We start from the raw sequence: 72089 nt of genomic DNA, 5'->3' as shown, positions 1-72089 counted from the left end.
TGTGGAGTTGTCATGGCAGCGATGTGCTACAGGTGTGGAGTTGTCATGGCAGCACTGTGCTACAGGTGTGGAGTTGTCATGGCAGCGATGTGGTACAGGTGTGGAGTTGTCATGGCAGCGATGTGGTACAGGTGTGGAGTTGTCATGGCAGCGATGTGGTACAGGTGTGGAGTTGTCATGGCAGCGATGTGGTGCAGGTGTGGAGTTGTCATGGCAGCACTGTGCTACAGGTGTGGAGTTGTCATGGCAGCACTGTGCTACAGGTGTGGAGTTGTCATGGCAGCGAGGTGGTACAGGTGTGGTTATGTCATGGCAGCACTGTGCTACAGGTGTGGAGTTGTCATGGCAGCGAGGTGGTACAGGTGTGGTTATGTCATGGCGATGTGGTGCAGGTGTGGAGTTGTCATGGCAGCGATGTGGTACAGGTGTGGAGTTGTCATGGCAGCGATGTGGTACAGGTGTGGAGTTGTCATGGCAGCGATGTGGTACAGATGTGGAGTTGTCATGGCAGCGATGTGGTACAGGTGTGGAGTTGTCATGGCAGCGATGTGGTACAGGTGTGGAGTTGTCATGGCAGCGATGTGGTACAGGTGTGGAGTTGTCATGGCAGCACTGTGCTACAGGTGTGGAGTTGTCATGGCAGCACTGTGCTACAGGTGTGGAGTTGTCATGGCAGCACTGTGCTACAGGTGTGGAGTTGTCATGGCAGCACTGTGCTACAGGTGTGGAGTTGTCATGGCAGCACTGTGCTACAGGTGTGGAGTTGTCATGGCAGCACTGTGCTACAGGTGTGGAGTTGTCATGGCAGCACTGTGCTACAGGTGTGGAGTTGTCATGGCAGCGATGTGGTACAGGTGTGGTTATGTCATGGCGATGTGGTGCAGGTGTGGAGTTGTCATGGCAGCGATCTGGTGCAGGTGTGGAGTTGTCATGGCAGCCCTGATGATGTTGAATCATGCAAGCCACCTCTTTATTGCACCTCAGCCGTTGCCCCTTCATTGAAACCATTCAATACCAGGCTTCAGGGCTTTACTTTATGATGCTAAGATCATTTCACAATGAGTGAATACTGCCCATAGAGTCTTGCGGTCAAACAGGGAAATGGTTCCAGGAACCCTTCAATAAGAGCTGTGTTTAATGCAGGCGTACCCTTGCGTGACGTTTTGATTACCATGTAAATCTCTCTAGTACAAGGCGTTTATCAATATGTTGGGCTCTATTTACTCTCAGATTCGAAAATGATAATTAGCATCAAAGTAGACATCATGCAAGGCTACAATCCCTGCCAGCTCCTACAATCCCTTCCAGCTCCTACAATCCCTGCCAGCTCCTACAATCCCTGCCAGCTCCTACAATCCCTGCCAGCTCCTACAATCCCTGCCAGCTCCTACAATCCCTGCCAGCTCCTACAATCCCTGCCAGCTCCTACAATCCCTGCCAGCTCCTACAATCCCTGCCAGCTCCTACATTCCCTGCCAGCTCCTACAATCCCTGCCAGCTCCTACAATCCCTGCCAGCTCCTACAATCCCTGCCAGCTCCTACAATCCCTGCCAGCTCCTAAACAATCCCTTCCAGCTCCTACAATCCCTTCCAGCTCCTACAATCCCTGCCAGCTCCTACAATCCCTTCCAGCTCCTACAATCCCTGCCAGCTCCTACAATCCCTGCCAGCTCCTACAATCCCTGCCAGCTCCTACAATCCCTGCCAGCTCCTACAATCCCTGCCAGCTCCTACAATCCCTGCCAGCTCCTACAATCCCTGCCAGCTCCTACAATCCCTGCCAGCTCCTACAATCCCTTCCAGCTCCTACAATCCCTGCCAGCTCCTACAATCCCTGCCAGCTCCTACAATCCCTTCCAGCTCCTACAATCCCTGCCAGCTCCTACAATCCCTGTCAGCTCCTACATTCCCTGCCAGCTCCTACAATCCCTTCCAGCTCCTACAATCCCTGCCAGCTCCTACAATCCCTGCCAGCTCCTACAATCCCTGCCAGCTCCTACAATCCCTGCCAGCTCCTACACGTAATCTCTAGCTGACACCTTTGCTAACAATTATTGTGTCAATGTAAAATTTACACAAGACAGTTCACAGAATTGTCAATTCAATGAAAGTCAGCACATTTTGCTAACAGATGGTTAATCCAGAGATGTTTACCTCGATTCGACAGATCATTATGACCTTTGTAGATCTTTATGATCGCTACATATACAGGTGAATATACTGATAGAAGTCAACTTCTCCAAGAGAAATGTACACAGTTATCAAAACGTCATGCCAGGGCAAGCCTCCATGAAACACAGCCTTTACTGTAAGTGTTTCTAAAATACCCTGTGGGAAAACTATTGGAACCATTACCGTCTTGAAACACTGCTTGTCCAATCAGCATCCAGGATCCAAACAACCAGTTGTATAATGATTATTATGTCATGATCAAAGCAGCCAAACCCCACCATAACAGAGGTGTGTAGTCACTTTACAAATGACCTCGATTAACCTCTAACCCTGCACATTGACTCGGTACCGGTACATCCTGTATAGAGCCTCATTACTAACCTCTAACCCTGCACATTGACTCGGTACCGGTACATCCTGTATAGAGCCTCATTACTAACCTCTAACCCTGCACATTGACTCGGTACCGGTACATCCTGTATAGAGCCTCATTACTAACCTCTAACCCTGCACATTGACTCGGTACCGGTACATCCTGTATAGAGCCTCATTACTAACCTCTAACCCTGCACATTGACTCGGTACATCCTGGTCACATCCTGTTGATAGAGCCTCATTACTAACCTCTAACCCTGCACATTGACTCGGTACCGGTACATCCTGTATAGAGCCTCATTACTAACCTCTAACCCTGCACATTGACTCGGTACCGGTACATCCTGTATAGAGCCTCATTACTAACCTCTAACCCTGCACATTGACTCGGTACGGTACATCCTGTATAGAGCCTCATTACTAACCTCTAACCCTGCACATTGACTCGGTACCGGTACATCCTGTATAGAGCCTCATTACTAACCTCTAACCCTGCACATTGACTCGGTACCGGTACATCCTGTATAGAGCCTCATTACTAACCTCTAACCCTGCACATTGACTCGGTACCGGTACATCCTGTATAGAGCCTCATTACTAACCTCTAACCCTGCACATTGACTCGGTACCATTACTAACCTCTAACCCTGCACATTGATAGTAGAGCCTCATTACTAACCTCTAACCCTGCACATTGACTCGGTACCGGTACATCCTGTATAGAGCCTCATTACTAACCTCTAACCCTGCACATTGACTCGGTACCGGTACATCCTGTATAGAGCCTCGTTATTGTTATGTACATTTCTTGTGTTACTTTTTGATTGACTTGTTTTTTTTTTTCACTTTAGTTTATGTAGTAAATATTTTCTTAACTCTATTTCTTGAACTGCATTGTGGGTATAGGGGCTTGTAAGGAAGCATGTGACAAATAAAATGTCATTTCATTTCATTCATCAGTAGTGACTGTTACCATGACAGCTGGTCCCAATACACCCCCTACCTCTCTCCCTGGGCACTACCACTAACTCTACCTCTCTCCCTGGGCACTACCACTAACTCTACCTCTCTCCCTGGGCACTACCACTAACTCTTGTGTTACCTTGTTTTTTTTTCTCTCTCCTGAACTGCATTGCACTACCATTTCATTTCATTCATCTAGTGACTGTTACCTGACTGGTCTCCCTGGGCACTACCACTAACTCTACCTCTCTCCCTGGGCACTACCACTAACTCTACCTCTCTCCCTGGGCACTACCACTAACTCTACCACTCTCCCTGGGCACTACCACTAACCTCTCTCCCTGGGCACTACCACTAACTCTACCTCTCTCCCTGGGCACTACCACTAACTCTACCTCTCTCCCTGGGCACTACCACTAACTCTACCTCTCTCCCTGGGCACTACCACTAACTCTACCTCTCTCCCTGGGCACTACCACTAACTCTACCTCTCTCCCTGGGCACTACCACTAACTCTACCTCTCTCCTGGGCACTACCACTAACTCTACCTCTCTCCCTGGGCACTACCACTAACTCTACCTCTCTCCCTGGGCACTACCACTAACTCTACCTCTCTCCCTGGGCACTACCACTAACTCTACCTCTCTCCCTGGGCACTACCACTAACTCTACCTCTCTCCCTGGGCACTACCACTAACTCTACCTCTCTCCCTGGGCACTACCACTAACTCTGAGGTCCCTAGGGCTTCATTTAGAACATTTATATTTTCAGGGTTTAATCAAAAGAGGGTACTGGGATACTGTTCGGATTTGGAATAGCCTCTGCCTTGTGTTAGCCATGTTCTCCAGTAGAGTGCTGTGATCCTATAGTAGTTACCAAATCCAAATAGAATTTTATTTGTCACATACACATGGTTAGTTAGATGTTAATGCGAGTGTAGCGAAATGCTTGTGCTTCTAGGTCCGACAACTACCTAATACACACAAATCTAAAGGGGTGAATGAGAATATGTACATGTATTATGTGGATGAGTGATGGCCGAGCAGCATAGGCAAGGTGCAGTAGATGGTATAAAATACAGTATATACATGTGATATGAGTAATGTAAGATATGCAAACATTATTAAAGTGGCATTATTTAGAGTGACATTGTATAAAGTGACTAGTGATCCATTTATTAAAGTGGCCAGTGATTGGGTCTCAATGTAGGCAGCAGCCTCTCTGAGTTAATGATTGCTGTTTAGCAGTCTGACGGCCTTGAGATAAAGGCTGTTTTTCAGTCGCTCGGTCCCAGCTTCGATGCACCTGTACTGACCTCGCCTTCTGGATGGTAGCGGTGTGAACAGGTAGTGAATCGGGTGGTTGATGTCCTTAATGATCTTTATGGCCTTCCTGTGACATCGGGTGCTGTGGGTGTCCTGGAGGGCAGGTAGTTTGCCCCCGGTGATGCATTGGGCAGACCTCACTACCCTCTGGAGAGCCTTACGGTTGTGAGTGGAGCAGTTGCCGTACCAGGCGGTGATACAGCCCGACAGGATACTCTCGATTGTGCATCTGTAAAAGTTTGTGAGTGTTTTTGGTGTATAGCCGAATTTCTTCAGCCTCCGGAGGTTGAAGAGGCACTGTTGCGCCTTCTTCACCACGCTGTCTATGTGGGTGGACCATTTCAGTTTGTACGTGATGTGTACGCCGAGGAACTTAAAACTTACTACCTTCTCCACCACTGTCCCGTCGATGTGGATAGGGGGCTGCTCCTTCTGCTGTTTCCTGAAGTCCACGATCATCTCCTCTGTTTGCACCAGTTAGTACTCTGTGTTGTGGCTCCAGCAACCCTGTTTCGAATCCGGGTCATGGCAGGGAATATTCAGCTTGGAAGCTTATTTGACCTGAACCAGGTCGCCAGCTTATCCTCTGTCTCTCTTTATCTCCTTCTTTTTCCTCTCCCTCCCTCTCCCCTTCTCCCCACAGGGAGCAGATGAGTCCGTTCTACTTTAAGTTCCAATTCCGGAACGTTGAGTATTCATCTGGTCGTAATAAGACGTTGCTATGTTACCGCGTGGAGACTCCGGAGGGCACCACTGATCCACTACAGGGATACATGGAGGACGAACACGCCACCACACACGTAGAGGAGGCCTTCTTCACACGGGTAACAACATAAAGTTGGATGGAGGACTCACTTGGACCAATGGCTGTTTTATCGTGGGATGCATCATGAAGCCATCATGAAGCCAGTTTTAGTGTGGGATGCATCAGGAAGCCAGTTTTAGTGTGGGATGCATCATGAAGCCAGTTTTAGTGTGGGATGCATCATGAAGCCAGTTCTAGTGTGGGATGCATCATGAAGCCAGTTCTAGTGTGGGATGCACCATGAAGCCAGTTTTAGTGTGGGATGCATCATGAAGCCAGTTTTAGTGTGGGATGCATCATGAAGCCACCATGAAGCCAGTTTTAGTGTGGGATGCACCATGAAGCCAGTTTTAGTGTGGGATGCACCATGAAGCCAGTTTTAGTGTGGGATGCATCATGAAGCCAGTTTTAGTGTGGGATGCACCGTGAAGCCAGTTTTAGTGTGGGATGCACCATGAAGCCAGTTTTAGTGTGGGATGCATCATGAATCCAGTTTTAGTGTGGGATGCACCATGAAGCCAGTTCTAGTGTGGGATGCATCATGAAGCCAGTTCTAGTGTGGGATGCATCATGAAGCCAGTTTTAGTGTGGGATGCATCATGAAGCCAGTTTTAGTGTGGGATGCATCATGAAGCCAGTTTTAGTGTGGGATGCATCATGAAGCCAGTTTTAGTGTGGGATGCACCATGAAGCCAGTTCTAGTGTGGGATGCACCATGAAGCCAGTTTTAGTGTGGGATGCACCATGAAGCCAGTTTTAGTGTGGGATGCATCATGAAGCCAGTTTTAGTGTGGGATGCATCATGAAGCCAGTTTTAGTGTGGGATGCATCATGAAGCCAGTTTTAGTGTGGGATGCATCATGAAGCCAGTTTTAGTGTGGGATGCATCATGAAGCCAGTTTTAGTGTGGGATGCACCATGAAGCCAGTTCTAGTGTGGGATGCACCATGAAGCCAGTTTTAGTGTGGGATGCACCATGAAGCCAGTTTTAGTGTGGGATGCACCATGAAGCCAGTTCTAGTGTGGGATGCACCATGAAGCCAGTTCTAGTGTGGGATGCACCATGAAGCCAGTTTTAGTGTGGGATGCATCATGAAGCCAGTTTTAGTGTGGGATGCATCATGAAGCCAGTTTTAGTGTGGGATGCATCATGAAGCCAGTTTTAGTGTGGGATGCATCATGAAGCCAGTTTTAGTGTGGGATGCATCATGAAGCCAGTTTTAGTGTGGGATGCATCATGAAGCCAGTTTTAGTGTGGGATGCACCATGAAGCCAGTTGAGGGCTTTCTCCATATTGAAGTAGTCAACTAGGTTCACAGAATTCCATCCAGGTCAGCAGGAGGGGTCATCCAATGAATAATACTCCTGAGCAACAACCTTGGCTTGGTACCTGTTCAGACTAAACACACTCCATCATTGCAGTATGGACCTTGACTACTTTACAATGGAGATAGCCCTCAATGGTGCTGCCCATTCTGTCAAAGTGAAAATGACATAGATTCCCCCCAGATGTACCCTCTTACCAACTCTGACTCAGATTCTCCCTCTAGGTGTACCCTCCTACCAACTCTGTGACTCAGATTCTCCCTCTAGGTGTACCCTCGTACCAACTCTTTGACTCAGATTCTCCCTCTAGGTGTACCCTCGTACCAACTCTTTGACTCAGATTCTCCCTCTAGGTGTACCCTCCTACCAACTCTGTGACTCAGATTCTCCCTCTAGGTGTACCCTCCTACCAACTCTGTGACTCAGATTCTCCCTCTAGGTGTACCCTCCTACCAACTCTGTGACTCAGATTCTCCCTCTAGGTGTACCCTCGTACCAACTCTTTGACTCAGATTCTCCCTCTAGGTGTACCCTCGTACCAACTCTTTGACTCAGATTCTCCCTCTAGGTGTACCCTCCTACCAACTCTGTGACTCAGATTCTCCCTCTAGGTGTACCCTCGTACCAACTCTGTGACTCAGATTCTCCCTCTAGGTGTACCCTCGTACCAACTCTGTGACTCAGATTCTCCCTCTAGGTGTACCCTCGTACCAACTCTGTGACTCAGATTCTCCCTCTAGGTGTACCCTCGTACCAACTCTGTGACTCAGATTCTCCCTCTAGGTGTACCCTCGTACCAACTCTGTGACTCAGATTCTCCCTCTAGGTGTACCCTCCTACCAACTCTGACACATATTCCCCCTCTAGGTGTACCCTCGTACCAACTCTGTGACTCAGATTCTCCCTCTAGGTGTACCCTCGTACCAACTCTGTGACTCAGATTCTCCCTCTAGGTGTACCCTCCTACCAACTCTGACACATATTCCCCCTCTAGGTGTACCCTCGTACCAACTCTGACACATATTCCCCCTCTAGGTGTACCCTCCTACCAACTCTTTGACTCAGATTCTCCCTCTAGGTGTACCCTCCTACCAACTCTGTGACTCAGATTCTCCCTCTAGGTGTACCCTCCTACCAACTCTGACACATATTCCCCCTCTAGGTGTACCCTCGTACCAACTCTGACACATATTCCCCCTCTAGGTGTACCCTCTTACCAACTCTGACACATATTCCCCCTCTAGGTGTACCCTCGTACCAACTCTTTGACTCAGATTCTCCCTCTAGGTGTACCCTCCTACCAACTCTGACACATATTCCCCCTCTAGGTGTACCCTCGTACCAACTCTGACACATATTCCCCCTCTAGGTGTACCCTCGTACCAACTCTGACACATATTCCCCCTCTAGGTGTACCCTCCTACCAACTCTTTGACTCAGATTCTCCCTCTAGGTGTACCCTCGTACCAACTCTGACACATATTCCCCCTCTAGGTGTACCCTCCTACCAACTCTTTGACTCAGATTCTCCCCTTCTCACCCACAGGTCCTCCCCCACTATGACTCCTCCCTGGAATACGAGGTCCGGTGGTACGTATCTTCCAGTCCCTGTGCAGCCTGCTTCACCAAGATGGCCAATGTCCTCAGACTGAGAAAGAATCTCCGCCTCTACCTCCTCATGTCCCGCCTCTTCCTGTGGGAGGAGCCTGAGATAAAGGTGCCAATCCCTCTCCCACACACAGAGATGGGCAGCAAAGTGGCAGGTCTTGCTCTTCATTGTAATCAGAGGGCTGATATAAATACTATGCATGCCAGTCTCTCTTAGCTAAGCGTTTAGGAGAGACTGACTACATCACTTATTCTTTTCATAAGAAACATGTGTTGAAAATTCCAATAGTTTGCATAGTCAACTTACACAAAGCTCTGACACACACCCCAGTCATGACACCAGGGGTCTTTTCACAGTCCCCAAATCCAGAACAAATTCAAGAAAGCGTACAGTATTATATAGAGCCCTTTTTGCATGGAACTTCCTTCCATCTCATATTGCTTAAATAAACAGCAAACCTGGTTTCAAAAACAGATAATGCAACACCTCACGGCACAACGCCTCTCCTCTATTGGACCTAGTTTGTGATAGATTGTGTGTATGTATTGATATGTAGGTTACGTGTGCCATTTTAAAAATGTATCTAGTTCTGTCTTTGAGTTGTTCTTGTCTATTAATGTTCTGTATTATGTTTCATGTTCTGTGTGGACCCCAGGAAGAGTAGCTGCTGCTTTTGCAACAGCTAATGGGGATCCTAATAAAATACCAAATACCAAATTAGACTCCCTCTCTCTCATACAGTACATGTGCGTGCTGTGTGTGTGTGTGTTTGTGTCTCTGTGTGCTAGGTGGGCCTGCGGTGCCTGGCGTCACTGGGTGTGAGGATAAGGATGATGAAGCCGTCTGACTTCTTGTCTGTCTGGGAAACGTTTGTAGAGAAGGAGGAGGACATGACCTTTAACCCCTGGGAGGACTGTCAGGACAACTACCAATACTACCAGTACAGACTCAACACCATCCTCAAGTAAAGGTACATACATGCATATGCACACGCACATACACAGAGAGATAGTATTCACTTTTCCTTTTTGTATTTGTTTTCTGTGTGTTTCTGTTTCAGGTCAAAACCATTTCACACCCTGACTACAACTACAACCCCATCTACACGTTCTCCAACCCCATCTACACATCTACACGTTCAGTCAAAACCATTTCACACCCCCACACCCTGACTACAACTACAACCCCATCTACACGTTCTCCAACCCCATCTACACGTCTTCCAACCCCATCTACACGTCTTCCAACCCCATCTACACATCTACACGTTCTCCAACCCCATCTACACATCTACACGTCTTCCAACCCCATCTACACGTCCTCCAACCCCATCTACACATCTACACGTTCTCCAACCCCATCTACACGTCTTCCAACCCCATCTACACATCTACACGTTCTCCAACCCCATCTACACGTCCTCCAACCCCATCTACACATTCTCCAACCCCATCTACACGTCCTCCAACCCCATCTACACATTCTCCAACCCCATCTACACGTCCTCCAACCCCATCTACACGTCCTCCAACCCCATCTACACGTCCTCCAACCCCGTCTACACATGCTCCAACCCCGTCTACACATCCTCCATCCTCATCTACACATCCTCCATCCCCATATACACGTCGTCCAACCCCATCTACACGTCCTCCAACCCCATCTACACGTCCTACAACCCCATCTACACGTTCTTCAACCCCATCTACACGTCCTACAACCCCATCTACACGTCCTCCAACCCCATCTACACGTCCTCCAACCCCATCTACACGTCCTCCAACCCCATCTACACATCCTCCAACCCCATCTACACATCCTCCAACCCCATCTACACATCCTACAACCCCATCTACACATCCTCAACCCCATCTACACATCCTCCAACCCCACCTACACATCCTCCAACCCCATCTACACATCCTCCAACCCCATCTACACGTCCTCCAACCCCATCTACACATCTACACATCCTCCAACCCCATCTACACATCCTACAACCCCATCTACACATCTACACGTCATCCAACCCCATCTACACGTCCTACAACCCCATCTACACATCCTCCAACCCCATCTACACATCCTACAACCCAATCTACACGTCCTCCAACCCCATCTACACATCCTACAACCCCATCTACACGTCCTCCAACCCCATCTACACGTCCTCCAACCCCATCTACACATCCTCCAACCCCATCTACACATCCTACAACCCCATCTACACGTTCTCCAACCCCATCTACACATCCTCCAACCCCATCTACACATCCTCCAACCCCATCTACACATCCTACAACCCCATCTACACATCTACATGTCCTCCAACCCCATTTACACGTCCTCCAACCCCATCTACACGTCCTCCAACCCCACCTACACGTCCTCCAACCCCATCTACACATCCTACAACCCCATCTACACGTTCTCCAACCCCATCTACACATCCTCCAACCCCATCTACACGTCCTCCAACCCCATCTACACGTCCTCCAACCCCATCTACACATCTACATGTCCTCCAACCCCATCTACACGTTCTCCAACCCCATCTACACATCCTCCAACCCCATCTACACGTCCTCCAACCCCATCTACACGTCCTCCAACCCCATCTACACATCTACACGTCCTCCAACCCCATCTACACGTCCTCCAACCCCATCTACACATCTACACGTCCTCCAACCCCACCTACACGTCCTCCAACCCCACCTACACGTCATCCAACCCCACCTACACGTCCTCCAACCCCACCTACACATCCTACAACCCCATCTACACGTCCTCCAACCCCACCTACACATCCTACAACCCCATCTACACGTCCTCCAACCCCATCTACACGTCCTACAACCCCATCTACACGTCCTCCAACCCCATCTACACGTCCTCCAACCCCATCTACACATCCTCCAACCCCATCTACACGTTCTCCAACCCCATCTACACATCCTCCAACCCCATCTACACGTCCTCCAACCCCATCTACACGTCCTCCAACCCCATCTACACATCCTACAACCCCATCTACACATCTACATGTCCTCCAACCCCATCTACACGTCCTCCAACCCCACCTACACATCCTCCAACCCCACCTACACGTCCTCCAACCCCATCTACACATCCTACAACCCCATCTACACGTTCTCCAACCCCATCTACACATCCTCCAACCCCATCTACACGTCCTCCAACCCCATCTACACGTACTCCAACCCCATCTACACATCCTCCAACCCCACCTACACATCCTACAACCCCATCTACACATCCTCCAACCCCATCTACACGTCCTCCAACCCCTCCAACCCCATCTACACGTCCTCCAACCCCATCTACACATCCTCCAACCCCATCTACACATCCTCCAACCCCATCTACACATCTACATGTCCTCCAACCCCATCTACACATCCTACAACCCCATCTACACGTCCTCCAACCCCATCTACACGTACCCCATCTACACGTCCAACCCCATCTACACATCCTCCAACCCCACCTACACATCCTACAACCCCATCTACACATCCTCCAACCCCATCTACACATCCTCCAACCCCATCTACACGTCCTCCAACCCCATCTACACATCCTCCAACCCCATCTACACATCCTCCAACCCCATCTACACATCTACATGTCCTCCAACCCCATCTACATGTCCTCCAACCCCATCTACACGTCCTCCAACCCCATCTACACATCCTCCAACCCCACCTACACGTCCTCCAACCCCATCTACACATCCTACAACCCCATCTACACGTCCTCCAACCCCATCTACACGTCCTCCAACCCCATCTACACGTCCTCCAACCCCATCTACACATCCTACAACCCCATCTACACATCCTCCAACCCCATCTACACGTCCTCCAACCCCATCTACACGTCCTCCAACCCCATCTACACATCTACACGTCCTCCAACCCCACCTACACGTCCTCCAACCCCACCTACACGTCCTTCAACCCCACCTACACGTCCTCCAACCCCACCTACACGTCCTCCAACCCCACCTACACGTCCTCCAACCCCATCTACACGTCCTAAAACCACATCTACTCGTCCTGCACGTCCTACAACCACATTTACAAGTGCTACAACCACTTCTACATGTCAGCATTGACTCTCTGTCTAAATAAAGACACCTTGGTCTCATCATTGACTCCTTGTCTAAATAAAGAGACCTTGTTCTCAGCATTGACTCCCTGTCTGAATAAAGACACCTTGGTCTCAGCATTGACTCCCTGTCTGAATAAAGACACCTTGGTCTCAGCGTTGACTCCCTGTCTAAATAAAGACACCTTGGTCTCAGCGTTGACTCCCTGTCTAAATAAAGAGACCTTGGTCTCGGCATTGACTCCCTGTCTGAATAAAGACACCTTGGTCTCAACATTGACTCCCTGTCTAAATAAATAAACCTTGGTCTCAGCATTGACTCCCTGTCTAAATAAATATACCTTGGTCTCAGCATTGACTCCCTGTCTAAATAAAGATACCTTGGTCTCAGCATTGACTTCCTGTCAAAATAAAGAGATCTTGACTTCCTGTCAAAATAAAGATACCTTGGTCTCAGCATTGACTCTCTGTCTAAATAAAGAGACCTTGGTCTCAGCATTGACTCCCTGTCTAAATAAAGAGACCTTGTTCTCAGCATTGACTCCCTGTCTAAATAAATAGACCTTGGTCTCAGCATTGACTCCCTGTCTAAATAAATAAACCTTGGTCTCAGCATTGACTCCCTGTCTAAATAAATATACCTTGGTCTCAGCATTGACTCCCTGTCTAAATAAAGATACCTTGGTCTCAGCATTGACTTCCTGTCAAAATAAAGAGATCTTGACTTCCTGTCAAAATAAAGATACCTTGGTCTCAGCATTGACTCTCTGTCTAAATAAAGAGACCTTGGTCTCAGCATTGACTCCCTGTCTAAATAAAGAGACCTTGGTCTCAGCATTGACTCTCTGTCTAAATAAAGAGACCTTGGTCTCAGCATTGACTCCCTGTCTAAATAAAGAGACAGGGAGTCAATTGACATACCTTGTTACGACTTTTACTTCCTCTAGATACTCAAGTTTGATCGTCTTCTCGGCGCTCACCATTGAATCCCTGTCAAAATTAAGAGACCTTAGTCTAAGCATTGACTCCCTGTCTAAATAAAACAGGAAACAGGAAATATATTGTATATTGAGCTCCACCCCCAAATTCCACTAAAACATTTTCTTTTGGTATTTAAAAAAATGAGTCCGCTGTTGATAGATAAAATCCCAAAATGTTTTGTATGTCAGCAGTCAAGTTTCCAAGATATTGTACTTTCAAGAAGCAAAGTGTCATCAACTACAGGAAGACAGGAAGGAATGGAAGTAGGCATAATTGTTGAGGGGACAATGAATAAATGAATTTAATATCATTTATTATTTGAAATCTTAACAATATTGATCTTTAAAAAAAAATCAACACAGAGTAGATTACAACTAGTTTATAAGTCAAATAAACACTTCATCAATTAACTTTAAAACGTCAAACTATATTAACTAACCACATAGATATAAAGGACTTCAGTACTTCTAAAAGTGTGTAGATACATTCCCCAAATGTGTATTCATCAGTACAAAATATTGTGTATGTATACCGGTATGTATACCGGTAGGTGATCAAATACTTACTGTATGTCATGGCATAAAATGCTAATTAATTACTTAAAAATCATACAATGTGATTTTCTGGATTTTTGTTTTAGATTCCGTCTCTCACAGTTGAAGTCTACCTATGATAAAAAATTACAGACCTCTACATGCTTTGTAAGTAGGAAAACCTGCTAAATCTGCAGTGTCTGCCAAACTTACCCTAGTAAAACTGACTATCCTACCGATCCTCGACTTCGGCGATGTCATCTGCAAAATAGCTTCCGATACTCTACTCAGCAAACTGGATGCAGTCTATCATAGTGCCATCCGTTTTGTCACCAAAGCACCTTATACCACCCACCACTGCGACCTGTAGGCTCTAGTCGGCTGGCCCTCGCTACATATTCATCGCCAGACCCACTGGCTCCAGGTCAACTACAAGTCCATGCTATGACCCTCATAGGGTCATAATTATAGGGTCATAATTATAGGGTCATAATCATAGGGTCATAGGGTCATAATTATAGGGTCATAATCATAGGGTCATAATTATAGGGTTATAGGGTCATAATTATAGGGTCATAATCATAGGGTCATAATTATAGGGTCATAGGGTCATAATTATAGGGTCATAATTATAGGGTCATAGGGTCATAATTATAGGGTCATAATTATAGGGTCATAATTATAGGGTCATAGGGTCATAATTATAGGGTCATAATTATAGGGTCATAATCATAGGGTCATAATTATAGGGTCATAGGGTCATAATTATAGGGTCATAATTATAGGGTCATAATTATAGGGTCGTAGGGTCATAATTATAGGGTCATAGGGTCATAATTATAGGGTCATAATTATAGGGTCATAATTATAGGGTCATAATCATAGGGTCATAATTATAGGGTCATAATTATAGGGTCATAATTATAGGGTCATAGGGTCATAATTATAGGGTCATAATCATAGGGTCATAATTATAGGGTCATAGGGTCATAATTATAGGGTCATAGGGTCATAATTATAGGGTCATAATTATAGGGTCATAATTATAGGGTCATAATTATAGGGTCATAGGGTCATAATTATAGGGTCATAGGGTCAAAATTATAGGGTCATAATTATAGGATCATAATTATAGGGTCATAATTATAGGGTCATAATTATAGGGTCATAATTATAGGGTCATAATTATAGGGTCATAGGGTCATAATTATAGGGTCATAATTATAGGGTCGTAGGGTCATAATTATAGGGTCATAGGGTCATAATTATAGGGTCATAATTATAGGGTCATAATTATAGGGTCATAATCATAGGGTCATAATTATAGGGTCATAATTATAGGGTCATAGGGTCATAATTATAGGGTCATAATCATAGGGTCATAATTATAGGGTCATAGGGTCATAATTATAGGGTCATAGGGTCATAATTATAGGGTCATAATTATAGGGTCATAGGGTCATAATTATAGGGTCATAATTATAGGGTCATAATTATAGGGTCATAGGGTCATAATTATAGGGTCATAGGGTCATAATTATAGGGTCATAATTATAGGGTCATAATTATAGGGTCATAATCATAGGGTCATAATTATAGGGTCATAATTATAGAGTCATAATTATAGGGTCGTAGGGTCATAATTATAGGGTTATAGGGTCATAATTATAGGGTCATAATTATAGGGTCATAGGGTCATAATTATAGGGTCATAATTATAGGGTCATAATTATAGGGTCATAATTATAGGGTCATAGGGTCATAATTATAGGGTCATAATTATAGGGTCATAGGGTCATAATTATAGGGTCATAGGGTCATAATTATAGGGTCATAATTATAGGGTCATAATTATAGGGTCATAATTATAGGGTCATAATCATAGGGTTATAATTATAGGGTCATAGGGTCATAATTATAGGGTCATAATTATAGGGTCATAATTATAGGGTCATAATCATAGGGTCATAATTATAGGGTCATAATTATAGAGTCATAATTATAGGGTCATAATTATAGGGTCATAGGGTCATAATTATAGGGTCATAATTATAGGGTCATAGGGTCATAATTATAGGGTCATAATTATAGGGTCATAATCATAGGGTTATAATTATAGGGTCATAGGGTCATAATTATAGGGTCATAATTATAGGGTCATAATTATAGGGTCATAGGGTCATAATTATAGGGTCATAATTATAGGGTCATAGGGTCATAATTATAGGGTCATAATTATAGGGTCATAATTATAGGGTCATAATTATAGGGTCATAGGGTCATAATTATAGGGTCATAATTATAGGATCATAATTATAGGGTCATAATTATAGGATCATAATTATAGGGTCATAATCATAGGGTCATAATTATAGGGTCATAATTATAGGGTCATAGGGTCATAATTATAGGGTCATAATTATAGGGTCATAATTATAGGGTCATAATTATAGGGTCATAATCATAGGGTTATAATTATAGGGTCATAGGGTCATAATTATAGGGTCATAATTATAGGGTCATAATCATAGGGTCATAATCATAGGGTCATAATTATAGAGTCATAATTATAGGGTCATAATTATAGGGTCATAGGGTCATAATTATAGGGTCATAATTATAGGGTCATAGGGTCATAATTATAGGGTCATAATCATAGGGTCATAATTATAGGGTCATAATTATAGGGTCATAGGGTCATAATTATAGGGTCATAATTATAGGGTCATAGGGTCATAATTATAGGGTCATAATTATAGGGTCATAGGGTCATAATTATAGGGTCATAATTATAGGGTCATAGGGTCATAATTATAGGGTCATAATTATAGGGTCATAGGGTCATAATTATAGGGTCATAATTATAGGGTCATAGGGTCATAATTATAGGGTCATAGGGTCATAATTATAGGGTAGGCTACAGTCATAAGTGAAATAAATATTTAGATGTTCTGTGTTAGGGGTCCAGTGCTCTGTATCTCCTTCATGATGGAATGGACCACATCAGAGGTTGACCCCTGACCTCCCAAATCAGCTGTATGGAGCTAGAGAGAGAGGACAGAGAGAGAGAGAGAGTGAGAGAGGGAGAGAGAGAGAGTATATATATATTTTTTAACAACTTTACTGTTCTTTTTGTTTCTTTTTTTCTTCACTTTTGCTCTTCCCTTGACAATGTAAACAAATGTTTCCAATGCCAATAAAGCCCTTTGAATTAAATTGAGAATGGAAGAAATCACTATGCAACAGCCTGCGTGTGTTACCCGTGTCTCAGTAACAGTAGCGATGACAGCCCGTCGTATCATGGTGGCGTATGCATGTAGCCTCAGATGGTCCAGAAGCAGACAGGAAGCGAGTAACATGGCTGTAGGGTTGGCTATGTTACCATTTGCTATGCTCTTCCCTGTGTTCCTGGTGCCCTGCAACACACACACATTATCCACACCCCCAGTTACACACACCCCCAGCTATCCACACCCCCAGTTACACACACCCCCAGCTATCCACACCCCCAGCTATCCACACCCCCAGCTATCTACACCCCCAGTTATCCACACCCCCAGCTATCTACACCCTCAGCTATCCACACCCCCAGCTATCCACACCCCCAGCTATCCACACCCCCAGTTACACACACCCCCAGTTATCCACACCCCCAGTTACACACACCCCCAGTTACACACACCCCCAGTTACACACACCCCCAGTTATCCACACCCCCAGCTATCCACACCCCAGCTATCCACACCCCCAGCTCTCCACACCCCCAGCTATCCACACCCCAGTTACACACACCCCCAGCTATCCACACCCCCAGTTACACACACCCCCAACTATCCTCACCCCCAGTTACACACACCCCCAGCTATCCACACCCCCAGCTATCCACACCCCCAGCTATCCACACCCCAGCTATCCACACCCCAGCTATCCACACCCCCAGCTATCCACACCCCAGCTATCCACACCCCAGCTATCCACACCCCAGCTATCCACACCCCCAGCTATCCACACCCCCAGTTACACACATCCCCAGCTATCCACACCCCAGCTAAGCTATCCACACCCCCAGCTAAGCTATCCTCACCCCAGTTACACACACCCCCAGCTATCCACACTCCCAGCTATCCACACCCCCAGTTACACACACCCCCAGCTATCCACACCCCCCAGCTATCCACACCCCCAGCTATTCACACCCCCAGCTATCCACACCCCAGCTATCCACACCCCCAGTTACACACACCCCCAGCTATCCACACCCCCAGCTATCCACACCCCCAGTTACACACACCCCCAGCTATCCACACCCCCAGTTACACCCCCCAGCTATCCACACCCCCAGCTATCCACACCCCCAGCTATCCACACCCCCAGTTACACACACCCCAGCTATCCACACCCCCAGCTATCCACACCCCCAGCTATCCACACCCCCAGTTACACACACCCCCAGCTATCCACACCCCCAGTTACACACACCCCCAGCTATCCACACCCCCAGTTACACACACCCCCAGCTAAGCTATCCACACCCCCAGCTAAGCTATCCACACCCCAGCTATCCACACCCCCAGTTACACACACCCCCAGCTATCCACACCCCCAGCTTTACACACCCCCAGTTACACACCCCTCAGCTATCCACACCCCCAGCTATCCACACCCGCAGCTATCCACACCCGCAGCTATCCACACCCCCAGCTATCCACACCCCCAGCTATCCACACCCCCAGCTATCCACACCCCCAGCTATCCACCCCTCAGCTATCCTCACCCCCAGCTATCCTCACCCCCAGCTATTCTCACCCCCAGCTATCTACACCACCAGCTATCTACACCCCCAGCTATCTACACCCCCAGCTATCTACACCCTCAGCTACCTACACCCTCAGCTATCCTCACCCCCAGCTATCCTCACACCCCAGTTACACACACCCCCAGCTATCTACACCACCAGCTATCTACACCACCAGCTATCTACACCCTCAGCTATCTACACCCTCAGCTCTCCTCACCCCCAGCTAACCTCACCCCCAGCTATCCTCACCCCCAGCTAACCTCACCCCCAGCTATCCACACTCTCAGCTATCTACACCCTCAGCTATCTACACCCTCAGCTATATACACCCTCAGCTATATACACCCTCAGCTATCCTCACCCCCAGCTATCCACACCCCCAGCTATCCACACCCCCAGCTACAGACACCCCCAGCTACACACACCCCCAGCTATCCACACCCCCAGCTATCCACACCCCAAGCTACACCCCCTCCCAGCTACAGCCACACCCCAGCTATCCACACCCCAAGCTACACCCACACCCCAGCTATCCTCACCCCCAGCTATCCACACCCCCAGCTACACCCCCCTCCCAGCTATAGCCACACCCCCAGCTATCCACACCCCCAGCTACACCCCCCTCCCAACTATCCACACCCCAGCTATCCACAGCCCAAGCTACACCCACACCCCAGCTATCCACACCCCCAGCTATCCACACCCCCAGCTATCCACAGCCCCATCTACCCACACCCCCTGTGTACATACACACTCGAACACAGCGTAGTCCGTCCCGTAGTTGGCTCCTGGAACGAGTCCCGGCCCCCCCACCAGACCAGCACACACGTTGCTCACCACATTACCATAGAGATTAGGCATCACCATCACGTCAAACTGCTGCGGCTTTGACACCAGCTACACACACACACACACACACCACACACACACACACACACACACACACACACACACACACACACACACTATTTATTATCCAATTTGATTATGTAGTAGTGATGTTGCTATGGATACTTGCACGGTGTAGTAGTAATGCTGCTATGGTTACCTACACGGTGTCGTAGTGATATTGCTATGGTTACCTGAAAGGTGTAGTAGTGATGCTGCTATGGTTACCTGCAAGTTGTAGTAGTGATGTTGCTATAGTTAGCACCAATTTATAAGTCGCTCTGGATAAGAGCGTCTGCTAAATGACTTAAATGTAAATGTAGTAGTGATGTTGCTATGGTCACCTGCAAGGTGTCGTGGTGATGTTGCTATGGTTACTTGCATGGTGTAGTAGCTATGTTGCTATGGCTACCTGCAAGGTGTAGTAGTGATACTGCAATGGTTACCTGCATGGTGTAGTAGTGATGTTGCTATGGTTACCTGCATGGTGGTGTCTAGAACCTAAAATAGTTTTTCGTCTGTCCCCATAGGAGAACCCTTTGAAGAACCCTTTTCGGTTCCAAGTAGAACCTTTTGGGTTCAATGTCGAAACCCTTTCCACAGAGGGTGGAACCAAAAATGTGTTATCCTATGGGAACAGCCGACAAACCCTTTTCAAACCCTTTTCAAACCCTTTTCAAACCCTTTTCAAACCCTTTTCAAACCCTTTTTTCTAAAAGTATTTAGTATACCTGCATGGTGGTGTTGTCCACAATCATGGCATCGAAGGCGATGTCTTGATAACCCGCCGCAACCTCCTTACAACACTGTAGGAACAGACCATCACCTAGCTTCCTGTTAAACACACACACACACACACACACACACACACACAGATTTATCATCAGACAGCAAATGAATACAAAACACACACACACAGATTCAATCAAACACACTAAGAAGCACTGTTTTATACCAAGCTAACCAACTGATTAACTAACTAGTTAACTAATGAATTAACTAACTAGCTAACTAACGCATTAACAAACTAACTAACTAATTAACTAACATGCACATTTACTGAGTATCACTGACATGATGTTGGCCTTGTGGACAGCGGTGACCCTACGACGACCTCTCTCCCTGGCCAGTCTGAAAGCATAGTCAGCAATCCTCAGAGAGTTGGTCCTCGTGATGATCTTCAGACACTCCACCACCCCAGACACACTCTACATAGAGGAGACAGAGAGAGAGAGAGTCACACCCCAGACACACTCTACATAGAGGAGACAGAGAGAGAGTCACACCCCAGACACACTCTACATAGAGGAGACAGAGAGAGAGAGTCACACCCCAGAGAAAGAGTCACACTATGGGTGTGTACCTAAATTCACTGGAGAGTCAGAGTGCTCTAGGAGTTCCTAAATTCACTGGAGAGTCAGAGTGCTCTAGGAGTTCCTAAATTCACTGGAGAGTCAGAGTGCTCTTGGAGTTCCTAAATTCAGAGCCTTGTCAGATTGTCCCCTGTATATAGCCTCCACATTGACTCTGTACCGGTACCCCCTGTATATAGTCTCCACATTGACTCTGTACCGGTACCCCCTGTATATAGCCTCCACATTGACTCTGTACCGGTACCCCCTGTATATAGCCTCCAAATCAAATCAAATTTTATTTGTCACATACACATGGTTAGCAGATGTTAATGCGAGTGTAGCGAAATGCTTGTGCTTTTAGTTCCGACAATGCAGTGATAACCAACAAGTAATCTAACTAACAATTCTAAAACTACTGTCTTATACACAGTGTAAGGGGATAAAGAATATGTACATAAGGATATATGAATGAGTGATGGTACAGAGCAGCATACAGTAGATGGTATCGAGTACAGTATATACATATGAGATGAGTATGTAGACAAAGTAAACAAAGTGGCATAGTTAAAGTGGCTAGTGATACATGTATTACATAAGGATGCAGTCGATGATGTAGAGTACAGTATATATGTATGCATATGAGATGAATAATGTAGGGTAAGTAACATTATATAAGGTAGCATTGTTTAAAGTGGCTAGTGATATATTTACATCATTTCCCATCAATTCCCATTATTAAAGTGGCTGGAGTTGGGTCAGTGTCAATGACAGTGTGTTGGCAGCAGCCACTCAATGTTAGTGGTGGCTGTTTAACAGTCTGATGGCCTTGAGATAGAAGCTGTTTTTCAGTCTCTCGGTCCCAGCTTTGATGCACCTGTACTGACCTCGCCTTCTGGATGATAGCGGGGTGAACAGGCAGTGGTTCGGGTGGTTGATGTCCTTGATGATCTTTATGGCCTTCCTGTAACATCGGGTGGTGTAGGTGTCCTGGAGGGCAGGTAGTTTGCCCCGGTGATGCGTTGTGCAGACCTCACTACCCTCTGGAGAGCCTTACGGTTGAGGGCGGAGCAGTTGCCGTACCAGGCGGTGATACAGCCCGCCAGGATGCTCTCGATTGTGCATCTGTAGAAGTTTGTGAGTGCTTTTGGTGACAGGCCGAATTTCTTCAGCCTCCTGAGGTTGAAGAGGCGCTGCTGCGCCTTCTTCACGACGCTGTCAGTGTGAGTGGACCAATTCAGTTTGTCTGTGATGTGTATGCCGAGGAACTTAAAACTTGCTACCCTCTCCACTACTGTTCCATCGATGTGGATAGTGGGGTGTTCCTCTGCTGTTTCCTGAAGTCCACAATCATCTCCTTAGTTTTGTTGACGTTGAGTGTGAGGTTATTTTCCTGACACCACACTCCGAGGGCCCTCACCTCCTCCCTGTAGGCCGTCTCGTCGTTGTTGGTAATCAAGCCTATCACTGTTGTGTCGTCCGCAAACTTGATGATTGAGTTGGAGGCGTGCGTGGCCACGCAGTCGTGGGTGAACAGGGAGTACAGGAGAGGGCTCAGAACGCACCCTTGTGGGGCCCCCGTGTTGAGGATCAGCGGGGAGGAGATGTTGTTGCCTACCCTCACCACCTGGGGGCGGCCCGTCAGGAAGTCCAGTACCCAGTCGCACAGGTCGGGGTCGAGACCCAGGGTCTCGAGCTTGATGACGAGCTTGGAGGGTACTATGGTGTTGAATGCCGAGCTGTAGTCGATGAACAGCATTCTCACATAGGTATTCCTCTTGTCCAGGTGGGTTAGGGCAGTGTGCAGTGTGGTTGAGATTGCATCGTCTGTGGACTAAGCACTTCATGATGACGGAGGTGAGTGCTACGGGGCGATAGTCATTTAGCTCAGTTAGCTTTCTTGGGAACAGGAACCATGGTGGCCCTCTTGATGCATGTGGGAACAGCAGACTGGGATAAGGATTGATTGAATATGTCCGTAAACACACCAGCCAGCTGGTTTGCGCATGCTCTGAGGACGTGGCTAGGGATGCCGTCAGGGCCGGCAGCCTTGCGAGGGTTAGCACGTTTAAATGCTTTACTCATGTTGGCTGTAGTGAAGGAGAGCCCGCAGGTTTTGGTAGTGGGCCGTGTCGTTGGCACTGTATTGTCCTCAAAGCGAGCAAAGAAGTTGTTTAGTTTGCCTGGGAGCAGGACATTGTGGTCCGCGACGGGGCTGGTTTTCTTTATGTAATCCGTGATTGACTGTAGACCCTGTCACATGCCTCCTGCCTACTGACGCTTAGCTTGTTTGATTGCCTTCGATATGATTGCATTCGATATGCTGATAAAATGTAGGGAGTCTTGTTTTCACATTAGCCTTGTTAAAATCCCCAGCTACAATGAATGTAGCCTCAGGATATGTGGTTTCCAGTTTACATAGAGTCCAATGAAGTTCATTCAGGGCCATCAATGTGTCTGCTTGGGGGGGAATATATACGGCTGTGATTATAATCGAAGATAATTCCCTTGGTAGATAATGCGGTCGACATTTGATTGTGAGGAATTCTAGGTCAGGTGAACAGAAGGACTTGAGTCTTCAACACGCCGTGTCACTGTTCGTCTTGAAAAGGAAACATTTTCAAACAGCTCTTTCTTGTCGGGGAAAAATAAAGTAAATTAAACATTCTTTAATGAATTCACCCTCACCGAAGACATATTACTATATTTCAGAAGACATATTACTATATTTCAGAAGACATATTACTATATTACAGAAGACATATTACTATATTTCAGAAGACATATTACCATATTTCAGAAGACATATTACCATATTACAGAAGACATATTACTATATTACAGAAGACATATTACAGAAGACATATTACTATATTACAGAAGACATATTACAGAAGACATATTACTATATTACAGAAGACATATTACAGAAGACATATTACTATATTACAGAAGACATATTACTATATTACAGAAGACATATTACAGAAGACATATTTCAGAAGACATATTACTATATTACAGAAGACATATTACTATACTACAGAAGACATATTACTATATTACAGAAGACGTATTACTATATTTCAGAAGACATATTACAGAAGACATATTACTATATTACAGAAGACATATTACTATATTACAGAAGACATATTACTATATTACAGAAGACATATTACAGAAGACATATTACAGAAGACATATTACTATACTACAGAAGACATATTACTATATTACAGAAGACATATTACTATATTACAGAAGACATACTACTATATTACAGAAGACATATTTCAGAAGACATATTACTATATTACAGAAGACATATTACAGAAGACATACTACTATATTACAGAAGACATATTTCAGAAGACATACTACTATATTACAGAAGACATATTTCAGAAGACATATTACTATATTACAGAAGACATATTACAGAAGACATATTACTATATTACAGAAGACATATTACTATATTTCAGAAGACATATTACTATATTACAGAAGACATATTACAGAAGACATATTACTATATTTCAGAAGACATATTACTATATTACAGAAGACATATTACAGAAGACATATTACTATATTTCAGAAGACATATTACTATATTACAGAAGACATATTACTATATTTCAGAAGACATACTACTATATTTCAGAAGACATATTACTATATTACAGAAGACATATTACAGAAGACATATTACTATATTTCAGAAGACATATTACTATATTACAGAAGACATATTACAGAAGACATATTACTATATTTCAGAAGACATATTACTATATTACAGAAGACATATTACTATATTACAGAAGACATACTACTATATTTCAGAAGACATACTACTATATTTCAGAAGACATATTACTATATTACAGGAGACATATTACAGAAGACATATTACTATATTACAGAAGACATATTACAGAAGACATATTACTATATTTCAGAAGACATATTACTATATTACAGAAGACATATTACTATATTACAGAAGACATATTACTATATTACAGAAGACATATTACAGAAGACATATTACTATATTACAGAAGACATATTACAGAAGACATATTACTATATTACAGAAGACATATTACAGAAGACATATTACTATATTACAGAAGACATATTACTATATTACAGAAGACATATTACAGAAGACATATTACTATATTACAGAAGACATATTACAGAAGACATACTACTATATTTCAGAAGACATATTACAGAAGACATATTACTATATTACAGAAGACATATTACTATATTACAGAAGACATATTACTATATTACAGAAGACATATTACTATATTACAGAAGACATATTACAGAAGACATATTACAGAAGACATATTACTATACTACAGAAGACATATTACTATATTACAGAAGACATATTACTATATTACAGAAGACATACTACAGAAGACATACTACTATATTACAGAAGACATATTTCAGAAGACATATTACTATATTACAGAAGACATATTACAGAAGACATACTACTATATTACAGAAGACATATTTCAGAAGACATATTTCAGAAGACATATTACTATATTACAGAAGACATATTACAGAAGACATATTACTATATTACAGAAGACATATTACTATATTTCAGAAGACATATTACTATATTACAGAAGACATATTACAGAAGACATATTACTATATTTCAGAAGACATATTACTATATTACAGAAGACATATTACTATATTACAGAAGACATATTACAGAAGACATATTACTATATTTCAGAAGACATATTACTATATTACAGAAGACATATTACAGAAGACATATTACTATATTTCAGAAGACATATTACTATATTACAGAAGACATATTACTATATTACAGAAGACATACTACTATATTTCAGAAGACATACTACTATATTTCAGAAGACATATTACTATATTACAGGAGACATATTACAGAAGACATATTACTATATTACAGAAGACATATTACAGAAGACATATTACTATATTTCAGAAGACATATTACTATATTACAGAAGACATATTACTATATTACAGAAGACATATTACTATATTACAGAAGACATATTACTATATTACAGAAGACATATTACAGAAGACATATTACTATATTACAGAAGACATATTACTATATTACAGAAGACATATTACAGAAGACATATTACTATATTACAGAAGACATATTACAGAAGACATATTACTATATTACAGAAGACATATTACTATATTACAGAAGACATATTACAGAAGACATACTACTATATTTCAGAAGACATATTACAGAAGACATATTACTATATTACAGAAGACATATTACTATATTACAGAAGACATATTACTATATTACAGAAGACATATTACTATATTTCTCTGCATGCTTCGTCTGGAAGTGTCGGGACAAGTTGTAGTCTTTCAAGACGGCGATGCTCTCTTTGTACACTAAGCATGCAGCTTTCCCTGATACCTCAATAAATAAATATTTCGATGTCCACTCTTGCTGGAACACCCTACATTCATTGTCTACTTTCCTTTTCATTGAAATCTTTGAAAAATACATTTTAGCACAATTTCTAGCTAGCTACTATTTGTAACTGTGTCGTGTGTGTCAGCCGGTCAGTCACTGTCTGTCCTCGTGTAGTTGTTATTTACAGGTGCCTTCAGAATAAATGTCCCACAAGTCTTTGCCCTAGAAGACATGGTTAGGCAGTTTTCATGTTATCTAGAGCGTTGGTGATTGTAACTGTGCTTCTGGCAACAATTTAATGACGCTTTTTTCCCCCAACATTTACTGGCACTGCCTATATTCAACGGGTGTTGAGTAAATTAATCAGTTATTCTGCACTCTCATTTAGAACTGTGACCTGGCCAAGATGAAGCAAAGCAGTGCGACAAAAAACAACACAGAGTTACACATGGAATGAACAAACAGTCAATAACACAATAGAAAAATCTATATACATTGTGTGCAAATGGAGTAAGGAGGTAAGGCAATAAATAGGCCATTAGTAGAGAAGTAAATGCAATTTAGCAAATTAACCCTGGAGTGATAGATGTGCAAGTAGAAACATTGGTGTGCAAAAGAGCAAAAAATAAAATAAAAGCAATTTGGGGATGAGGTAGTTGGGTGGGATATTTACAGATGGGCTGTGTCCAGCTGCAGGGATCAATAAGCTGCTCAGATAGCTGATGCTTAAAGTCTGAAATGTCTTGAGTCAAAAATTATTCAAACCCTTTGTTATGGTAAGGCTAAATAAGTTCAGGAGTAAAATGTCCTTATCAAGTCACATAATAACTTGCATGGACTCACTCTTTGTACAATAATAGAGTTTAACATGATTTTTGAATGGCTACCTCATCCCTGTACACCACACATACAAGTATCTGTAAGGTCCCTCAGTCAAGCAGTGAATTTCAAAGATTCAACCACATAGACCAGGGAGATTTCCCAATGCCTCGCAAAGAAAGGCACCTATTGGTAGATGGGTAAAGAAAACAAAAAAAAGCATCCCCGTTGGCATGGTGAAGTTATTCATTACACTTTGGATGGTGTATCAAAACACCCAGTCACTACAAAGATACAGGCTCAGCTCAGTTGCCGGAGAGGAAGGAAACCCTCTGGGATTTCACCATGAGGCCAACGATGACTCTAAAACAGTTCCAGTGTTTATTGGCTGTGAGAGAAAACTGAGGATGGATCAACAACAACACCCCTATTACCAGCCTGTTTTTTCGTAATGTCCGAGATCCCTAAAGATTGGAAAGCTGCCGCGGTCATCCCCCTCTTCAAAGGGGGTAACACCCTAGACCCAAACTGTTACAGAACTATATCCATCCTGCCCTGCCTATCTAAGGTCTTTGAAAGCCAAGTTAATAAACAGATCACTGACCATTTCGAATCCCACCATACCTTCTCCGCAGTGCAATCCGGTTTCTGAGTCGGTCACGGGTGCACCTCAGCCACGCTCAAGGTATTAAACGATATCATAACTGCCATCGATAAAAGGCAGTACTGTGCAGCTGTCTTCATCGACCTGGCCAAGGCTTTTGACTCTGTCAATCACCGTATTCTTATCGGCAGACTCAATGGCCTTGGTTTTTCTAATGACCGCCTCGCCTGGTTCACCAACTACTTTGCAGACAGAGTTCAGTGTGTCAAATCGGAGGGCATGTTTCTGGCAGTCTCTATTGGGGTGCCACAGGGTTCAATTCTCAGGCCGACACTTTTCTCTGTATATATCAATGATGTCGCTCTTGCTGCGGGTGATTCCCTAGTCCACCTGTACACAGACGACACCATTCTGTACACATCTGGCCCTTCATTGGACACTGTGTTAACAAACCTCCAAACGAGCTTCAATGCCATACCACTCTCCTTCCATGGCCTCCAACTGCTCTTAAATGCTAGTAAAACCAAATGCATGCTTTTCAACCGCTCGCTGCCCGCACCCGCCCGTCCGACTAGCATCATCTCCCTGGACGGTTCCGACCTAGAATATGTGGACAACTATAAATACCTAGGTGTCTGGCTAGACTGTAAACTCTCCTTCCAGACTCATATCAAACATCTCCAATCTAAAATCAAATCTTGAATCGGCTTTCTATTTCACAACAGAGCCTCCTTCACTCACGACGCCAAACGTACCCTAGTAAAACCGACTATCCTATCCTCGACTTCGGGGATGTCATTTCCAAAATAGCTTCCAATACTCTACTCAGTAAACTGGATACAGTCTATCACAGTGCCATCCGTTTTGTTACCAAATCACCTTATACCACCCACCACTGCGACCTGTATACTCTAGTTGGCTGGCCCTCGCTTCATATTCGGCGCTAGACCCACTGGCTCCAGGTCATCTATAAGTCTATGCTAGGTAAAGCTCCGCCTTATCTCAGTTCACTGGTCACGATAACAACACCCACCCACAACACACGTTCCAGCAAGTATATCTCACTGATCATCCCCAAAGCCAACACCTCATTTGGCCGCCTTTCCATCCAGTTCTCTGCTGCCAGTGACTGGAACAAGTTGCAAAAATCACTGAAGCTGGAGACTTACATTTCCCTCACTAACTTTAAACATCTGCTCTCTGAGCAGCTAACCGATCGCTGCAGCTGTACATAGTCCATCTGTATATAGCCCACCCAATCGACCTACCTCATCCCCATACTGTTTTTATTTGAATTACTTTTCTGCTCTTTTGCACACCAATATCTCTACCTGTACATGACTATCTGATCATTTATCACTCCAGTGTTAATCTGCAAAATTGTAATTATTTGCTCCTATGGCCTATTTATTGCCTCCCTCCTCATGCCTTTTGCACACACTGTATACTGTATAGACTTTCATTCTTTTATACTGTGTCATTGACTTGTTTATTGTGTTATTGGCATGTTTATTGTTTACTCCATGTGTAACTCTGTGTTGTTGTCTGTCACACTGCTTTGCTTTATCTTGACCAGGTCGCAGTTGTAAATGAGAACTTGTTCTCAACTGGCCTACCTGGTTAAATAAAGGTGATCTGGCCTACCTGGTTAAATAAATGTGTTCTCAACTAGCCTACCTGGTTAAATAAAGGTGATCTCAACTAGCCTACCTGGTTAGTAAAGGTGTTCTTCAAATAAAGGTGTTCTCAACGGGTTGGAGCGATCTTCAACTTCCGGGTTGGAGCGAGCGCTTCCGGTCTGCAGGTTGTATAACTTTTTCATTACATTTCATTACATTTCATTATAGTACAACGGTCTGATTTGTCTAATCTTAGCAATTTCTTCTTAGCTAGCTACATAGTCGTCGTTGTATCAAAGATAATTGCGTAATTATCGTATTTCGTCGTCTCCTATCTGCCCAACACGTTCACCGTCTACCGTAGCACTGTAGTAACTATCACACTCAACTGAACGACTTGATTAGTGTAGTGTTAGCTAGCTACATAGTTGTCTTTGCTGTCTTCGTATCCAAGATAATTGTGTAGTTAGAGTGTGTAGTCTTAGAGTGATTATCTTAATTTACCGAGGTTAGCTAGCCAGCTATTTTGTCGTCCTTAACGTAGGAGACACTCCTAGCTAGCCAATAGCCAGCCAACGCTACTGAATAGAACTTTCGCATTCCGTCGCATTCCGCTTCGCTCCACAGGTAGTATCATATTTTCATTTCATTTCATTACAGTCCCAACGGTGTGATTTGTTTGATCGTAGCTAGCTACATAGCTAGCTACATAGCCGTCTTTGTTTCAAAGATAATTGTGTAGTCTAGAGCGATTTTCTAGGTTAGCTAGCCAGCTATTGTCGTTCTCCTAACGCAACGTAACGTAACCAACACTGCTAGCTAGCCAGCTTGCCCCGAAAAGCAGCATTGTAGAAACTTCACACTCAACGGAACGACTTGATTAGGGTAGTGTCAACAACGCAGCTAGCCTACCTCAGCAGTACTGTATCATTTTAATCATTTTAGTCAATTAGATTCTTGCTACGTAAGCTTAACTTTCTGAACATTCGAGACCTGTAGTCCACTTGTCATTCCAATCTCCTCTGCATTAGCGTAGCCTCTTCTCTAGCCTGTCAACTATGTGTCTGTCTATCCCTGTTCTCTCCTATCTGCACAGACCATACAAACGCTCCACACCGCATGGCCGCGGCCACCCTAATCTGGTGGTCCCAGCGCGCACGACCCACGTGGAGTTCCAGGTCTCCGGTAGCCTCTGGAACTGCCGATCTGCGGCCAACAAGGCAGAGTTCATCTCAGCCTATGCCTCCCTCCAGTCCCTCAACTTCTTGGCTCTGACGGAAACATGGATCACCACAGACAACACCGCTACTCCTACTGCTCTCTCTTCGTCCGCCCACGTGCTCTCGCACACCCCGAGAGCTTCTGGTCAGCGGGTGGTGGCACCGGGATCCTCATCTCTCCCAAGTGGTCATTCTCTTTTCTCCCCTTACCCATCTGTCTATTGCCTCCTTTGAATTCCATGCTGTCACAGTTACCAGCCCTTTCAAGCTTAACATCCTTATCATTTATCGCCCTCCAGGTTCCCTCGGAGAGTTCATCAATGAGCTTGATGCCTTGATAAGCTCCTTTCCTGAGGACGGCTCACCTCTCACAGTTCTGGGCGACTTTAACCTCCCCACGTCTACCTTTGACTCATTCCTCTCTGCCTCCTTCTTTCCACTCCTCTCCTCTTTTGACCTCACCCTCTCACCTTCCCCCTACTCACAAGGCAGGCAATACGCCGACCTCATCTTTACTAGATGCTGTTCCTCCACTAACCTCATTGCAACTCCCCTCCAAGTCTCCGACCACTACCTTGTATCCTTTTCCCTCTCGCTCTCATCCAACACTTCCCACACTGCCCCTACTCAGATGGTATCGCGCCGTCCCAACCTTCGCTCTCTCTCCCCCGCTACTCTCTCCTCTTCCATCCTATCATCTCTTCCCTCTGCTCAAACCTTCTCCAACCTATCTCCTGATTCTGCCTCCTCAACCCTCCTCTCCTCCCTTTCTGCATCCTTTGACTCTCTATGTCCCCTATCCTCCAGGCCGGCTCGGTCCTCCCCTCCCCGCTCCGTGGCTCGACGACTCATTGCGAGCTCACAGAACAGGGCTCCGGGCAGCCGAGCGGAAATGGAGGAAAACTCGCCTCCCTGCGGACCTGGCATCCTTTCACTCCCTCCTCTCTACATTTTCCTCCTCTGTCTCTGCTGCTAAAGCCACTTTCTACCACTCTAAATTCCAAGCATCTGCCTCTAACCCTAGGAAGCTCTTTGCCACCTTCTCCTCCCTCTTGAATCCTCCTCCCCCCCTCCTCCCTCTCTGCAGATGACTTCGTCAACCATTTTGAAAAGAAGGTCGACGACATCCGATCCTCGTTTGCTAAGTCAAACGACACCGCTGGTTCTGCTCACACTGCCCTACCCTGTGCTCTGACCTCTTTCTCCCTCTCTCTCCAGATGACATCTTGCGTCTTGTGACGGCCGGCCGCCCAACAACCTGCCCGCTTGACCCTATCCCCTCCTCTCTTCTCCAGACCATCTCCGGTGACCTTCTCCCTTACCTCACCTCGCTCATCAACTCATCCCTGACCGCTGGCTACGTCCCTCCCGTCTTCAAGAGAGCGAGAGTTGCACCCCTTCTGAAAAAACCTACACTCGATCCCTCCGATGTCAACAACTACAGACCAGTATCCCTTCTTTCTTTTCTCTCCAAAACTCTTGAACGTGCCGTCCTTGGCCAGCTCTCCCGCTATCTCTCAGAATGACCTTCTTGATCCAAATCAGTCAGGTTTCAAGACTAGTCATTCAACTGAGACTGCTCTCCTCTGTATCACGGAGGCGCTCCGCACTGCTAAAGCTAACTCTCTCTCCTCTGCTCTCATCCTTCTAGACCTATCGGCTGCCTTCGATACTGTGAACCATCAGATCCTCCTCTCCACCCTCTCCGAGTTGGGCATCTCCGGCGCGGCCCACGCTTGGATTGCGTCCTACCTGACAGGTCGCTCCTACCAGGTGGCGTGGCGAGAATCCGTCTCCTCACCACGTGCTCTCACCACTGGTGTCCCCCAGGGCTCTGTTCTAGGCCCTCTCCTATTCTCGCTATACACCAAGTCACTTGGCTCTGTCATAACCTCACATGGTCTCTCCTATCATTGCTATGCAGACGACACACAATTAATCTTCTCCTTTCCCCCTTCTGACGACCAGGTGGCGAATCGCATCTCTGCATGTCTGGCAGACATATCAGTGTGGATGACGGATCATCACCTCAAGCTGAACCTCGGCAAGACGGAGCTGCTCTTCCTCCCGGGGAAGGACTGCCCGCTCCATGATCTCGCCATCACGGTTGACAACTCCATTGTGTCCTCGTCCCAGAGCGCTAAGAACCTTGGCGTGATCCTGGACAACACCCTGTCGTTCTCAAATAACATCAAGGCGGTGGCCCGTTCCTGTAGGTTCATGCTCTACAACATCCGCAGAGTACGACCCTGCCTCACACAGGAAGCGGCGCAGGTCCTAATCCAGGCACTTGTCATCTCCCGTCTGGATTACTGCAACTCGCTGTTGGCTGGGCTCCCTGCCTGTGCCATTAAACCCCTACAACTCATCCAGAACGCCGCAGCCCGTCTGGTGTTCAACCTTCCCAAGTTCTCTCACGTCACCCCGCTCCTCCGCTCTCTCCACTGGCTTCCAGTTGAAGCTCGCATCCGCTACAAGACCATGGTGCTTGCCTACGGAGCTGTGAGGGGAACGGCACCTCAGTACCTCCAGGCTCTGATCAGGCCCTACACCCAAACAAGGGCACTGCGTTCATCCACCTCTGGCCTGCTCGCCTCCCTACCACTGAGGAAGTACAGTTCCCGCTCAGCCCAGTCAAAACTGTTCGCTGCTCTGGCCCCCCCAATGGTGGAACAAACTCCCTCACGACGCCAGGACAGCGGAGTCAATCACCACCTTCCGGAGACACCTGAAACCCCACCTCTTTAAGGAATACCTAGGATAGGATAAAGTAATCCTTCTCACCCCCCCCCCCCCCCTCACCCCCCCTTAAAAGACCTAGATGCACTATTGTAAAGTGGCTGTTCCACTGGATGTCATAAGGTGAAAGCACCAATTTGTAAGTCGCTCTGGATAAGAGCGTCTGCTAAATGACTTAAATGTAAATGTAAATGTAAATAAAGGTGTTCTCAACTGGCCTACCTGGTTAAATAAAGGAGAAAAAAAGACATTGTAGCTACTCCACAATACTAACCTAATTGACAGAGTGAAAAGAAGGAAGCCTGTACAGAATAAAACATATTCTAATCCTGTTTGCATCAAGGCACTAAAATAAAACAGAAACAAAACATGGCAAAGAAATGGACTTTGTCCTGAATACAAAGTGTTATGTTTGGGGCAAATCCAACACAACACTGAGTAACACTCTTCATATTTTCGAGAGTGGTGGTGGCTTTTATGGGTATGCTTGTCATCGGCAAGAACTAGGTATTGCTACGCTTTATCTTGGCCAGGTCGCAGTTGCAAATGAGAACTTGTTCTCAACTAGCCTACCTGGTTAAATAAAGGTGAAATAAATTAAAACTTAAAAACAATAATAAATAAAAAGGTAGTTTTTTAGGATGCAAATAAATGACATTTGAGCTAAGCACAGGCAAAAGGAAAACCTGGTCCAGTCTGCTTTTCACCAGACACTGGGAGATGAATTCACCTTTCAGCAGGACAATAACCTAAAACACAAGGCCACATCTACACTGGAGTTCCTTACCAAGAAGTGAATGTTCCTGAGTGGCCGAGTTACAGTTTTAACTCTCTGGGATGTGTTGGCCAAAAGCCAGAGAAAATGCAGAGCGCCAAATTCAATTCAATTACTATAAAAATCTAACTTTCATGAAATCACACATGTAAGATACCAAATTATACTACACGTGTTGTGAATCCAGCCAACATGTCAGATTTCAAAAAGGCTTTTCGGCGAAAGCAAACGATGCTATTATCTGAGGATAGCACCTCCATAAACAAAAGAGAGAAAGCATATTTCAACCCAGCAGGCACGACACAAAACACAGAAATAAAAATATAATTCATGTCTTACCTTTGACGAGCTTCTTCTGTTGTTGTCCCATAAACATCACAAATGGTCCTTTTTTTCCAAAATGTCCATTTAATTGTCACGTTTGATCCAGAAAAACACCGGTTCCAACTTGGCAACGTGACTAAAAATATCTCAAAAGTTACCTGTAAACTTTGCCAAAACATTTCAAACTACTTTTGTAAATCATTGATAAAATTGAAGACGGGATGATCTGTGTACAATATAGGAAGGAAACGCTACCTTTCTGGTCACGCACCTCTAACAAACAGTACACCTAGTTTTGAACAGGGCTACTTCTTCATTACACAAAGGAAAAACCTCAACCAATTTCTAAAGACTGGTGACATCCAGTGGAAGCGGTAGGAACTGCAAGAAGGTCCCTTAGAAATCAGGATTCCCAATGAAACCACATTGAAAAGAGAGTGACCTCAAAAACAAAATCTGAATGGTTTGTCCTCAGGGTTTCGCCTGCTACATAAGTTATATTATACTCACAGACATGATTCAAACATTTGTAGAAACTTCAGAGTGTTTTCTATCAAAATCTACTAATAATATGCATATATTATTTTCTGGGGATGAGTAGCAGGCAGTTGAATTTGGGCATGCATTTCATCCGGACGTGAAAATACTGGCCCCCTATTACTATCTATGGAAAAACATGAAAATGTTGAACAGAGCTTGAAGAGTTATTTAAAAAAGAATGGGACAATTTTTCTCAATGCAGGTGTGGAAAGCTCTTAGAGACTGACCCAGAAATACTCACAGGTGTAATCCCTGCCAAAGCTGATTCTAACATGTATGGGGTCTGGGGTGTGAATACGAATGTAAATTAGATATTTTTGTGTTCATTTTCAATACATTTGCATACATTTCTAAAAACATGTTTTCACTTTGCCATATTGGGGTATTGTGTTTAGATGGGTGAAAAAAATGTTTTTAATACATTTTGAATTCAGGCTGTAACAACAAAATGTGGAAAAAGTCAAGGGGTATGAATACTCTGAAGGCACTGTAAATCCCCAAGTCAAGCGGTATGAATACTTTGTGAAGGCACTGTGAATCCCCAAGTCAAGGGGAATGAATACTTTGTGAAGGCAATGTGAATCCCCAAGTCAAGGGGTATGAATACTCTGTGAAGGCACTGTAAATCCCCAAGTCAAGCGGTATGAATACTTTGTGAAGGCACTGTGAATCCCCAAGTCAAGGGGTATGAATACTTTGTGAAGGCACTGTGAATCCCCAAGTCAAGGGGAATGAAGACTTTGTGAAGGCACTGTGAATCCCCAAGTCAAGGGGTATGAATACTTTGTGAAGGCAATGTGAATCCCCAAGTCAAGGGGTATGAATACTTTGTGAAGGCACTGTGAATCCCCAAGTCAAGCGGTATGAATACTTTGTGAAGGCACTGTGAATCCCCAAGTCAAGGGGTATGAATACTTTGTGAAGGCAATGTGAATCCCCAAGTCAAGGGGTATGAATACTTTGTGAAGGCACTGTGAATCTCCAAGTCAAGCGGTATGAAGACTTTGTGAAGGCACAGTGAATCTCCAAGTCAAGCGGTATGAATACTCTGTGAAGGCACTGTGAATCCCCAAGTCAAGCGGTATGAATACTCTGTGAAGGCACTGTGAATCCCCAAGTCAAGCGGTATGAATACTTTGTGAAGGCACAGTGAATCTCCAAGTCAAGCGGTATGAATACTCTGTGAAGGCACAGTGAATCTCCAAGTCAAGGGGTATGAATACTTTGTGAATCCACATGCTGCGTGGATCAGGTGTTTCTATTTTTCCTGGCAAGTAAATTACAGGCTAATTATTGTGTTTGTAGACAGTCTTGTTTAATTTATTATTTAAAATGTTCATGCATTAGTGAGACTAAATTAAATTCGACTTGAAAACAGCTGTGTTTTGTTATTTATTAATTCAAATGTTCATACAAATAGCCTATAGGACAGGTCGTTCACAAATTATCTTATACAAATATTATATTTTAAAGTTGTGTTGTATTACTGTGTAGGAGACTTGGTCTTTACTGTGTAGGAGACTTGGTCTTTACTGTGTAGGAGACTTGGTCTTTACTGTGTAGGAGACTTGGTCTTTACTGTGTAGGAGACTTGGTCTTTACTGTGTAGGAGACTTGGTCTTTACTGTGTAGGAGACTTGGTCTTTACTGTGTAGGAGACTTGGTCTTTACTGTGTAGGAGACTAATCTTTACTGTTTAGGAGACTTGTCTTTACTTTAAGACTTTATTATTTAAAATGTTCACTGTTAGGAGACTTGGTCTTTACTGTGTGAAAACTTGTGTTTTGTTATTTATTAGACTTCAAATGTGTAGGAATTGCCTTTACTAGGAGACTTGGTCTTTACTGTGTAGGAGACTTGGTCTTTACTGTGTAGGAGACTTGGTCTTTACTGTGTAGGAGACTTGTGTTGTATTACTGTGTAGGAGACTTGGTCTTTGAGCCTGAATGTTTTTGTTTGTTTTTTCAATTACAATGTTTTGAATCAGGGATGAAGACACAACGGGCAATGTTTTAAATCAGGGATGAAGACACAACGGGCAATGTTTTAAATCAGGGATGAAGACACAACGGGCAATGTTTTAAATCAGGGATGAAGACACAACGGGCAATGTTTTAAATCAGGGATGAAGACACAACGGGCAATGTTTTAAATCAGGGATGAAGACACAACGGGCAATGTTTTAAATCAGGGATGAAGACACAACGGGCAATGTTTTAAATCAGGGATGAAGACACAACGGGCAATGTTTTAAATCAGGGATGAAGACAACAAAATCAGGGATGAAGACAATGTTTTAAATCAGGGATGAAGACACAACGGGCAATGTTTTAAATCAGGGATGAAGACACAACGGGCAATGTTTTAAATCAGGGATGAAGACACAACGGGCAATGTTTTAAATCAGGGATGAAGACACAACGGGCAATGTTTTAAATCAGGGATGAAGACACAACGGGCAATGTTTTAAATCAGGGATGAAGACACAACGGGCAATGTTTTAAATCAGGGATGAAGACACAACGGGCAATGTTTTAAATCAGGGATGAAGACACAACGGGCAATGTTTTAAATCAGGGATGAAGACACAACGGGCAATGTTTTGCTTTTCAGCTTTTTCATGTATAAGAACATCATTCTATTGTAACAACTTTACAGGCAAATTTCTATGCTGTTAAGATGAATTACCATCATCAAGATGTGATTTATTCTGAGCACCATGGGTGCAATTTACTGGTCCCCACAAGTATAGTTAAACACGTCCACACACACACCGTACACACACACCTCGTGCTCCAGACTGCTGTATTCTCCCTCAGTGTTTTCTCTGATGATGATGATGTCGATGTTCCTGTGACGAGTCCGAACGCCTGGCAGAGACTGGCAGTGCATCACGTTGGCATACAGGTCCAGACTGGTACTGTAGGAGTGGAGGGCAGATAGACATGAGAGAAAGACAGAGTGAGAGGACACAGGGACAGAGGGGGAGAGAGACAGATTGAGAGAACACAGGGACAGAGGGAGAGAGAGACAGAGTGAGAGGACACAGGGACAGAGGGGGAGAGAGACAGAGAGAGAACACAGGGACAGAGGGAGAGAGAGAGTGAGAGAACACAGGGACAGAGGGAGAGAGAGAGACAGAGTGAGAGAACACAGGGACAGAGGGAGGGAGAGACAGAGTGAGAGAACACAGGGACAGAGGGAGAGAGAGACAGAGTGAGAGGACACAGGGACAGAGGGGGAGAGAGACAGAGTGAGAGGACACAGGGACAGAGGGTGAGAGAACACAGGGACAGAGGGAGAGAGAGACAGAGTGAGAGAACACAGGGACAGAGGGAGAGACAGAGTGAGAGAACACAGGGACAGAGAGAGAGAGACAGAGTGAGAGAACACAGGGACAGAGGGAGAGAGAGACAGAGTGAGAGAACACAGGGACAGAGTGAGGGAGAGACAGAGTGAGAGAACACAGGGACAGAGGGAGAGAGAGACAGAGTGAGAGAGAACAGGGACAGAGGCAGAGAGAGAGTGAGAGAACACAGGGACAGAGGGAGGGAGAGACAGAGAGAACACAGGGACAGAGGGAGAGAGAGAGTGAGAGAACACAGGGACAGAGGGAGGGAGAGAGTGAGAGACCACAGGGACAGATGGAGAGAGAGAGTGAGAGAACACAGGGACAGAGGGAGGCAGAGAGTGAGAGAACACAGGGACAGATGGAGAGAGAGACAGAGAGAGAGAACACAGGGACAGAGGGAGAGAGAGACAGAGTGAGAGAACACAGGGACAGAGGGAGAGAGAGACAGAGTGAGAGAACACATGGACAGAGGGGGGAGAGAGGGACAGAGAGAGAGAGACACAGGGACAGAGGGAGAGAGAGACAGAGAGAGAAACACAGGGACAGAGGGAGGGAGAGACAGAGAGAGAGAACACAGGGACAGAGGGAGAGAGAGACAGAGAGACAGAGAGAGAGAACACAGGGACAGAGGGGGAGAGAGAGACAGAGAGAGAGAACACAGGGACAGAGGGAGAGAGAGACAGAGTGAGAGAACACATGGACAGAGGGGGAGAGAGACAGAGAGAGAGAACACAGGGACAGAGGGAGAGAGAGAGACAGAGAGAGAACACAGGGACAGAGGGGGAGAGAGACAGAGAGAGAGAACACAGGGACAGAGGGAGAGAGAGACAGAGAGACAGAGAGAGAGAACACAGGGACAGAGGGAGGGAGAGACAGAGAGAGAGAACACAGGGACAGAGGGAGAGAGAGACAGAGAGACAGAGAGAGAGAACACAGGGACAGAGGGAGGGAGAGACAGAGGGATGGCAGGGGGAAGGCTAGTACATGCTGTACAGTAGAGACAATATGGTGCAATATGCAGAAATCGCTTCGACCATTTCCTGGTTGCAAAAATGTGAATAGTTCTAATGTCAGTTTGAAAAAACAAGCACTACAAAACATTAAGAGCACCTGCTCTTTCCATGACTCAATATTAGGGGGTGTTCCTAATGTTTGGTAGACTCAGTGTATAGTGTAGAAGTGAATGCTTGGACCTTCTAAACCTGTAAAATAATAACCACAAATATCGTATTTTCCACTGTTTGAATCTGGAGGACAAAAACCCAAAGTAAAAGACGCAAATACAAACCTGATGCAGGAAATATTGATCATCTACCACTTCTTAGACTTGGAAATACACAGGAAACATAGCCGCTTTAAAGCAGAAAGCCGCAGGTTGTGGGCCGCCCCATTTCCTGTGTGGTATTTTCACTTTGAACGAAAACAAGGGGGTTTAACCCTGGGCCACCATGGGCCAGGCCTTCTGGGCCACCATGGGCCACCATGGGCCAGGCCTTCTGGGCTGGGTGTGTCTTTGCATTAAACCCACCTACTTGAATGACCCTGCTGCTCCAGAGCAAGTGAGAAGAAGGACATAAGACAAATGAATGTGTATCTGTGTGTGTTAACTGTAAGAGTACCCATGGTGCTGGAGACCAGAGGTGTTTGCTAATAGAGAGGAATGTGTAGTATCTGTGTGTGTTAACTGTAAGGGTACCCATGGTGCTGGAGACCAGAGGTGTTTGCTAATAGAGAGGAATGTGTAGTATCTGTGTGTGTTAACTGTAAGGGTACCCATGGTGCTGGAGACCAGAGGTGTTTGCTAATAGAGAGGAATGTGTAGTATCTGTGTGTGTTAACTGTAAGGGGACCCATGGTGCTGGAGACCAGAGGTGTTTGCTAATAGAGAGGAATGTGTAGTATCTGTGTGTGTTAACTGTAAGGGTACCCATGGTGCTGGAGACCAGAGATGTTTGCTAATAGAGAGGAATGTGTATCTGTGTGTGTTAACTGTAAGGGGACCCATGGTGCTGGAGACCAGAGGTGTTTGCTAATAGATCGGAATGTGTATCTGTGTGTGTTAACTGTAAGGGTACCCATGGTGCTGGAGACCAGAGGTGTTTTCTGATAGAGAGGTAGGTTGAGGTTGCCAGAATCAGAGTAGGCTAGGCCTAGCTAGTTTAGTGGTGAGGTTTTAATGGGTCTAGGCCTAGCTAGTTTAGTGGTGAGGTTTTAATGGGTCTAGGCCTAGCTAGTTTAGTGGTGAGGTTTTAATGGGTCTAGGCCTAGCTAGTTTAGTCGTGAGGTTTTAATGGGTCTAGGGTTGGTGTGTGTGTATGGTTCCCAATTGGAGGCAGCTGATAATCGTTACCTCTATTGAGGATCATACATAGTGTGTCCTTTTTCCCACCTGCTATGAGTGGGTTAGGGTTAGGGTTAGTGACTAGGGGGGATATTGTTTTGTATGAGTGGGTTAGGGTTAGGGTTAGTGACTAGGGGGGATATTGTTTTGTATGAGTGGGTTAGGTTATGTTAGGGTTAGTGACTAGGGGGGATATTGTTTTGTATGAGTGGGTTAGGGTTAGGGTTATGGTGACTAGGGGGATATTGTTTTGTATGAGTGGGTTAGGGTTAGGTTAGTGACTAGGGGGATATTGTTTTGTATGAGTGGGTTAGGGTTAGGGTTAGTGACTAGGGGGATATTGTTTTGTATGAGTGGGTTAGGGTTAGGGTTAGTGACTAGGGGGATATTGTTTTGTATGAGTGGGTTAGGGTTAGTGACTAGGGGGATATTGTTTTGTATGAGTGGGTTAGGGTTAGTTTTGTGACTTAGGGTTATTGTTTTGTATGAGTGGGTTAGGGTTAGTGACTAGGGGATATTGTTTTGTATGAGTGGGTTAGGGTTAGTGACTAGGGGGGATATTGTTTTGTATGAGTGGGTTAGGGTTAGTGACTAGGGGGGGATATTGTTTTGTATGAGTGGGTTAGGGTTAGTGACTAGGGGGGATATTGTTTTGTATGAGTGGGTTAGGGTTAGGGTTAGTGACTAGGGGGATATTGTTTTGTATGAGTGGGTTAGGGTTAGGGTTAGTGACTAGGGGGATATTGTTTTGTATGAGTGGGTTAGGGTTAGGGTTAGTGACTAGGGGGATATTGTTTTGTATGAGTGGGTTAGGGTTAGTGACTAGGGGGATATTGTTTTGTATGAGTGGGTTAGGGTTAGTGACTAGGGGGATATTGTTTTGTATGAGTGGGTTAGGGTTAGGGTTAGTGACTAGGGGGATATTGTTTTGTATGAGTGGGTTAGGGTTAGGGTTAGTGACTAGGGGGATATTGTTTTGTATGAGTGGGTTAGGGTTAGTGACTAGGGGGGGGGATATTGTTTTGTATGAGTGGGTTAGGGTTAGGGTTAGTGACTAGGGGGATATTGTTTTGTATGAGTGGGTTAGGGTTAGTGACTAGGGGATATCGTTTTAGTGATGAGTGGGGGTTAGGGTTAGGGTTAGTGACTAGGGGGACTAGGGGATATTGTTTTGGGGGATATGAGTGGGTTAGGGTTAGGGTTAGTGACTAGGGGGGATATTGTTTTGTATGGGTTAGGGTTAGTGACTAGGGGGATTAGAGTGGGTTAGGTTAGTGACTAGGGGGATATTGTTTTGTATGAGTGGGTTAGGGTTAGTGACTAGGGGGATATTGTTTTGTATGAGTGGGTTAGGGTTAGTGACTAGGGGGATATTGTTTTGTATGAGTGGGTTAGGGTTAGTGACTAGGGGGATATTGTTTTGTATGAGTGGGTTAGTTAGGGTTTTGGGTTAGTGACTAGGGGGATATTGTTTTGTATGAGTGGGTTAGGGTTAGGGTTAGTGACTAGGGGGATATTGTTTTGTATGAGTGGGTTAGGGTTAGGGTTAGTGACTAGGGGGATATTGTTTTGTATGAGTGGGTTAGGGTTAGGGTTAGTGACTAGGGGGATATTGTTTTGTATGAGTGGGTTAGGGTTAGGGTTAGTGACTAGGGGGATATTGTTTTGTATGAGTGGGTTAGGGTTAGGGTTAGTGACTAGGGGGTTTTGAATGAGTGGGTTAGGGTTAGTGACTAGGGGATATTGTTTTGTATGAGTGGGTTAGGGTTAGTGACTAGGGGGATATTGTTTTGTATGAGTGGGTTAGGGTTAGTGACTAGGGGGATATTGTTTTGTATGAGTGGGTTAGGGTTAGTGACTAGGGGGATATTGTTTTGTATGAGTGGGTTAGGGTTAGTGACTAGGGGGATATTGTTTTGTATGAGTGGGTTAGGGTTAGTTAGTGACTAGGGGATATTGTTTTGTATGAGTGGGTTAGGGTTAGGGTTAGTGACTAGGGGGATATTGTTTTGTATGAGTGGGTTAGGGTTAGTGACTAGGGGGATATTGTTTTGTATGAGTGGGTTAGGGTTAGGGTTAGTGACTAGGGGGATATTGTTTTGTATGAGTGGGTTAGGGTTAGGGTTAGTGACTAGGGGGATATTGTTTTGTATGAGTGGGTTAGGGTTAGGGTTAGTGACTAGGGGGATATTGTTTTGTATGAGTGGGTTAGGGTTAGGGTTAGTGACTAGGGGGGGGATATTGTTTTGTATGAGTGGGTTAGGGTTAGGGTTAGTGACTAGGGGGATATTGTTTTGTATGAGTGGGTTAGGGTTAGGGTTAGTGACTAGGGGGATATTGTTTTGTATGAGTGGGTTAGGGTTAGGGTTAGTGACTAGGGGGGATATTGTTTTGTATGAGTGGGTTAGGGTTAGGGTTAGTGACTAGGGGGGGATATTGTTTTGTATGAGTGGGTTAGGGTTAGGGTTAGTGACTAGGGGGGATATTGTTTTGTATGAGTGGGTTAGGGTTAGGGTTAGTGACTATGAGCGCTAATTTATTTCACAATCGTTATATCTTTGTTGTTTTGGAAGTGTCACTAACGTTAAAATGTGGAACTTTACTCACGCTGCGCCTTGGTCCAATTATTCATACGACAGTCAGGACCAAGCAGCGTTCCCAGGAGGTGAAGGAGAGTTGGTCATGGGAAGAGATACTAGGTGGATGTGAGACCCTTCCTTGGCGGACAGACACCTAGATATTTGTAGTTGTCCACATATTCTAGGTCAGAACCGTCCAGAGTGGTGATGCTGGATGGTTTGGTGCGGGCAGAGATCATGCTCTTAGTTTTACTAGCGTTTAAAGCAGTTGGAGGCCACGGAAGAAGAGTTGTATGGCATTGAAGCTCGTCAACACAGTGTCCAAAGAAGGACCCGAAGTATACAGAATGGTATCGTCTGCGTACAGGTGGATCAGAGAATCACCAGCAGCAAGAGCGACATCGTTGATATATACAGAGAAAAGTCTTGGCCCGAGATTTGAACTCTGTGGCACCCCCATAGAGACTGCCAGAAGTCCGAACAACAGGCCCTCCGATTTGGCACAATGAACTCAACTGAATGAATTACCAGTGTGGTCAGTCGAGAAGATAATGTCTCATCTGCATGACATATTGGTGGACTTTGGGCCATCAAGTCATAGGATGGATACATTAGCATGAAAATAATTATCAAATCATAAAGCATAACAGAAAATGAATAGGGTCATTAGACCTATCCCAGAAGGCCCGACCAAGGCGGCTCAGGGCTCAACCTCCTGGGTTTAGTTGTGAAAAAGAAAAACAAGAAGTGGGGTGTATGGCATAGGGTCGCCCACAATCAACAGATTCCTGCTTTAAATCGACCACATGGAGAGGTAGGGTGAGGGGTTAGGTCAGGGATTAGAGGTAAGAGGATCTCACCGTAGCAGGTTATTTCTGGATATAAAGGAGGGAGGCAGGTTGTGGTTGGTCTCAATGTTGCCTGGAGAAAAAACACACTGATTAGATATTGTACCTCTCTCTCTCTCTGTCTTTCCATCTCTGTCTTTTTATCTCTGTCTTTCCATCTCTGTCTTTTTATCTCTGTCTTTTTATCTCTGTCTTTTTATCTCAGTCTTTTTATCTCTGTCTTTCCATCTCTGTCTTTTTATCTCTGTCTTTCCATCTCAGTCTTTTTATCTCTGTCTTTCCATCTCAGTCTTTTTATCTCAGTCTTTTTATCTCTGTCTTTTTATCTCAGTCTTTTTCTCAGTCTTTCCATCTCTGTCTCTCCATCTCTGTCTCTCCATCTCTGTCTTTTTATCTCTGTCTTTCCATCTCTGTCTCTCCATCTCTGTCTTTCCATCTCTGTCTCTCCATCTCTGTCTCTCCATCTGTCTTTCCATCTGTCTTTCCATCTGTCTTTCCATCTCTGTCTTTCCATCTCTGTCTTTTTATCTCTGTCTCTCCATCTCTGTCTTTCCATCTCTGTCTTTCCATCTCTGTCTTTCCATCTCTGTCTTTTTATCTCTGTCTTTCCATCTCTGTCTTTTTATCTCTGTCTTTCCATCTCAGTCTTTTTATCTCAGTCTTTTTATCTCTGTCTTTCCATCTCTGTCTTTCTGTCTCTGTCTTTCCATCTCTGTCTCTCCATCTCTGTCTTTCCATCTCTGTCTTTCCATCTCTGTCTTTCTGTCTCTGTCTTTCCATCTCTGTCTTTCCATCTCTGTCTTCCATCTCTGTCTCTCCATCTGTCATCTGTCTTTCCATCTCTGTCTTTCCATCTCTGTCTTTCCATCTCTGTCTTTCCATCTGTCTTTCCATCTGTCTTTCCATCTCTGTCTTTCCATCTCTCTGTCTTTCCATCTCCATCTCTGTCTTTCTGTCCCATCTCTGTCTTTCCATCCATCTCTCCATCTCTGTCTCTCCATCTGTCTTTCCATCTGTCTTTCCATCTCTGTCTTTCCATCTCTGTCTTTTTATCTCTGTCTTTCCATCTGTCTTTCCATCTCTGTCTTTCCATCTCTGTCTTTCCATCTCAGTCTCTCCATCTCTGTCTCTCCATCTCTGTCTTTTTATCTCTGTCTTTCCATCTCTGTCTTTCCATCTCTGTCTTTTTATCTCTGTCTTTCCATCTCTGTCTTTCCATCTCTGTCTTTTTATCTCTGTCTTTCCATCTCTGTCTCTCCATCTCAGTCTCTCCATCTCTGTCTCTCCATCTCTGTCTTTTTATCTCTGTCTTTCCATCTCAGTCTTTTTATCTCAGTCTTTTTATCTCTGTCTTTCCATCTCTGTCTTTCCATCTCTGTCTTTCCATCTCTGTCTCTCCATCTCTGTCTTTCCATCTGTCTTTCCATCTCTGTCTTTCCATCTCTGTCTTTTTATCTCTGTCTTTCCATCTCTGTCTTTCCATCTCTGTCTTTCCATCTCTGTCTTTCCATCTGTCTTTCCATCTCTGTCTTTCCATCTCTGTCTTTCCATCTCTTTCCATCTCTGTCTTTCCATCTCAGTCTTTCCATCTCTGTCTCTCCATCTCTGTCTTTCCATCTCTGTCTTTCCATCTCTGTCTTTCCGTCTCTGTCTTTCCATCTCTGTCTCTCCATCTCTGTCTTTCCATCTCTGTCTCTCCATCTCTGTCTCTCCATCTGTCTTTCCATCTGTCTTTCCATCTCTGTCTTTCCATCTCTGTCTTTTTATCTCTGTCTTTCCATCTGTCTTTCCATCTGTCTTTCCATCTCTGTCTTTCCATCTCTGTCTTTCCATCTCTGTCTTTCCATCTCTGTCTTTCCATCTCTGTCTTTCCATCTGTCTTTCCATCTCTGTCTTTCCATCTCTGTCTTTCCATCTCAGTCTCTCCATCTCTGTCTCTCCATCTCTGTCTTTTTATCTCTGTCTTTCCATCTCTGTCTTTTTATCTCTGTCTTTCCATCTCAAGTCTTTTTATCTCTGTCTTTTTATCTCTGTCTTTTTCTTTGTCTTTCCATCTCTGTCTTTTTTATCTCTGTCTTTCCATCTCTGTCTTTTTATCTCAGTCTTTTTATCTCTGTCTTTCCATCTCTGTCTTTCCATCTCTGTCTTTCCATCTCTGTCTTTTTTTTCTCTGTCTTTCCATCTCTGTCTTTTTATCTCTGTCTTTCCATCTCTGTCTTTTTATCTCTGTCTTTCCATCTCTGTCTTTTTATCTCTGTCTCTCCATCTCTGTCTTTCCATCTCTGTCTTTCCATCTCTGTCTTTCCATCTCTGTCTTTCCATCTCTGTCTTTTTATCTCTGTCTTTTTATCTCTGTCTTTCCATCTCTGTCTTTCCATCTCTGTCTTTCCATCTCAGTCTCTCCATCTCTGTCTTTTTATCTCTGTCTGGCTTTCTCTTTCTGTCTCTGTCTTTCTGTCTCTCTCGCCATTTAAATTCAATTAGCTTTATTGGCGTAACGTAACAATGTACATATTGCCAAAGCTCACTGGAGATTTTCTAAATAAAAATTATAATAATAATCAATATTGTCAACGGAACAACAATAACAACAATAATCAAGGGTCAAAATAACCTTTAACATTGAACAATAACAATGGCATATAAGACTGGTTGGTTGGTCTGTCAGACACTGTTCCTCATCTTATGGCAGGCAGCAATGTAGTGCTCTGCCAACCCACAGCTCTCTGCGTCCTCCCCCAACAGGACGGGTAGCCTATCCTCATCAGAGAGGTCTTTGAAACCTTGAATAAGGGTTTTAAATTTGGGGAAATTACATTCTCTAATTGTTTTATATTTTTTGCAGTAGTTGCACAGCCTTTCCTCTACAGGGAGCCATGTTTTCCTGTGTCTACCCTTCTCAATGGCAAGGCTGTGCTCACTGAACCAGTACTTTGCCAAGGTTTGTCTAAGGTTTTGATCAGTAACCATGGTCAAATATTTAGCCAAGATGTGTTGTGTCGATTTAGGATCAGATAGCGCTGCATTTTGCTTTGTGCTTCTGTTTCCCAATAAGCAATGTAGTTTTGTTTTGACTGTGTTGTAATTTGGTTTATCCTGATTGATTGGATGTTCTGGTCCTGAGACTTCAGTGTGTTAGTAGAACAGGTCTGTGAACTCAGCCCCAGGACCAGCTGGATGAGGGGACTGAGGCTTCAGTGTGTTAGTAGAACAGGTTTGTGAACTCAACCCCAGGACCAGCTGGATGAGGGGACTGAGGCTTCAGTGTGTTAGTAGAACAGGTCTGTGAACTCAACCCCAGGACCAGCTGGATGAGGGGACTGAGGCTTCAGTGTGTTAGTAGAACAGGTAAGTGAACTCAACCCCAGGACCAGCTGGATGAGGGGACTGAGGCTTCAGTGTGTTAGTAGAACAGGTCTGTGAACTCAACCCCAGGACCAGCTGGATGAGGGGACTGAGGCTTCAGTGTGTTAGTAGAACAGGTCTGTGAACTCAGCCCCAGGACCAGCTGGATGAGGGGACTGAGGCTTCAGTGTGTTAGTAGAACAGGTCTGTGAACTCAGCCCCAGGACCAGCTGGATGAGGGGACTGAGGCTTCAGTGTGTTAGTAGAACAGGTTGGTGAACACAGCCCCAGGACCAGCTGGATGAGGGGACTGAGGCTTCAGTGTGTTAGTAGAACAGGTCTGTGAACTCAGCCCCAGGACCAGCTGGATGAGGGGACTGAGGCTTCAGTGTGTAAGTAGAACAGGTCTGTGAACTCAGCCCCAGGACCAGCTGGATGAGGGGACTGAGGCTTCAGTGTGTTAGTAGAACAGGTTAGTGAACTCAGCCCCAGGACCAGCTGGATGAGGGGACTGAGGCTTCAGTGTGTTAGTAGAACAGGTTTGTGAACTCAGGACCAGCTGGATGAGGCGACTGAGGCTTCAGTGTGTTAGTAGAACAGGTTTGTGAACTCAGGACCAGCTGGATGAGGGGACTGAGGCTTCAGTGTGTTAGTAGAACAGGTAAGTGAACTCAGCCCCAGGACCAGCTGGATGAGGGGACTGAGGCTTCAGTGTGTTAGTAGAACAGGCTAGTGAACTCAGCCCCAGGACCAGCTGGATGAGGGGACTGAGGCTGCAGTGTGTTAGTAGAACAGGTTTGTGAACTCAGGACCAGGACCAGCTGGATGAGGGGACTGATGCTTCAGTGTGTTAGTAGAACAGGTTAGTGAATTCAGCCCCAGGACCAGCTGGATGAGGGGACTGAGGCTTCAGTGTGTTAGTAGAACAGGTTTGTGAACTCAGGACCAGCTGGATGAGGGGACTGAGACTTCAGTATGTTAGTAGAACAGGTTTGTGAACTCAGGACCAGCTGGATGAGGGGACTGAGGCTTCAGTGTGTTAGTAGAACAGGTAAGTGAACTCAGCCCCAGGACAAGCTGGATGAGGGGACTGAGGCTTCAGTGTGTTAGTAGAACAGGTAAGTGAACTCAACCCCAGGACCAGCTGGATGAGGGGACTGAGGCTTCAGTGTGTTAGTAGAACAGGTAAGTGAACTCAACCCCAGGACCAGCTGGGTGAGGGGACTGAGGCTTCAGTGTGTTAGTAGAACAGGCTAGTGAACTCATCCCCAGGACCAGCTGGATGAGGGGACTGAGGCTGCAGTGTGTTAGTAGAACAGGTTCGTGAACTCAGGACCAGGACCAGCTGGATGAGGCGACTGATGCTTCATTGTGTTAGTAGAACAGGTTAGTGAATTCAGCCCCAGGACCAGCTGGATGAGGGGACTGATGCTTCAGTGTGTTAGTAGAACAGGTTAGTGAATTCAGCCCCAGGACCAGCTGGATGAGGGGACTGAGGCTTCAGTGTGTTAGTAGAACAGGTTTGTGAACTCAGCCCCAGGACCAGCTGGATGAGGGGACTGAGGCTTCAGTGTGTTAGTAGAACAGGTTAGTGAACTCAGCCCCAGGACCAGCTGGATGAGGGGACTGAGGCTTCAGTGTGTTAGTAGAACAGGTTTGTGAACTCAGGACCAGCTGGATGAGGGGACTGAGGCTTCAGTGTGTTAGTAGAACAGGTTAGTGAACTCAGCCCCAGGACCAGCTGGATGAGGGGACTGAGGCTTCAGTGTGTTAGTAGAACAGGTTAGTGAACTCAGCCCCAGGACCAGCTGGATGAGGGGACTGAGGCTTCAGTGTGTTAGTAGAACAGGTTAGTGAACTCAACCCCAGGACCAGCTGGATGAGGGGACTGAGGCTTCAGTGTGTTAGTAGAACAGGTTAGTGAACTCAACCCCAGGACCAGCTGGATGAGGGGACTGAGGCTTCAGTGTGTTAGTAGAACAGGTTAGTGAACTCAGCCCCAGGACCAGCTGGATGAGGGGACTGAGGCTTCAGTGTGTTAGTAGAACAGGTTAGTGAACTCAGCCCCAGGACCAGCTGGATGAGGGGACTGAGGCTTCAGTGTGTTAGTAGAACAGGTTAGTGAACTCAACCCCAGGACCAGCTGGATGAGGGGACTGAGGCTTCAGTGTGTTAGTAGAACAGGTTAGTGAACTCAGCCCCAGGACCAGCTGGATGAGGGGACTGAGGCTTCAGTGTGTTAGTAGAACAGGTTAGTGAACTCAGCCCCAGGACCAGCTGGATGAGGGGACTGAGGCTTCAGTGTGTTAGTAGAACAGGTTAGTGAACTCAGCCCCAGGACCAGCTGGATGAGGGGACTGAGGCTTCAGTGTGTTAGTAGAACAGGTTAGTGAACTCAACCCAAGACCAGCTGGATGAGGGGACTGAGGCTTCAGTGTTAGTAGAACAGGTTTGTGAACTCAGCCCCAGGACCAGCTGGATGAGGGGACTGAGGCTTCAGTGTGTTAGTAGAACAGGTTAGTGAACTCAACCCTTCAGTATGTTACCAGCTGGATGAGGGGACTGAGGCTTCAGTGTGTTAGTAGAACAGGTTTGTGAACTCAGCCCCAGGACCAGCTGGATGAGGGGACTGAGGCTTCAGTGTGTTAGTAGAACAGGTTAGTGAACTCAACCCCAGGACCAGCTGGATGAGGGGACTGAGGCTTCAGTGTGTTAGTAGAACAGGTTTGTGAACTCAGCCCCAGGACCAGCTGGATGAGGGGACTGAGGCTTCAGTGTGTTAGTAGAACAGGTTAGTGAGGAACCAGCTGGATGAGGGGACTGAGGCTTCAGTGTGTTAGTAGAACAGGTTAGTGAACTCAGGACCAGCTGGATGAGGGGACTGAGACTTCAGTATGTTAGTAGAACAGGTTTGTGAATTCAGCCCCAGGACCAGCTGGATGAGGGGACTGAGGCTTCAGTGTGTTAGTAGAACAGGTTTGTGAACTCAGCCCCAGGACCAGCTGGATGAGGGGACTGAGGCTTCAGTGTGTTAGTAGAACAGGTTAGTGAACTCAGCCCCAGGACCAGCTGGATGAGGGGACTGAGGCTTCAGTGTGTTAGTAGAACAGGTTAGTGAACTCAGCCCCAGGACCAGCTGGATGAGGGGACTGAGGCTTCAGTGTGTAGTAGAACAGGTTAGTGAACTCAGCCCCAGGACCAGCTGGATGAGGGACTGAGGCTTCAGTGTGTTAGTAGAACAGGTTAGTGAACTCAGCCCCAGGACCAGCTGGATGAGGGACTGAGGCTTCAGTGTGTTAGTAGAACAGGTTAGTGAACTCAGCCCCAGGACCAGCTGGATGAGGGGACTGAGGCTTCAGTGTGTTAGTAGAACAGGTTAGTGAACTCAGCCAGCCAGGACCAGCTGGATGAGGGGACTGAGGCTTCAGTGTGTTAGTAGAACAGGTTTGTGAACTCAGCCCCAGGACCAGCTGGATGAGGGGACTGAGGCTTCAGTGTGTTAGTAGAACAGGTTAGTGAACTCAGCCCCAGGACCAGCTGGATGAGGGGACTGAGGCTTCAGTGTGTTAGTAGAACAGGTTAGTGAACTCAGCCCCAGGACCAGCTGGATGAGGGGACTGAGGCTTCAGTGTGTTAGTAGAACAGGTTAGTGAACTCAACCCCAGGACCAGCTGGATGAGGGGACTGAGGCTTCAGTGTGTTAGTAGAACAGGTTAGTGAACTCAGCCCCAGGACCAGCTGGATGAGGGACTGAGGCTTCAGTGTGTTAGTAGAACAGGTTAGTGAACTCAGCCCCAGGACCAGCTGGATGAGGGACTGAGGCTTCAGTGTGTTAGTAGAACAGGTTAGTGAACTCAGCCCCAGGACCAGCTGGATGAGGGGACTGAGGCTTCAGTGTGTTAGTAGAACAGGTTAGTGAACTCAACCCCAGGACCAGCTGGATGAGGGACTGAGGCTTCAGTGTGTTAGTAGAACAGGTTAGTGAACTCAGCCCCAGGACCAGCTGGATGAGAGGGACTGAGGCTTCAGTGTGTTAGTAGAACAGGTTAGTGAACTCAGCCCCAGGACCAGCTGGATGAGGGGACTGAGGCTTCAGTGTGTTAGTAGAACAGGTTAGTGAACTCAACCCCAGGACCAGCTGGATGAGGGGACTGAGGCTTCAGTGTGTTAGTAGAACAGGTTAGTGAACTCAACCCCAGGACCAGCTGGATGAGGGGACTGAGGCTTCAGTGTGTTAGTAGAACAGGTTTGTGAACTCAGCCCCAGGACCAGCTGGATGAGGGGACTGAGGCTTCAGTGTGTTAGTAGAACAGGTTAGTGAACTCAGGACCAGCTGGATGAGGGGACTGAGACTTCAGTATGTTAGTAGAACAGGTTTGTGAACTCAGGACCAGCTGGATGAGGGGACTGAGGCTGCAGTGTGTTAGTAGAACAGGTTAGTGAACTCAGCCCTAGGACCAGCCGGATGAGGGGACTGAGGCTGCAGTGTGTTAGTAGAACAGGTTAGTGAACTCAGCCCTAGGACCAGCCGGATGAGGGGACTGAGGCTGCAGTGTGTTAGTAGAACAGGTTCGTGAACTCAGCCCCAGGACCAGCTGGATGAGGGGACTGAGGCTTCAGTGTGTTAGTAGAACAGGTTCGTGAACTCAGGACCAGCTGGATGAGGGGACTGAGGCTTCAGTGCGTTAGTAGAACAGGTTCGTGAACTCAGGACCAGCTGGATGAGGGGACTCTTTTCTTTGCTCAGCTCTTGGCATTGCAGGGCTTGGTAATGATATGAGAGGGGGTCAATGTGTTTAAGATGTTTCCAAAACTTAATTGCTATTTTTTTAGTTTTTCTTATTAGTGGATGTTTGCCTAATTCTGCTCTGCATGCATTGTTTGTAGCTTTCCTCTTACAGAACTCTGCATGCAGGGTGTCAATTGGCTGTTTGTTTTGGGTCAAATTGGGTCAAATGTTTTGCAAGTGTACCTCACACCTCGGTGCCATAAAGTTCAATTGGTTTACTGACACATTCGATTAGTCAAATTGTAATAGGTGTTTCAATTTGAATTCGTTTTTTTAATGGCATAGAATGACCTACGTGCTTTCTCACTCAATTCATTCACTGCCTGATTAAGGTGTCCAGTTGAGCTTATTTTAAACATAAGTAATTGTAGTGTGTGCAGTACTCTATATATTTTGTACCAATTGAGATCTTTGGTCTTATTCCCTGAGATCTGGATCTTCTCTGGAAAATCATAATTATTTTTGTATTTTTGGGGTTTACTGCCAGGGCCCAGGTCTGGCAGTACTGCTCTAGCAGGTCCAGGCTCTGCCTGTAGGCCATGTGCTGTGGGTGACAGCAGACACAGGTCATCTGCCAAGAGTAGGCATTTAACCTCTGAATTGTGGAGACTAACACCAGGGGCTGAGGATTTCTCTGGAATAGTGGCCAATTTGATGATGTAAATATTGAAGAGTGCAGGACTTAGATTGCAACCCTGGCGAAGGCCCCGTCCCTGGTTAAAGAATTCTGTTTTTTAAAGCAGGAATCAGGAGGATATAATTATGGCCAGATTTGCCAAATGGAGGGTGGGGGAGAGCATTGTATGCATCTCTGTGTGTGGAGTAAAGGTGGTCTAGGGATGTTTTTCCTCTGGTTGCACATGTGACATGCTGGTAGAAATGAGGTAAAACAGATTTAAGTTTCCCGGCATTAAAGTCCCCGGCCATGAGGAGCATCACTTCTGGATGAGCATTTTCTTGTTTGCTTACGGCCTTTGTAGCTCAAGGGGGTCACGTCACCAAGTGCAATAACAAAACATGCACCGGTAGCACAATTAGAATGCAAATGGGAAGTTTAGTACACTGGGGAAGAGGGGGGAATTCACCAATCACTTCACAGTCCACAAGCCCGTTGTCTCGTTGTCCATTCCGTTTTCCAGGGTTAATCATCACACTCAGGTCCTCAGCCAATCCGGTCCGGTACACAAGGGAGGTAGTCCAACAGTCCAGGTTACAACGGGTAATCTCACATATATTGCTCTCTTTTCTCCCACTCTTCATTATGCACTTGGCTCTCTCCTACTCTGCCCTTTTGTGCAGGCTGCTTCCTCCTTTATCCCCAAGCACGCCCTGGCTTAATGAACTACAGCCTTGCCTCGTTGGGGCAGGAAGTCCATATAAGGCTCGAGGGTAGAGCCAATTGACTGTCAGATATCTCCCCTCAATATACCTGAGTTTTCTGTCTTTCTGTTGCCAGTTCGTTTTGTCCCGTCAAGTCCTACCAGCATGTTCCCGTGTTTCCTGTGCTCTAGTTTGAGTTTTTCCTTGTCTTCCTAGTTCTGACCTTTCTGCCTTAACCTGAGCCGTAATTGTACAAACTGGCCATGACTGACCAAGCAGACTCGGACCAGCTCCGCAATGCTGTCAAGGAGCCACCATTGGAAAGCACGAGGAGTTACTGCAATGCCTTATGGAGGGACACCATACCCTGGCAGAATGCCATGACCATGCGTTTGATACATTGCTGGAGCAATTCCGCAGATTCCCAACTAGGCAGCAAGTCACAACAGTAATCCCCCAGACTCTCAGAACCCCCTTACCAGCGGCGCTTCTTCCCAGCCTACCCCAGTGTCCCAAGAACCTCGCTTCCTCCGGAGCGCTACGCTGGAGATTCTGGAACCCGCTCGAAGATAACGTATTTGATAACGCTGATGTCCGGAAGGGCAGTCACCTTGGCTACAGCGGTGTGGGAGCAACAGTCCACCGCTTGCCTCAATCTGGAGGAGTTCGTGATGGAGGTACGTAAAGTGTTCGATTCTCCGTTGTCTGGGAGAGAGGCTGCTCGTAAGCTGCTCCAACTACGTCAAGACTCCCGTAGTGTGGCAGAATACATGGTTGATTTTCGCACGTTGGCAGCTGAAAGTGCCTGGAACACGGAAAGCCCTGTTCGACGCATTCTGTGACGGATTATTGGAGATGGTTAAATATGAGTTTGCAGCCCGGGAGCTTCCCATGGACCTCGATTCCCTCATAGCCTTGACCATCCGGATCGATGGGCAGCAAAGGTACATTGGAGGGAGAGGGAATCTGTTCCCAGTTGTCCTCGCTTGTCCTCAATTTCCACCTCGCCTCCGAGGAATCCCGGAAATCCTCGAAGTCTACATTTCCGAGTGAATCCGATGTCACCCGAGCTCTCTCGGAAATCAGAGGGCTGTCAATTAATCTCCTCCTGCAACTGGGCAGGGCTAGATTGTCTCCTGCTGAGCGCTTACGCAGACTAAACACCACGAGTTGTCTGTATTGTGGATTTCCGGGACATTTCTTATCGCCCATTAAAAGACCAGGCTTATCAGTAGGTACGAGTACACTTTTGAGCCATACGGGGAATTTTCAATCTCTCACTACTCGTAACCCCCTCTATGCTACCCTGTTGTGGGGAAGCCAGTCCGAATCCATCCGGGTGCTCTTTGACTCTGTGGCCGACGAGAGCTTAATGGACACTACCCTGGTGTCTGAGCTGGGTATCTCCACTCAACCCCTTTCCATCCCGATGGATGTCAGAGCGCTGGATGGGCACTCTATTGGCAGAGTCACTCACAATATGGTTCCATCTGCGAGTTGTCAGGTAACCACAGTGAGTCTTTATAGTTTCTGCTCCTGGAGTCTCCTCATGTTTTTTTATTTTTTATTTCACCTTTATTTAACCAGGTAGGCTAGTTGAGAACAAGTTCTCATTTGCAACTGCGACCTGGCCAAGATAAAGCATAGCAGTGTGAACAGACAAGACAGAGTTACACATGGAGTAAACAATTAACAAGTCAATAACACAGTAGAAAAAAAGGGGGGAGTCTATATACAATGTGTGCAAAAGGCATGAGGTAGGCGAATAATTACAATTTTGCAGATTAACACTGGAGTGATAAATGATCAGATGGTCATGTACAGGTAGAGATATTGGTGTGCAAAAGAGCAGAAAAGTAAATAAATAAAAACAGTATGGGGATGAGGTAGGTGAAAATGGGTGGGCTATTTACCAATAGACTATGTACAGCTGCAGCGATCGGTTAGCTGCTCAGATAGCTGATGTTTGAAGTTGGTGAGGGAGATAAAAGTCTCCAACTTCAGCGATTTTTTTGCAATTGCTCCAGTCACAGGCAGCAGAGTACTGGAACGAAAGGCGGCCAAATGAGGTGTTGGCTTTAGGGATGATCAATGAGATACACCTGCTGGAGCGCGTGCTACGGATGGGTGTTGCCATCGTGACCAGTGAACTGAGATAAGGCGGCGCTTTACCTAGCATGGACTTGTAGATGACCTGGAGCCAGTGGGTCTGGCGACGAATATGTAGCGAGGGCCAGCCGACTAGAGCATACATAGCATAGTGGTGGGTGGTATAAGGTGCTTTAGTGACAAAGCGGATGGCACTGTGATAGACTGCATCCAGTTTGCTGAGTAGAGTGTTGGAAGCCATTTTGTAGATGACATCGCCGAAGTCGAGGATCAGTAGGATAGTCAGTTTTACTAGGGTAAGCTTGGCGGCGTGAGTGAAGGAGGCTTTGTTGCGGAATAGAAAGCCGACTCTTGATTTGATTTTCGATTGGAGATGTTTGATATGAGTCTGGAAGGAGAGTTTGCAGTCTAGCCAGACACCTAGGTACTTATAGATGTCCACATATTCAAGGTCGGAACCATCCAGGGTGGTGATGCTAGTCGGGCATGCGGGTGCAGGCAGCGATCGGTTGAAAAGCATGCATTTGGTTTTACTAGCGTTTAAGAGCAGTTGGAGGCCACGGAAGGAGTGTTGTATGGCATTGAAGCTCATTTGGAGGTTAGATAGCACAGTGTCCAATGACGGGCCGAAAGTATATAGAATGGTGTCGTCTGCGTAGAGGTGGATCAGGGAATCGCCCGCAGCAAGAGCAACATCATTGATATATACAGAGAAAAGAGTCGGCCCGAGAATTGAACCCTGTGGCACCCCCAAAGAGACTGCCAGAGGCCCGGACAGCATGCCCTCCGATTTGACACACTGAACTCTGTCTGCAAAGTAATTGGTGAACCAGGCAAGGCAGTCATCCGAAAAACCGAGGCTACTGAGTCTGCCGATAAGAATATGGTGATTGACAGAGTCGAAGGCCTTGGCAAGGTCGATGAAGACGGCTGCACAGTACTGTCTTTTATCGATGACGGTTATGATATCGTTTAGTACCTTGAGTGTGGCTGAGGTGCTCCCGTGACCGGCTCGGAAACCAGATTGCACAGCGGAGAAGGTATGGTGGGATTCGAGATGGTCAGTGACCTGTTTGTTGACTTGGCTTTCGAAGACCTTAGATAGGCAGGGCAGGATGGATATAGGTCTGTAGCAGTTTGGGTCCAGGGTGTCTCCCCCTTTTAAGAGGGGGATGACTGTGGCAGCTTTCCAATCCTTGGGGATCTCGGACGATATGAAAGAGAGGTTGAACAGGCTGGTAATAGGGGTTGCGACAATGGCGGCGAGTAGTTTCAGAAATAGAGGGTCCAGATTGTCAAGCCCAGCTGATTTGTACGGGTCCAGGTTTTGGAGCTCTTTCAGAACATCTGCTATCTGGATTTGGGTAAAGGAGAACCTGGAGAGGCTTGGGCGAGGAGCTGGGGGAGCTGTTGGCCGAGGTTGGAGAAGCCAGGCGGAAGGCATGGCCAGCCGTTGAGAAAAGCTTATTGAAGTTTTCGATAATCATGGATTTATCGGTGGTGACCGTGTTACCTAGCCTCAGTGCAGTGGGCAGCTGGGAGGAGGTGCTCTTGTTCTCCATGGACTTCACAGTGTCCCAGAACTTTTTGGAGTTGGAGCTACAGGATGCAAACTTCTGCCTGAAGAAGCTGGCCTTAGCTTTCCTGACTGACTGCGTGTATTGGTTCCTGACTTCCCTGAACAGTTGCATATCATGGGGACTCTTTGATGCTATTGCAGTCCGCCACAGGATGTTTTTGTGCTGGTCGAGGGCAGTCAGGTCTGGAGTAAACCAAGGGCTGTATCTGTTCTTGGTTCTGCATTTTTTGAACGGAGCATGCTTATCTAAAATGGAGAGGAAGTTGCTTTTAAAGAATGACCAGGCATCCTCAACTGACGGTATGAGGTCAATGTCCTTCCAGGATACCCGGGCCAGGTCGATTAGGAAGACCTGCTCACAGAAGTGTTTTAGGGAGCGTTTGACAGTGATGAGGGGTGGTCGTTTGACTGCGGCTCCGTAGCGAATACAGGCAATGAGGCAGTGATCGCTGAGATCCTGGTTGAAGACAGCGGAGGTGTATTTGGAGGGCCAGTTGGTCAGGATGACGTCTATGAGGGTGCCCTTGTTTACAGAGTTAGGGTTGTATCTGGTGGGTTCCTTGATGATTTGTGTGAGATTGAGGGCATCTAGCTTAGATTGTAGGACTGCCAGGGTGTTAAGCATATCCCAGTTTAGGTCACCTAACAGAACAAACTCTGAAGCTAGATGGGGGGCGATCAATTCACAAATGGTGTCCAGGGCACAGCTGGGAGCTGAGGGGGGTCGGTATGTACCCATGGTTATGGGATTTTCATGGCTCCAGAGGCACAATCCCCTAATTGAATGGGCTATGGGTTCCATCATGGGTTGGAGTCCATTTTGCCATGCATATTGTCTGATGTTGGCACAGCCCCGGGACGTCTCCTTGCTAGCCTCAGGTCTGTCCACCATTCCTGTCCGCTCATTTATTCCCAGTCAGCTGAGGAGCACATCCTCCATGTCCGACAGGCCCTCCTGCATCTCCTGGAGAACCAGCTTTCCATCGCTACACCATCTCCTTCCCAGGATACATCATTTCTGCCAGGAACATTCAGATGGACCCTGACAAGGTGAGAGCAGTGGTGGATTTCCCTCAACCCACATCCAGAGTACAGCAGCAACGTTTCCTGGGGTTTGCTTATTTCTACCATCGTTTCATCTGTGGTTACAGCACCCTTGCTTCCCCCTTCTCTCCATACTCCTCTCCCAAGGTTCCGTGCGATTCCCTACAGCCCCTATCTTAATCCATCCGACCCTGGGTCCAGGAATGTGAAGCCTGACACACTTTCACATCTGCCCCACGGCTACACCATCGGACCCCGAGGCCATCCTCCCTACTTTCTGTGGCTGCTTTCATCTGGGGAATTGAGGTTGGGCCCCGGCTAATCTGATGTTTGTCCCGGACTCTGCCTGTGCTCTGGTTCTGGAATGGGCACATTCCTCGAGGCTCACTTGTCATCCTGGTTCCTGTCGGACCTTGGCTTTCATCTGACAATGTTTTTGGTGGCCCACCATGGTTCCTTACGTCTCCGCGTTCGTTGCCGCCTGCACTGTGTGTGTGCAGAACAAGACTCTGCGGCAAGCTCCGGCTGGCCTCCTTCAACCACTCCCTGTTCCTCACTGCTCCTGCTCCCATATATCCTTGGACTTCGTCACGGGTCTCCCGTGGCAACACATCCTTACGGTGGTGGATAGGTTTTCCAAAACCACCCACTTTATCCCCCTTCCTAAGTTGCCCTCAGCTAAGGAGACGGCTCAGCACAAGGTGCAGCACATCTTCCGGATTCATACACATCTGGTCGACATGGTCTCCGATCGATCGCGGTCCTTAGTTCTCTATCCTCTGGTTTTCATCCCCAGTCTAATGTGCAGTCATCTGCCCAGATATTCGTCTGTTGCTGTTGCCATACCTGGAAGAGAACCCGGATCGCTCTTCTCAAGTCCAGCTCCAGGTATTGACGACAGGTGGACTGCCACCGGACCCCTGCTACCCGCTACCATCTTGGGCAGAGGGTTTCCACTAGGGATCTGCCCCTCAGAGTGGAGTCCTGCAAACTTTCCCCCCATTTTATCGGCCCTTTCCCCATCTCTAAGGTCCTTAGCCCTCTGCTATTCACCTTCTGTTGCCCTGCACTCTCCATATACGTCCCACTTTCCATGTATCTAGAACTGAACCACTGTCTCACAGTCCTTTGTCTCCTGTTTTCCTGGATTACGACTCTTTGACTGTCATAACTTATCTTTTGCCTTGTACTATAATAAACTCTGAGACTCGTCCACCTCCTGTGTCTAGATCTGGGTCTCTGCCTGAGCCTTGATACTAATAGTGTTGCTGTCCTCGGGCTCTGTGGGGTATTTTTTCAGAATTCAACACACAGTCTCAATTTGCAGCTTAAGCTGCATCCCTACCTCACCTCATGGCACTGTGGAAAGAAATGGGTTTTTTCCCCAATTTTAGCCACACACTTATTGTTTGTGTACATGGATGTTATAATGTCGTATGTTTTTCCCCCAACACCACGTTCCATCAATTTGTATAGCAGACCCTCATGCCAAATTGAGTCAAAAGCTTTTTTGAAATCAACAAAACATGAGAAGACTGTTTTGGTTTGTTTGTCAATTAGGGTGTGGAGGGTGAATACGTGGTCTGTCGTACGGCAATTTGGTAAAAAGCCAGTTCAGTACATTGTTTTCATTGAGGAAATGAACGAGTTTGCCGTTAATGATAATGCAAAGGATTTTCCCAAGGTCGCTGTTGACGCATACACGGTAGTTATTGGGGTCAAATTTGTCTCCAATTTTGTGGATTGGGGTGATCAGTCCTTGGTATCAAATATTTGGGAAGATGCCAGAGCTAAGGATGATGTTATAGAGTTTAAATATGGCCAATTTGAATTTGTGGTCTGTATATTTGATCATTTCATTGAGGATACCATCAACACCACAGGCCTTTTTGGGGTGGAGCGTTTGTATGATCCTGTAGATCATTCAATGTAATTGGAGAATCCAGTGGGTTCTGGAATCTAGTGGGTTCTGGAATCCAGTGGGTTCTGGAATCTAGTGGGTTCTGGAATCCAGTGGGTTCTGGAATCTAGTGGGTTCTGGAATCTAGTGGGTTCTGGAATCTAGTGGGTTCTGGAATCCAGTGGGTTCTGGTCGTTTTTATAGTTGATTCTTAGATTTGTATTTGTTCATGTATATGTTTTTGCTGTTTGTTCTTTGTTAAAGGGCCAAAATTTTGGGAGAATTGTTTCATCCATACATCTCCATTTTGGATAGATAACTCTTCATGTTGTTGTTTGTTTTAGTGTCCCAGAAGCCGTTAGATTCTATAGATTCTTCATTTACATTGAGCAGATTTCTGACGTGCTGTTCCTTCTTTTTCCATAGTGTATTTCTGTATTGTTTTAGTGATTCACCATAGTGAAGGCGTAGGCTCTGGGTTTCTGGGTCTCTATGTTTTTTGTTGATTGGTTTCTCAATTTTTTTTTCTTGGTTTTTCCCAGAATTCTCGTTAGATTCTATAGATTCTTCTCATTGAGCTCTCTCTCCCTCTTCTCTCTCCCTTCCACCTCTTCTGGCTCTTTCCATCCCTCTTCTCCCCTTCCACCTGTTTTAGCTCTTCACCATCCCTCTCCCCCTTCCACCTCTTCTCTGGCTCTCTCCCTTTTTCCCCTTGATTCTGTTCTCTAAATTTTTTTCTCTCTCCCCTCCCTTTTCCACATTCTCTCTCTGGCTCTCTCCCTCTCTCTCCCCTTCCACCTCTCTCTCTGGCTCTCTCCCCCTCCCTCTCTCTCCCCTTCCACCTCTCTCTCTGGCTCTCTCCCCCTCCCTCTCTCTCCCCTTCCACCTCTCTCTCTGGCTCTCTCCCCCTCTCTCTCTCTCCCCTTCCACCTCTCTCTCTGGCTCTCTCCCCTCCCTCTCTCTCCTTCCACCTTCCACCTCTCTGGCTCTCTCCCCCCTCTCTCTCCCCTTCCACCTCTCTCTCTGGCTCTCTCCCCCTCCCTCTCTCTCCCCTTCCACCTCTCTCTCTGGCTCTCTCCCCTCCCTCTCTCTCCCCTTCCACCTCTCTCTCTGGCTCCCCCCTCTCTCTCCCCTTCCACCTCTCTCTCTGGCTCTCTCCCCCCCTCCCTCTCTCTCCCCTTCCACCTCTCTCTCTCCCCCTCCGTCTCTCTCCCCCTCCCTCTCTCCCCTTCCAGCTCTCTCTCTCCCCCTCCGTCTCTCTCCCACTCCCTCTCTCTCCCCTTCCACCTCTCTCTCTCCCCCTCCGTCTCTCTCCCCCTCCCTCCTCCAGACCTTTGAGGGCCACTCCGTTGCGTCTGATGGCTGTAATGGCGTCGTTGATATCATCCTCTGATGTCATAGTAGAATCCACATTCACCACCTCAAAATCCACAGGTACACAGCAGAACCTAATGTACACACCGAAATGTAGGAGTTAGTGTGTGTGTGTGTGTGTGTGTGTGTGTGTGTGTGTGTGTGTGTGTGTGTGTGTGTGTGTGTGTGTGTGTGTGTGTGTGTGTGTGTGTGTGTGTGTCTAACCTGAACAGTTCTCTAACATGGCTGAGTAGCTCAGGTCCGATACCGTCTCCTGGGATGAGAGTCACCGTGTGACGACCCCCGTAACGTGCTGGGGGTGGCTGGAACACACAGAACCACAACAAGGAATACAGAACCCTAACCCCAGCCTTTTCTTAAACCAGCAATGACTAGAAGCTACAACAATATAACTATGACCACTACTTTGTGTGTGTGTGTGTGTCTCTGTACTCACTATGATCTGTTGTAGAGGATGGAGGGAGAGGATAGAGGAGATAACAGAGGGATCGTTAGTCAGGGAGAACGGACAGACAGGTTCTTGCTAATATATTAGCATCCATGCTATCTATGGGTATAACGACAGGACTCATAGTGTAGTTATTTTGGGTACAGTGTATTACAGGGGCATAACAGTCGGGTTGACATGAGAGGCAGAAGGCATCTTGAGATTCCAATACATCTGTATTTAAAGGGTTGGACTAAAGGAAAGGTAAGAGCAGCCAGAGGCTGCTGAGCTCTGGAGAACATGTCATCATTCTAACAGTAACCATCATCTCCATGATCTCAGACATTACTTATCAATCACTAACATCCAATTCCTATCCCTACATGCTGACCACCCTGCAGGCGCGTATCCGCGTGTTCCATCACGCGCAAGTTGATTTTGTCCACCCACACCAGGCAAGATCAGAACACGCAGGTTGAAATATCAAAACAAACTCTAAACTTGGGGATAGGTTGAAAATAATTAAACATTAATGACAATTTAGCTTGCTAGCTTGCTGTTGCAAACTAATTTGTCCTGAGATATAAACATTGGGCTGTTATTTTACCTGAAATCCACAAGGTCCTCTACTCTGACAATTCATCCACAGATAAAAAGGGTAAACAGAGTTAGTTTCTAGTAATTTCTCCTCCTTCAGGCTTCTTCTTCTTCTTTGGACTTGATATGGCGGTTGGTAACCAACGTTAAGGTGCTTTACCACCATCAACTGGTCTGGACTACACGGTGACTCTACATGGTGACTACATGGTGACTCTACACGGTGACTCTACATGGTGACTACATGGTGACTACATGGTGACTCTACACGGTGACTCTACATGGTGACTACATGGTGACTACATGGTGACTACATGGTGACTACATGGTGACTACATGGTGACTCTACACGGTGACTCTACATGGTGACTACATGGTGACTACACGGTGACTACACGGTGACTCTACACGGTGACTACATGGTGACTCTACACGGTGACTCTACACGGTGACTACATGGTGACTCTACACGGTGACTCTACACGGTGACTCTACACGGTGACTACATGGTGACTCTACACGGTGACTACATGGTGACTCTACATGGTGACTCTACACGGTGACTACATGGTGACTCTACATGGTGACTCTACATGGTGACTACATGGTGACTACATGGTGACTCTACACGGTGACTACATGGTGACTACATGGTGACTACATGGTGACTACATGGTGACTCTACATGGTGACTCTACATGGTGACTACATGGTGACTACATGGTGACTCTACATGGTGACTCTACATGGTGACTCTACATGGTGACTACATGGTGACTCTACACAGTGACTACATGGTGACTCTACATGGTGACTCTACACGGTGACTACATGGTGACTCTACACGGTGACTACACGGTGACTCTACACGGTTACTCTACATGGTGACTACATGGTGACTCTACACGGTGACTACATGGTGACTACATGGTGACTCTACATGGTGACTACATGGTGACTCTACATGGTGACTACATGGTGACTCTACATGGTGACTCTACATGGTGACTACATGGTGACTACATGGTGACTCTACACGGTGACTCTACACGGTGACTACATGGTGACTCTACACGGTGACTACATGGTGACTCTACATGGTGACTACATGGTGACTCTACACGGTGACTCTACACGGTGACTCTACACGGTGACTCTACATGGTGACTACATGGTGACTACATGGTGACTACATGGTGACTCTACATGGTGACTCTACACGGTGACTCTACATGGTGACTCTACATGGTGACTACATGGTGACTACATGGTGACTCTACATGGTGACTACATGGTGACTCTACATGGTGACTCTACATGGTGACTACATGGTGACTACATGGTGACTCTACACGGTGACTCTACACGGTGACTACATGGTGACTCTACACGGTGACTACATGGTGACTCTACATGGTGACTACATGGTGACTCTACACGGTGACTACACGGTGACTACACGGTGACTCTACACGGTGACTCTACACGGTGACTCTACATGGTGACTCTACATGGTGACTCTACATGGTGACTACATGGTGACTACATGGTGACTCTACATGGTGACTCTACATGGTGACTACATGGTGACTACATGGTGACTACATGGTGACTCTACACGGTGACTCTACACGGTGACTCTACACGGTGACTCTACACGGTGACTCTACACGGTTACTCTACATGGTGACTACATGGTGACTCTACACGGTGACTACATGGTGACTACATGGTGACTCTACATGGTGACTACATGGTGACTCTACATGGTGACTCTACACGGTGACTACATGGTGACTACATGGTGACTACATGGTGACTCTACATGGTGACTCTACATGGTGACTCTACACGGTGACTCTACATGGTGACTACATGGTGACTCTACACAGTGACTACATGGTGACTCTACATGGTGACTCTATTTATTGGCACAGCAGGTGACTACATGGTGACTCTCAAAAATGGCACGGTGACTCTACACGGTGACTAAACATGGTGACTCTACACGGTGACTACATGGTGACTACATGGTGACTCTGAGACACATTATGGTGACTACATGGTGACTACACGGTGACTCTACACGGTGACTACATGGTGACTCTACATGGTGACTCTACACGGTGACTCTACATGGTGACTCTACACGGTGACTCTTTTTAAATGGTGACTCTACATGGTGACTCTAATCTAAAAGAGTGACTCTATTCATGGTGACTCTGACATGGTGACAATTTTCATGGTGACTCTACATGGTGACTCTACACGGTGACTACATGGTGACTCTACACGGTGACTCTACACGGTGACTACATGGTGACTCTACACGGTGACTCTACACGGTGACTACATGGTGACTCTACACGGTGACTACATGGTGACTACATGGTGACTCTACATGGTGACTCTTCAAGGCATTTCGGTGACTACATGGTGACTACATGGTGACTAAAGATGTTTCGGTGACTCTACATGGTGACTACATGGTGACTCTACATGGTGACTTACGAGTCATCTGTGACTCTACACGGTGACTACACTCTGTGACTACATGGTGACTCTACATGGTGACTCTACACGGTGACTCTCTACCAGTGGTGACTACATGGTGACTCTACACGGTGACTACATGGTGACTCTACACAAAAAGGTGACTACATGGTGACTACATGGTGACTCTACAAACCTCCAAATGGTGACTACATGGTGACTACATGGTGACTCTACACGGTGACTCTCAAACGGTGACTCTAACACGGTGACTCTACACGGTTACTCTACATGGTGACTACATGGTGACTCAATCACATATTTAGAGTTTTTACTCAGTTCAAGTTTAAAAGTTAAAATTTAATATTTGTTTTCACTGCATGTTACTTCTCCTTAAACAAAGTGTTGTTTTTGATTAATAGATTTTTGCACTTTATTTTTTTGTATTTCACGGTGACTACATGGTGACTACATGGTGACTCTACATGGTGACTACATGGTGACTCTACATGGTGACTCTAATTCTGACGGTGACTACATGGTGACTACATGGTGACTACATGGTGACTCTACATGGTGACTCTACATGGTGACTCTTTACAAATTTGTCGGTGACTCTACATGGTGACTACATGGTGACTCTACACAGTGACTACATGGTGACTCTACATGGTGACTCTACACGGTGACTACATGGTGACTCTACACGGTGACTCTACACGGTGACTACATGGTGACTCTACACGGTGACTACATGGTGACTACATGGTGACTCTACACGGTGACTACATGGTGACTACACGGTGACTCTACACGGTGACTACATGGTGACTCTACATGGTGACTCTACACGGTGACTCTACATGGTGACTCTACACGGTGACTCTACATGGTGACTCTACATGGTGACTCTACACGGTGACTCTACATGGTGACTCTACATGGTGACTACATGGTGACTCTACATGGTGACTCTACACGGTGACTACATGGTGACTCTACACGGTGACTCTACACGGTGACTACATGGTGACTCTACACGGTGACTCTACACGGTGACTACATGGTGACTCTACACGGTGACTACATGGTGACTCTACATGGTGACTCTACATGGTGACTCTACACGGTGACTACATGGTGACTACATGGTGACTACACGGTGACTCTACATGGTGACTACATGGTGACTCTACATGGTGACTACACGGTGACTCTACACGGTGACTACACGGTGACTACATGGTGACTCTACATGGTGACTCTACACGGTGACTCTACACGGTGACTACATGGTGACTCTACACGGTGACTACATGGTGACTCTACACGGTGACTACATGGTGACTACATGGTGACTCTACATGGTGACTACATGGTGACTCTACACGGTGACTACACGGTGACTACATGGTGACTACACGGTGACTACACGGTGACTCTACACGGTGACTCTACACGGTGACTCTACACGGTGACTCTACACGGTGACTACACGGTGACTCTACACGGTGACTCTACACGGTGACTCTACACGGTGACTACACGGTGACTCTACACGGTGACTCTACACGGTGACTCTACACGGTGACTACATGGTGACTCTACACGGTGACTACATGGTGACTCTACACGGTGACTCTACACGGTGACTACATGGTGACTCTACACGGTGACTCTACACGGTGACTACACGGTGACTACACGGTGACTCTACACGGTGACTCTACACGGTGACTCTACAAGGTGACTCTACACGGTGATAGAGTCACCATTTTGTTCCAACACAGTTTTACAGTCATGCATCATGTTGCCTTGGTTAAATTCTGGTTGTTGTGTCACTCACGGTATAGCGGGACATCTGCCTCCTTCCGCACAAGGCTGCCCTCAACACCTGCCCGGGGTGTAGCAGAACAGGTCAGAAAACAGGTCAACATAATGTTTCCAACCACACTAAAACCACAAAACGTCTTAGCTAGCCAGCTAGCATCCTTTAGCTCTCTAGGACAAATATAAGTACCCACCTAGCTATTATTATTAGGTTGAATTTAACATAATGAGAGCCGCACACTCTAGGAGCTCAGATGTAATAATAATTTAGTAACCTAATTACCAACGTTTCGACAGACAAGCTGTCTTCATCAGGGTATAGCTTGTCTGTCGAAACCTAATAACCAACGTTATCTGATATCCTAGAGTGTGAGGCTCTCCTCTTCTTTTTCAGGTGTTCTACTCTGCTAGCCAGCACCTCTCCTAAACAGGTGTTCTACTCTGCTAGCCAGCACCTCTCCTAAACAGGTGTTCTACTCTGCTAGCCAGCACCTCTCCTAAACAGGTGTTCTACTCTGCTAGCCAGTACCTCTCCTAAACAGGTGTTCTACTCTGCTAGCCAGCACCTCTCCTAAACAGGTGTTCTACTCTGCTAGCCAGCACCTCTCCTAAACAGGTGTTCTACTCTGCTAGCCAGCACCTCTCCTAAACAGGTGTTCTACTCTGCTAGCCAGTACCTCTCCTAAACAGGTGTTCTACTCTGCTAGCCAGCACCTCTCCTAAACAGGTGTTCTACTCTGCTAGCCAGCACCTCTCCTAAACAGGTGTTCTACTCTGCTAGCCAGCACCTCTCCTAAACAGGTGTTCTACTCTGCTAGCCAGTACCTCTCCTAAACAGGTGTTCTACTCTGCTAGCCAGCACCTCTCCTAAACAGGTGTTCTACTCTGCTAGCCAGCACCTCTCCTAAACAGGTGTTCTACTCTGCTAGCCAGCACCTCTCCTAAACAGGTGTTCTACTCTGCTAGCCAGCACCTCTCCTAAACAGGTGTTCTACTCTGCTAGCCAACACCTCTCCTAAACAGGTGTTCTACTCTGCTAGCCAGCACCTCTCCTAAACAGGTGTTCTACTCTGCTAGCCAGCACCTCTCCTAAACAGGTGTTCTACTCTGCTAGCCAGCACCTCTCCTAAACAGGTGTTCTACTCTGCTAGCCAGCACCTCTCCTAAACAGGGGTTCTACTCTGCTAGCCAGCACCTCTACTAAACAGGTGTTCTACTCTGCTAGCCAGCACCTCTCCTAAACAGGTGTTCTACTCTGCTAGCCAGCACCTCTCCTAAACAGGGGTTCTACTCTGCTAGCCAGCACCTCTACTAAACAGGTGTTCTACTCTGCTAGCCAGCACCTCTCCTAAACAGGTGTTCTACTCTGCTAGCCAACACCTCTACTAAACAGGTGTTCTACTCTGCTAGCCAGCCCCTCTCCTAAACAGGTGTTCTACTCATAAAACACACGTCTGCCTAATTATAAATCATTAGTTGTAAATGGACCAAGTCAACTGACAGAGCACGGACGACCCTGAAAGAACAGCAACACTGGCTATAGTAGTGGAGCTACCTATATAGTTGGGTTACACACACCCTAACCCTAACCCACTGGCTATAGTGGAGCTACCTATATAGTTGGGTTACACACACCCTAACCCTAACCCACTTGCTATAGTGGAGCTACCTATATAGTTGGGTTACACACACCCTAACCCTAACCCACTGGCTATAGTGGAGCTACCTATATAGTTGGGTTACACACACCCTAACCCTAACCCACTGGCTATAGTGGAGCTACCTATATAGTTGGGTTACACACACCCTAACCCTAACCCACTGGCTATAGTGGAGCTACCTATAAAGTTGGGTTACACACACCCTAACCCTAACTCACTGGCTATAGTGGAGCTACCTATATAGTTGGGTTACACACACCCTAACCCTAACCCACTGGCTATAGTGGAGCTACCTATATAGTTGGGTTACACACACCCTAACCCTAACCCACTGGCTATAGTGGAGCTACCTATATAGTTGGGTTACACACACCCTAACCCTATATAGTTGGGTTACACACCCTAACCCTATATAGATGGGTTACACACCCTAACCCTATATAGTTGGGTTACACACCCTAACCCCTATATAGTTAAGTTACCCTATATAGTTGGGTTACACACCCTAACCCTATATAGTTGCTACACACACCCTAACCCTATATAGTTGGTTACACACCCTAACCCTATATAGTTGGGTTACACACCCTAACCCTATATAGTTGGGTGGGTACACACCCTAACCCTATATAGTTGGGTTACACACACCCTAACCCTATATAGTTGGGTTACACACCCTATAACCCTATATAGTTGGGTTACACACCCCTAACCCTATAGTTAACACCCCTAACCCTATAGTTGGGTTACACACCCTAACCCTATATAGTTGGGTTACACACACCCTAACCCTATATAGTTGGGTAACCCTATATAGTTGTTACACACACTAACCCTATATAGTTGGGTTACACACCCCTAACCCTATATAGTTGGGTTACACACCCTAACCCTATATAGTTGGGTTACACACCCTAACCCTATATAGTTGGGTTACACCCCCTAACCCTATATAGTTGGGTAACCCTATATAGTTGGGTTACACACCCTAACCCTATATAGTTGGGTTACACACACCCTAACCCTATATAGTTGGGTTACACACCCTAACCCTATATAGTTGGGTTACACACCCTAACCCTATATAGTTGGGTTACACACCCCTAACCCTATATAGTTGGGTTACACACCCCCTAACCCTAACCCTATAGTGGGTTACACACCCTAACCCTATATAGTTGGGTTACACACCCTAACCCTATATAGTTGGGTTACACACCCCTAACCCTATATAGTTGGGTTACACACCCTAACCCTATATAGTTGGGTTACACACCCTAACCCTATATAGTTGGGTTACACACCCCTAACCCTAACCCTATAGTTGGGTTACACACCCCTAACCCTATATAGTTGGGTTACACACCCTAACCCTATATAGTTGGGTTACACACCCCTAACCCTATATAGTTGGGTTACACACCCTAACCCTATATAGTTGGGTTACACACCCCTAACCCTATATAGTTGGGTTACACACCCTAACCCTATATAGTTGGGTTACACACCCTAACCCTATATAGTTGGGTTACACACCCTAACCCTATATAGTTGGGTTACACACCCTAACCCTATATAGTTGGGTTACACACCCTAACCCTATATAGTTGGGTTACACACCCTAACCCTATATAGTTGGGTTACACCCCCTAACCCTATATAGTTGGGTTACACACCCTAACCCTATATAGTTGGGTTACACACACCCTAACCCTATATAGTTGGGTTACACACCCTAACCCTATATAGTTGGGTTACACACCCTAACCCTATATAGTTGGGTTACACACACCCTAACCCTATATAGTTGGGTTACACACCCTAACCCTATATAGTTGGGTTACACACACCCTAACCCTATATAGTTGGGTTACACACCCCTAACCCTATATAGTTGGGTTACACACCCTAACCCTATATAGTTGGGTTACACACCCCTAACCCTATATAGATGGGTTACACACCCTAACCCTATATAGTTGGGTTACACACCCTAACCCTATATAGTTGGGTTACACACCCTAACCCTATATAGTTGGGTTACACACCCTAACCCTATATAGTTGGGTTACACACCCTAACCCTATATAGTTGGGTTACACACCCTAACCCTATATAGTTGGGTTACACACCCCCTAACCCTATATAGTTGGGTTACACACCCCCTACCCTAACCCTAACCCTATAGTTGGGTTACACACCCTAACCCTATATAGTTGGGTTACACACCCTAACCCTATATAGTTGGGTTACACACCCCTAACCCTATATAGTTGGGTTACACACCCTAACCCTATATAGATGGGTTACACACCCTAACCCTATATAGTTGGGTTACACACCCTAACCCTATATAGATGGGTTACACACCCTAACCCTATATAGTTGGGTTACACACACCCTAACCCTATATAGTTGGGTTACACACACCCTAACCCTATATAGTTGGGTTACACACACCCTAACCCTATATAGTTGGGTTACACACCCTAACCCTATATAGATGGGTTACACACCCCTAACCCTATATAGTTGGGTTACACACCCTAACCCTATATAGTTGGGTTACACACCCTAACCCTATATAGTTGGGTTACACACACCCTAACCCTATATAGTTGGGTTACACACCCTAACCCTATATAGTTGGGTTACACACCCTAACCCTATATAGTTGGGTTACACACCCTAACCCTATATAGATGGGTTACACACCCTAACCCTATATAGTTGGGTTACACACACCCTAACCCTATATAGTTGGGTTACACACACCCTAACCCTATATAGATGGGTTACACACCCTAACCCTATATAGATGGGTTACACACACCCTAACCCTATATAGTTGGGTTACACACCCTAACCCTATATAGTTGGGTTACACACACCCTAACCCTATATAGTTGGGTTACACACCCCTAACCCTATATAGTTGGGTTACACACCCTAACCCTATATAGTTGGGTTACACACCCTAACCCTATATAGATGGGTTACACACCCTAACCCTATATAGTTGGGTTACACACCCCCTAACCCTATATAGATGGGTTACACACCCCTAACCCTATATAGTTGGGTTACACACCCTAACCCT

The 72089-nt window shown here is 46.0% G+C and overlaps 2 protein-coding genes across 3 annotated transcripts in view; one reads left to right on the top strand and one right to left on the bottom strand.

Moving 5' to 3' along the window:
* LOC115132878 (probable C->U-editing enzyme APOBEC-2) overlaps positions 1-9839 on the top strand; it is a 16150-nt gene extending 6311 nt beyond the window's left edge. The window contains exons 2-5 of the mRNA XM_029665619.2: positions 5482-5662; positions 8516-8686; positions 9367-9548; positions 9639-9839. Coding sequence (XP_029521479.1) covers positions 5482-5662; positions 8516-8686; positions 9367-9546 — 532 coding nt within the window. The 3' untranslated portion in view covers positions 9547-9548; positions 9639-9839. The remainder of the gene's footprint in view (positions 1-5481; positions 5663-8515; positions 8687-9366; positions 9549-9638) is intronic.
* Positions 9840-16997: 7158 nt separating this feature from the next.
* LOC135572613 (isocitrate dehydrogenase [NAD] subunit gamma, mitochondrial-like) lies at positions 16998-67399 on the bottom strand. 2 transcript variants are annotated; one of them, XM_065021030.1, is made up of 10 exons: positions 67345-67399; positions 62186-62283; positions 61940-62055; positions 44534-44594; positions 38189-38321; positions 20987-21120; positions 20644-20746; positions 19775-19921; positions 17487-17642; positions 16998-17270 (listed from the first exon to the last, which is right to left on the bottom strand). In XM_065021030.1, exons 1-10 carry the CDS (start codon positions 67357-67359, stop codon positions 17169-17171), a joined length of 1065 nt encoding a protein of 354 aa, XP_064877102.1. In that variant the 5' UTR covers positions 67360-67399; the 3' UTR covers positions 16998-17168. The 2 variants fall into 2 exon arrangements, with proteins under 2 accessions (XP_064877102.1, XP_064877103.1); XM_065021031.1 differs by lacking the exon at positions 19775-19921.
* Positions 67400-72089: the final 4690 nt, after the last annotated feature.

Source organism: Oncorhynchus nerka, linkage group LG7, assembly GCF_034236695.1.
Source record: "Oncorhynchus nerka isolate Pitt River linkage group LG7, Oner_Uvic_2.0, whole genome shotgun sequence".
Lineage (NCBI taxonomy): Eukaryota > Metazoa > Chordata > Actinopteri > Salmoniformes > Salmonidae > Oncorhynchus > Oncorhynchus nerka.
This window is presented reverse-complemented; position numbering and strand designations above follow the sequence as displayed.

What these genes read in the sequence shown, in the direction of transcription:
- LOC135572613 (XM_065021030.1), bottom strand. An exon ending in TCCAGAAATAACCTGCTACG is followed by an intron (nt 38,322 to 44,533) that starts GTGAGATCCTCT and finishes CCACTCCTACAG; the next exon opens with TACCAGTCTGGACCTGTATG. An exon ending in GTCCACAAGGCCAACATCAT is followed by an intron (nt 20,747 to 20,986) that starts GTCAGTGATACT and finishes TGTGTTTAACAG; the next exon opens with GAAGCTAGGTGATGGTCTGT.